General features: G+C 36.7%; 1 long non-coding RNA gene across 1 annotated transcript; it reads right to left on the reverse strand.

The window, feature by feature from the left end:
* Positions 1-32781: 32781 nt before the first annotated feature.
* On the reverse strand, positions 32782-45508 carry LOC144576809 (uncharacterized). Its single transcript, XR_013519356.1, has 2 exons — positions 45393-45508; positions 32782-36803 (listed from the first exon to the last, which is right to left on the reverse strand). It is a non-coding gene; the product is annotated as an uncharacterized LOC144576809 (long non-coding RNA).
* Positions 45509-72089: the final 26581 nt, after the last annotated feature.

Below are 72089 nucleotides of genomic sequence, written 5' to 3' on the forward strand. Positions count from 1 at the left end.
CCCATTTTCTTTATCCATTCTATCATTGATGGGCGTTTGGGTTGCCCATCAAGACAATGCCCCTGAAGACAAAGATTTCATGTCTATGCTATTATGAATAGTGCTGAAATGCATGAATGTATGCTTATTTCTTTATAATAGAATGATTTATATTTCTTTGGGTATATACCCAGTAATGGGATTGCTGGGTTAAATGGTTTTTATGGTTCTAAATCTTTGAGGAATTGTCACACTGTCTTCCACAATGGTTGAACTAATTTACATTTCCACCAACAGTGTAAAAATGTTTCTATTTTTCTGCAATCTTGCCCATTTATTGTTTCTTGACTTTTTAATAGTCAACATTCTGACAAGCATGAGATGGTATCTCATTGTGGTTTTGATTTGCATTTCTCTAATGATCAGTGATGTAGAGTTTTTTTTTCCATATGTTTGTTGGGTGCACATAGATGATCTTTTGAGAAGTGTCTGTTCATGTCCTTTGCCTACTTTTCAATTTTTTTTTTTTTGCAAGTTTGTTTAAGTTCCTTGTAGATTCTGGATATTAGACCTTTGTCAGATGGATAGATAGCAAAAATTTTTCCCATTCTGTAGGTTGCCTGTTCATTCTGATGATGATAGTTCCTTCTGCTGTGCAGAAGCTCTTCAGTTTAATTAGATCCCATTTGCCAAGTTTTGCTTTTGTTGCAATTGCTTTTGGTGACTTCATCATAAAATCTTTTGCCCATGCCTGTGTTGAGAATGGTATTGCCTAGATTTTCTTCTAGGATTTTTATAGTTTTGGGGTTTACATTTAAGTCTTTAGTTCATCTTTGGTTAATTTTTTATAAGATGTAAGGAAGGTGTACAGTTTGAATTTTCTGCATATGGCTCACCAGTTTTCCCAGCACTATTTATTAAATAGGGAATCTTTTCCCCATTGCTTGTTTTTGTTGGGTTTGTTGTAGATCAGACAATTGTAGATGTGTGGTTTTATTTCTGAGTTCTTTATTTTGTTCCATTGGTCTATGTGCCTGTTTTTGTACCAGTACTGTGCTGTTTTGGTTACTGTAGCCTTGTAGTATCGTTTGAAGTCAAATAGTATGATGCTTCCAGATTTGTTCTTTTTGTTTGTGATTGTCCTGTCTATACAACCTTTTTTTTTTTTTTTTTTTTTTTTTGGTTCCATGGGAATTTTGAAATAGTTTTTTCCAATTCTGTGAAAAAAGTCAATGGTAGTTTAATGAGAACAGCATTGAATCTATAAATTGTTTGGGGCAGTAATGACATTTTCATGATATTGATTCTTCTTATTCATAAGCCACAAACATGAAATGTTTTTCTATCAGTTTGTGTCTTCTCTGATTTCCTCAAGCAGTTGTTTGTAGTTCTCCCTGAAGAGGTCCTTCACATCCCTTGTTTGCTGTATTCCTAGGTGTTTTATTCTCTTTGTGACATTTGAGAATGGGAGTTTATTCATGATTTGGTTCTCTGTCTGTCTATTGTTGGTGTATAGGAATGCTTGTGATTTCTACACATTTATTTTGTATCCAGAGAATTTGCTCAAGTTGCTTATCAGCTTAAGAAACTTTTGGACTGAGTTGATGGGGTTTTCTAGATATAGGGTCATGTAAATGCAAACAAAGACAATTTGACTTCTTCTCTTTCTATTTGAATACCATTTATGTGTTTTTCTTCCCTGATTGCTCTGGCTAGAACTTCCAACACTATGTTGAATAAGAGTGATGAGAGAGGGCATCCTTGTGCCAGTGTTTAAGGGGAATGCTTCTAGCTTTTACACATTTAATATGATATCAGTATTGCCATTGTTAAGGTATCAAACTGACCTTTAGAAAATTTGGAACATATAACAAAATTTTATCAATATGCTCTACTAATTTGGAGATTTACATTTCTATCTGTCTTATAAAGTAGAATTCAATAAAACCTTGTAGGGGGACATATTTTCAGCAAGATGCAACTTACGTGAATAAAGTGTAAGCTGTTGTTAGAGGATACAGAGACATGCAGTTATTGTAAATTACATAACCATTTCCAAAAGTTCTAATGAAGTGATTCTACTTCCTCTACATGTTTTTCTCTGTGGGTGATTTATTTAGTTCTATAAATAAACTTACCAATGAATTTAAAATATACTTTTTAACATTTGTATTTACTTGTTTGTCAAATATTTAATATATTTTTATTTGCCTTAAGAGGCACATAATATTTCTCTATATCTCCATTTCTTATTCTATACATTTATTCTAATATTCTAATATTGACTTTTGAAGGTGTTCTATATAAACAGTTCAACCCATAGTACTACTCTAATTAATATTCTCCAATGGTCACTCCATCACCTAAATAATAAAATCCAAGTCTTTCATTTAGCTTTGTAGGTCTTTCATAATATGACTTATGCTTAGTATTCTGACCTAATTTCTCATAATTCCCTCTTTTACCTTTTGTATAGCACTAAGCTCTCAACCATACTGTTTCTGGCCTTAGAACATTTGCTTAGCTTACTCATTTTTATTTATTCATTAAACACATTTCTAGGACATCTACTCTAAGCATAAGCTGTGGTTGCTGTTAGTAATTTAAAAATAAAAACATTGCTTCTGCTCTAAAAAAGCATATTATTTAGTGTTTTTTGGAAGAATAAAGAAGATACTACAGTACAACACAGAAGCTTCTTTGCACCCAGGAAAATATATTACACTTTGTAAATATCCCAGCTCTGTTTCTCCTCCCTAATTCCTTCTGTTTCATCTTGAGATACTATCATATTTAATCATCTGGCATGCCATGAAGTCCACTAAGGGCTAATGGAAGCACAGGATATGTGGAAGATGAGGTCGTTTTCATCACTTAGTACATAGTATATCTCCAGGGACATAAATGATCCATCTAGAGATTGATTTAACTTGGGAATGAGGAAACATTTGTCTATTCAGAACCAGATTTTAAATATTTTTGGCTTTGGGTGGCATAGTCTTTGCTGCAACCGTTAAGACTTATCCTTGTAAGGCAAAACTAGCCATGGACTGTAGGTACATAAATAATGGGCATGACTGTGTTTCAATAAACTTTATCAAAAATATAGGTGACAGATTGACTTTGGCCTTGGGGCTACAGTTTATCTACTACTGAATTAATGGATAGAAAATAAAAGGTATAGTTAAAAAACTAGTTATGTAAATATTTAGAGAAATCAAATGTATTCTGTCTTAGGCCCAATCAGGACAGTGTAACTGGTTATAGTAACTATTAAACAGGCACTTCCAGAAAATAATAAAACCAGGCTTTCTATACAAAGTAAAATAACAAGACTAAAGTCTTCAAAATAGTTTAAGATCAACAGCATAGTTGACCTCAAAAAACATGTCAAACATGGATAATTACCACAGAGTTCTCCAGAGAAGCGGTACCGTAGGACACACACACACACACACACACACACACACACATATATATGCATATATGTTTCAATACACACACACTCCATATATACATATGGAGCCTGACAAGTCTCAAGATCTGCAGATGGCAAACTGGAGACGCAGGAAAGCTGATGGTGTAGTTCTAGTCTGAAAAAAAAAAAAAAAAAAATCAAGGTACCAGCTTAAAGTCTGGCATGCAGAAGGAATTCCCTCTTACTCAGTAGAGGGTCAGCTTTTTGTTTTATTCAGGCTCACTTACATTAGGGAGGGAAATCTACTTCATTCAGTTTGCCAACTTAAATGTTATACTCATTCAAAAATACCCTCACAGAAATGCCCAGAATAATGTTATATCACTATTTAGGCATCCTCTAGCTCAGTCAAGGTGACATAAAATTTATCATCTCATAAAGCTTGTCTGTATTTCTTAGGGCAGTTTGTATAACAGGAGCCAGGAAAGTCTAATTACCTTTTATGAAGCACCACTTCACCATAACACATGACTCTTTCCCAATCAGCCTAGTGAACAAAATCCAAAAAAACTGACACTAAAAGTTATTTAATACCACTTGAAAATTCATGAAATCAATCGTAGTAATTAGTTCTAGTTTCATATTTCCTTTTCCCCAATAGGGTATGCAAACACACACACAATATAATTGCAAAATCCCAAATCTATATCATCACAATGCTTTAGTCTGTTTTGTACTACTATAAAATTATATCTGAAACTGGGTACTTTAAAATGAACAGAAATTTATTGGCTCCCAGTTTTGGAGGCTGGGAAGTCCAAGGTTGAGGGTCAAACATCTGGTACGGGTCTTCTTGCAGCATTGTTCCATGATGGAAGGGCAAAGTGAGGATGAGAGAAAGCAAAAGATTGAAATCTCTGCCTCAAACTGTTTTATAATCATCATTAATCTATTCATGAGAATGGAGCTCTCATGACCTAAAAACTACCCAGTAGGTCCCACCTCCCACCAGTATTGCACTGGGAGTTACGTTTTCAACATATGCTTTTACAGGAGACATTCAAACCATTGCAGCCATATATAAACTGTTTTCTATATTGTGAAGAGCACATTGCCTTGTTGTATCTGGCTTTGCATAAAGCAAGGTGTAGAGATATTATATATGTCATTTTAATCTGCTCACTTTATTATTAGCAGAATTTGTTAATAAAATTAAGTAGGTATGAGCATAACTACTTTTTTATTTAGAGATAGGGTGTGGTTCTGTTGCTGAGACTAGGCTGGAGTGAAGCAGTGTAATCACAGCTCACTGCAGCATCATACTCCTGGCCTCAAGCAATTTTTCAGCCTGAGCCTTCCAGGTAGCTAGGATTATATGCATGCATTACCACACCAACTAATTTTTAAAATTTTTGTAGAGACAGGGTCTTGCTATGTTGTCCAGGCTGATCTCAAACTCCTTGCCTGCAGGAATATTCCAGACTAAACCTCCCAAAGTGCTGGGATTACAGGCATTAGCCACCACACATAGCCAGCATAACTATGACCTTATTTAAACTTATTGTAACATAGTATTATCATGGTGCCTTTTTTTCATTGTCTTTACCATAGAAAAAGAAGAAAAGTCATTTTATTCATACTATCTACTCAAATGATGAGTGTCATCATTCCACTCATCTGACAGTAAAACATCATTAGAAGGAGTATTTGGCAGTATCGAATACTGCTTTCTTTCACACTGCTGCATCTCTGCCTCCCACATCAACCACCATCACCCCGTTTCACTAAAGAAGCAAACACATTATGTATTAGCATAAATAAAATGTACAGAGCCATTACTTAAATGTGGCATCCTTTTAGATAGACACATGTCTTTGAAATTGAATTTCTGATGCCATAACTCTTGAAATCCATTTAATTCTTGTTGGCTTGAAAATTCCTTTTCATCTTAGATTTGTTGGCTCATGTTTATAAAAGCGACTGGCATCTACCTCCAACCATTATTTTTCTGACAAACAAGATATAGTTTAGGATTTGACAAAACAGTTCTCTTTTATAGGGCTTTTGACAAAAAGAAAAAAACTTTATAGATTGAAGCATATCTAAAGTCATCAATTTCTGATCCAGTTATAAATATGTCAAATAGCATTCTTCTAAGTAAACAGTGAATATTATTTCTTCCTTTTTTCTTTTCTTTCAAAACCTCTGAAGCTGTCCTTAAAGGAATGTAAAATTAAAAGGAAAAAAATATGGTTTGCAATTGAGGTATTCTATTAACATCCAGCCTGCATTGGTTGTATTCAATGCTTTTTTTTCTTCTGGAAATAGCAGTAAATTTATGTGTTTGTGACATTTCAGAAATCCCATCTTGGATTGTGACTTACATTCTGTATCGCATTGTAAATACTGACTTGCTTTCAAACCCCATGTATGTCTCTCATGTAGAAAGCAACTAGACAGTGAAATTATTATTCAACTTACTTTGCAACATTTATTACCATTGATGGATACACATACACACACATACACACACACACACACACACACATTAGTTATAGTCACAACAATGGCGTCTGGGTTTTACAGTATGTATATTTTTTTAATTACCTAAATTCTATTCATTTTATATTTTTAAAATTTTTTTCTGTGCTTAATGTCTGTTATAGAAAAATGCATATGCAATTGGAAATTAAGATACCATATTTTAGATTAGAATCTGATTCTGTCGAAGGGTAATCTTTTACATTGCTACTCTGGATTTATGTATGTTATGAATTTTGGTAGGAAAAGGATTTTTTCTCTAAATTTATTACTAATAATGTCTTAATGTTTCTATTTTATCCTGTTGGGTTGCAAACCTTTCTTATGTAGTTTTTGGTCATTTTGTTCTATCTTTTCTGTTCTTTTCATCAATATTCCATTTATAAACATGCAAGTGAAAATTCATATCACATCAGTAATCACACCTATTTTGTCCTTTCCAATAAATAATGTTGTATCCTGTGAAGGTATCCAAGTTGATCACTTAGTGTGAAATGAAGGCACAAACACAGTTTTTGCTCATTTTGTTCTACCTTTTCTGTTCTTTTTGTCAGTGTTCCATTTATAGACATGCAAGTGAAAATTCATATCATGTCAGTAGTAATAACATTGATTTTGTCCTTTCCAATAAATAATGTTGTGCCCTGTTAAGGTATCCAAGTTGATTTAGTGTGAAATGAAGACACAAACATATAATTTCAATTGTGCAAAGGCAGTAGTTAAACAGAGCTATTTCTGTCAATGATGGCCAGACACTGGAGATATAACAGGTGGGTCAGAGCTCTGCTTGGATATTTGTTTTGAATCACTTTGCTGAGAACATAAATGTGCAACAATCATTTTGCCTTTATAGTATATAATGCACTAGTAATGAAAATATTGAGTTTTTCTTTTTGTCCCAAAACAGAAAGGGCTACTATAATCAATTATTGCAAACTCGGTGGCATAAAATAACAGGCATATATACTCCCACAATTTAGGAAAACAGAGGCTGAAATCAAAGTGTTAACAGGATTGATTCTTCCTGGGGGCTCTGAAGAATGATCTGTTTCATGCCTCTCTCCCAGCTTCTAGTAACTGCTGGCAATTTTTAGTGTTGCTGTGATTGCAGCTACATGACTTCTGCCTCTGCCTTCACATGGTCTTCTCTGTGTCTCTGTACTTTACCTGCTCTATAGGGAACCCCTGTGTTTGGATTTAGGGCTCAAACTAAATCAAGGATGACCCCATCTTTAGATTCTTGTCTTAATCACACTTGCAAAGACTTTTCTTTGTTTTTGTTTTTGTTTTTTTACCCAGAGAAAGTCATACTCCCAACTTCCAGGTAGAAATGTCTTTTGGGCATAATTCGAACTATTAAAATCCACCTTTTGCTCTCCAAAAATTCAATTTGTTTTAAGTGTAAACTACATTTGCCACCTCTAAACATCATTGATAACCCAACCAATTATAACATGAACTCTAAGTCCAAAATCTCATCTAAATATCAAGTAAAAAAAATCCCAAATCTCATCTAAGTTATATATGAGTGAGACTCTGAGTATGATTCTTTTGGGAGCAGAATTCTTCATCTGTGAACTTGTAGAACTGTACAACAAATCATCTGCTTCCAAAATACAATAGTAGCCCAGGTGTAGAACAGACATTTTTATTCCATAATAGAAGGAACATGGTGGTCACCAGTCACAAGCAAGTTTAAAATCCAGCAAGAAAAAAATTATTGGATTTCAAATCCTGAGATCATCCTCTGTAGCTTGATGTTCTGTCCTCTGGGCTGCAGGTTGTCCTGCAGACATCTGTGTCACCCTCAGAGTTATTCTTCCTTTTTCTTCTAGGGTAATACATATGCAGCTGAGTAGCTCTATGATCCTATTTTCTGCCTGTAGAATTTTAGAAGTTCAAAATCTTTCGTCATTGTTTCTTGTTTCTGTCTCTTTCAGGCCAAGATGGCAGAGTTTCTGCTGATATAATATTCTTAAAAACCTTGTTGGTCTCTTGTGTATGTCTTGTGGTATAAGATATCAGACAATAGTTCTCTACCATCTTTCATGGATAAACTCATTTCTATTTCTGGCTTCTGCTGAGATATTTGACTGGATGCATGAGTCCCACCCTTGGAGTCTTCAGCTAAAGATTGTTGAGCCACACACTTGAACTCTCCAGAGTACGCTTTCTGAACGGTGAATCTCCCTTATATTTTGACACCAATTCTCTGATATCAGTTGGGTGTTCTACAATTCAATTCAATTCAATTCTGACACTAACTACCTGGAATTAGTGCAGACCCCACAAGTTAAGGATTAACTGTTTCATTCCAATGTTAACTACTCAGAAATAGCATCATATCCTATAAGTTAAAGGACAGGGTCCTTAACAGGACTGCTCTTACTTCAGATGCCACCACAAGAAAGCATCCCAAGGATACCTGATTTCTCTCTGACGTGGCTACAAATCTGGGAGTTTCTATAAGCTCCATTTAGTTTATTTGGCTTATAGCCACATATCCTCAATCTCTGTCTCTGTCTTTACATGGCTTTCTCCTCAGTGTCTCTCCAATTCTATAAAGATGTCTATTAATGTATTTAGGACCTACTGTAAATCCAGGAAGATGTCATCTTGAGATACTTTACGTTAAATAATTTACATCCACAAATACCCTTTACCAAATAATACTATTTTCTTAGACTCCAGTGGATATATCTTTTGGAGGAACACAATTCAATTTACTGTAAAACCCCACCTTCCTCTCTTCTCTGTCCTATTCTCTCTCATTCCCACTCTTGCTTTCTTTTTCACAAAATTTTTTGATATACTAAAATGATACCTTTCCTGAAGCCAGTGGTGATTTATATCAAATTTCACTTATAACTAGAAAACCTGGCTTTTCAAGGTTTCCTTACCACCTCTCTTATAGGTCAAACACTGATATTTGAATTTTGTCCTTCAGTCACCTCCTCAAGACATTAAAATTTTCACTGTTCTGGTTGCTGCATTTATTAATATCTACTTTGCACTGATCACCATTTTATAATTACTTCATTCCACTATACCTTAAATTGACCTTATAAATGTTTGAACCTATCTGTGTGTTTATATAGATAAAAATAGTTTCTATTATATAATGCTATTATTACATATCAATGGCAATCAAATCCACTAATTGTTTATAGAATTCCTAATACATGCAAGGCCAAATGCATACTGCTTGTCAAACTGTTATCCAGGAGTCTGCTGATTTAAAAAAAGAATCACTGAGGGAGCTTGTTGAACCAGAAATTTACAGGCACACCATCAGATCTCTCCAGTAACCAATGATGAAATGTGGGGGTTTTCCCCTTTGGGTATACATGCATCACCACACACAAAAACAAATAATACAATGTGGTGTGTCATGTTTTATTTAGAATAGTATTGGTAACAGGGACTGTATTATATTCATCTTTATAGCAAAAAGTTGCACCTATGCCATTTATCTTTGAGAATCACATGACATATGAATACATAAAATCGGGACTGATGCTTGTATAGGAATACACATGGGACTGTATTATATTCATATTTATAGCAAAAAGTTGCACCTATGCCATTTATCTTTGAGAATCACATGACATATGAATACATAGAATCAGGACTGCTGCTTGTATAGGAATACACATCAAGGATCATGAAATCATAAGAATAATAGTCAAGGTATTCTATAATCACATCGCTTGAGTTTAAAGTTCAGTCCCATTCTTACTTTGTATTAAATTGGACAAATGTGTCCTCCTAGGTGAAGTGAAATTACAAAGTATCTTTCTCTGAAGTTTTTTATGAGAAACAAAAACACATATATAATCCATATAAAGCAGAAGTCCTTATTAAATTTTAAATGAGTTGCTAAATACCATATACAATTATTAATAAAGAAGTATACTACATGGTTATACCCCAAACTTATTATTTCTAAATTTTTCTATATCACAAATGTGAGGAAGGTGATATATTCCAGCAACATCTATGATAACAGAATAGCTTTGGTTAGCTTTTTTTTTTTTTTTTCACATACTGCATACTGAAACTCTATCAGGTTTTAGAACCATTATTTTTTATCTTTACAGAATTTCCATGTAGTTGAGAATTATGATTTTTGAAGGTCACAGATAGTCCAGTAGAAGCAGTAGTATGTGAAGTTCAACTGCATTCCTCCAAAGTGCATGTCTCTTTCTTAAACACTCGAGATTCTTTAGTATTCATATAAGGTGTTGTAAATCCCTTTGTGCTCAAGGGATTTATAACATATTGGTTGACTTGCATATGAGTCACTTTCTATAGTATCAGGAGAAGGAATTTACAAGAATATTCCAGGAAGAACATCTGTGGCTCTAACAGGCATAATGGAAAAAAATACCATAGCAGAAATAAGAACAACAGGTTTCTGGGGTTTCAAACAAAGTGTTTTCACCCATGATTGGGATGTCCATCTTTGCTTAAGGAAAATGAGACACCTGAAGCCTATCAGTAAAAATGCCTAGATTTTTTTTTTTTATGGTGAACACATTCTATGTCCTTTTAACCCCATTGGTTGAGTTTGATGGGTTCTTATGTTCACTTTGTTAAAGAAGAAACAGAGGCATTGAAGAACTATGCTTTTTCCTAAGCTACTGATATATTCTGAATGTTTATGTCCTCCCCAAAGTTTATATGTTCAAATTTCAACCCAAGGTAATGGTATTACGCAGTAAGGCCTTTGGGAGGTAATTAGGTCATAAGGGGGAAGTCCTTATAAACAGAATTAGTGTCCTTAAAAAAGAGACCCAGATAGCTGGGCAGAGACCAGATTAAAGGCGTGGTGGCGCATGCCTTTAATCCCAGCTGACTTGGGAGGCTGAAGCAGGAGAATTGCTTGAACTGGGAGGTGGATGTTGCGGTGTGTAAAGATTGTGCCATTGCACTCTAGCCTGGGCAACAAGAGTGAAACTCCATCAGAACAACAACAAAAAAAGAGACCCAAAGAGCTGCCTTATTCCTTCCACCACGGGAGAATACAAGAAGCTACAGTCTCTGAACCAAAAACTGGGCCTGCACCAGACACACCATCTGCTGGTGCCTTGATTTTGAACTTTTACCCTCCCAAACTGTGAGAAATAATAGCTTATTGTTTACAAACCACACAGTTTATCCTGTTTTTGTCGTAGCAGATTGAGCTGACCAGGACAGCTACATAGCTAATGTGTGGTACAACAGGACACCTGGAACTTTGCTATTCTGAATTTTAAATTAGCAGTCTTTCTTGTGTCACATGTAACATATTCTTTCTTTAGGCTATATTCAATTTTGTTGGGCTTTTGCCAGGATTCATTGCATACAGTCAGCCCATAGGTGCTTGTCTTTAAAGTTTGTGGTAGAATTTATAATGTTATTGTAAGAAAGTTCAAACACGGTTAATTTTTGTTGCTTAATCAAAAGAATAATGCACTTATCACCCTGGAATATATTTATTAATTTGTTCAGAAAATATTTATTGAGTATCCCCTTTACCTCAGACAATACTGTATGAAAATGGATACACAGATATCTATCTTCAGAAAGCTTAAAGCATAGTGGAGAAGACATATTAATCAAATAATCACATAAGTAAAAATTCCATAATTGTAAATCATGATAAAGGTTAAATCAATAGACTTTTAGGGCAAATAGGAGGAACTGGACTTTTCAGTAGACTGTGGAAAGGTTTCTTCCGGGAGGAAAAGGAAAGTGAGGCACCTCCCAGCAGAGGCCACAGCATGAGAACCAGAGACCTTCTTGAAGCGTGGGTCAGCACTGGAGACTACAAACAGGTTGGAGTGCTGCCTACAAGAGGCACCTGATACAAAAAGAGACAAGAAAAACAAGTGGCTTGTTCTGGCTTTCTATTCTGTATCATGCTCGCTTATGTCGGAAAGCTTTGTGCTTATCTGTAGAGAAAAGAGAAGGCATTGGAGGGACTAAAGCAGGACTGAGAGGAAGATATTGGAGAAATGGAAAGATTGTTGTGCCTGTGCTGGAGAAGCCAGATTAGAAGAAGCAACTGTTGACCTGGAAAGTCGGGTCAGGAAGAAAGTAATTATAGCTTGAACAAGTGGGGAAAAAAGTGAGAGTGATTCAGGTGGTAAATCTACAATCAACATTGATAGATTATATATGGGGCCTGAAGAAAAGCAAGGGGTTAAAGGTGGTGCCACTGCTTCTGGCCTTAAGATTAGTGGTGACATTTGTTAGTATCATGAGAATAAGAGCAGATTTCAGATGAAGATTTACAATTTAGTTATGTTGAATAAAAATTTTAATTTTAAAAAGTTAATATGTCTAGTTGCACATTAGATATTTAGGTCTAACTGAGTTTTAGTTTATTTTCCTTCGTTTCATCTGAGAAGTAATAGACAATAATCATGGCCCTTTTAACATTTGATGGAATTTTTTCTTACAGTATTACCAAAAAAAGAACTATTCAAACTCCTTGTCAGAAATGATGTTATTACTCAGCCTTTATGTTTTCTTGATCCACAATGCCTTGAATGCTTATAATTGCAAATAACCAAAAACCCAACTCTAACATAAAAAGAAAATATTTTACCTGTGGAAATGCATAAGTGCAGAGGTAGGGTGGGCTTCAGTTGCCTTTTGGCCATGCTCCAGCTCCATTTTCCTGAGGCTTCCTCAACTCCTTTCTGTTTTGTCTTGAGACTCAGGTTGGTATTCTTTATGGAAGAAAAGGCCTATAGCAGTACCAAAATTATCTGAACACCATGTCATCCAAAGCATCTATTATAAAACTTCTAAAAAGAGTCCTGAGAATGACGATCTTAGCCTTAGAACACATGTGCCACTCCAGAAGCTAAGAATAGAATCAACTTGCTCAAAGCCACACAGACTATACTATACACAGGGGGTTATTTGAAAAAGGAAAAAGAATATTAGAGAAGCAACCAACAGCTACTCCTAACAACATTTGTGGGCAGATGAACATCCGTGCACGAATTTCTGTAATGTGTGCCTTTTCCAATATGCTTTTATCAATCTGGGATTTGCTCATTTTCTTTACCCCCCCCCAAAAAAAAAACAGTTTTTTAAAGGAATATCTCATCCAGTTATAACATCTATCTCTGATCTTTAGGCTCACTTGATGACCTGTCTTCTTCATTAGGCTCACAGACAGTTTCTCACAGTTCAGTATTTATGGGTAAATAAAAGTTGATCTAGTCCAATATATAAATTCTCATAAAAATTTGCCTCTTTGAGAAGGAGTGGTTAGAAACAAGAAACAGTGGTTAAGTTGACTGTAACATATACACACACACAGGATATCCTATGGACAATAGTAACAAAGCCTCTCTGTATTGTCGGAATGAGTTCCTCAGCCCACTGACTGAGCCCTTGTTCTGCTCTGCAGGAAGACATTTCCTGTACATTTTAATATTCTCCATGGTCACAGGTACTGCACTTTGTGGAGGCTTTTCCTTTAAGAAATCTGAAAAAGCAGTCCATCTCCGTGTGATGATTATTTGGAGGCCTTGAAAAACTGTAAGCCATTGGAAGTCAATCTTGAGGTTATTGGCGATACACTGCCCTTAAATGTTCAGTAGGGTTCAGGTCTACTTTGGTTGCCCTACAAAGGCAGGAAGCACTCCCACTCACAGGTTAGTTTGAATGTTGAGACTGATGTTGCCACACATACACACACCAAGAAGGTACAAAAAGAATATTTATACACTGGGGCTTTTGTGGGAAGGGAAAGGCAGGCCTCGCAAGTTGCTCCTAACATGACTTTAAAAGGTCCGAGAGGCCAGGTGTGGTGGCTCACTCTGTAATCCCAGCACTTTGGGAGGCCAAGGTGGGTGGATCACAATGTCAGGAGTTAGAGACCAACCTGAACAACATGGTGAAACTCCATCTCTACTAAAAACACAAAAATGTGCTGGGTGTGGTGGTGCATGCCTGTAAGCCCAGCTACTCAGGAGGAAGAGGTTGCAGTGAGCCGAAATTGTGCCATTGCACTCCAGCCTGGGCAACAAGAGTGAAACTCTGTCTCGAAATAAAAAGAAAGAAAGAAAGAAAAAGGGCTGAAAAAGAGTCTGGCTGAGGTCATTTATTCTGGTTAGGGGTTGCAGCTCTGGCGAGGGTTCTCACAGGTGAGCCTCGGCTTGCATGGTTTAAATCTCTGGGGCTTCAAAAGAGGCGGCAGCCAGGCTTCCTTATCAGCTTGCGGAGAAGTCAGCCGCAAGGAGGAGAGGTAAGGCTAAGGCTTAAAAGATGTCAGCTATCAAATATTTTGTTTTAAAAAAGTAGTCAGACTTTTTATCTACATGGTTTATATTCGCTGCTAATGTTTTTCATGTACTAAAGGTCATAGACTCTTATCTGGCCAATATTTGCAGCTACTAATGAGCTTGAAGTTTTCTGTTCACTCTGAACAGTGTTTCTATCTTTCCAATCTTCCACTTAAAGGTGTTTTGGGGCAGACTGGACAAAGTGGGCCTAGGGAAACAAGATAAAGGTATATTGCCCTTTCAACCCAGGCTGCTTCCCAGCTTTTTCTAATACCGAAGTGTATTATTTCCTGCAACAAACAGATTATTCTGCTGGAGTTGTGCAAGGAGGCTTTGGGTATCCGGCTTTTGCTGTGTCACCATCTTAAACCCATCATCATTTTAATTTAACTATTTCCCCTAGAAAAGATTTGAGGTAGAAAATCTGGTTCTTAAATCTTAAATGTTTCAAAATGTTGAGTGTCATCACTATGGATTACAGGCCACAGGCAGAAAGGTCTCTCTTGGTAAAGCTGCGGATCTTCCTCTGCTTCCCCGAAGAACAATTTCAAAGCAGCTTATCTCTGGATGAACGAACTTACTGAATGTACGAAAAATAGCAATCAAGTGACACTATCCTGATTTTTGAGCCATGTCCCCTAATGCTGTGTCCTTGCTAAGCACAACATCTACCTCCAAACTTTTTTATTTTTTCTTAATTGATACATAATATTGTACATATTTGTGGCGTTCATGTGATAGTTGGTTACATGCACAGAATGTAATGATCAAGTTACAGTATTTGGGGTGTTCATCACCTCTGTGTTGGAAGCATTTCAAGTCCTTTCCTTCAAATGTTTTGAAATATACTTTGTTCACTATAATCATCCTACTCTGCTACGAAACATTAGAATGTATTCCTTCTAATTGTGTGTTTCTACCCATTAACCAACCTCTCTTTTATCTTCTCCACACCTCACGCACATCTTTTTCAGTCTCTGGTATCTATTTTTTATTCCCCGTCTTCAGGAGATCCACTTTTTTAGCTCCCCTATGTGAGTGAGAATATGTGATAGGTGTCTTTTTGTGCCTGGCTGATTTCACTTAACATGATGACCTTCAATTCCATTCATCTTGCTGCAAATGACAGGACTGCGTTCTTTTTAATTGCTGAATAGTATTTTGTTGGGTCAGTATACCGCATTTTCTTTATCAATTCATCTGTTGATGGATACTTAGGTCAATTCAATATCTTGCTATTATTAATAGTGTTACAATAAACATAAGGCTGCAGGTATCCCTTTGATATACTGATTTCCTTTCCTGTGAATAAATACCCAAGTAGTGGGATTGGTTCTATTTTTAGTTATTTGAGAAATCTGCATACTGTTTTCCACAGTGGCTGAACTAATTGACGTGCCTACCAACAATGTATAAAAGTTCCTTTCCCTTTTTGTCATCAGCATCTGTTATTTATTTATTTTTTTAAATAACCATTCTAGTTGGGGTAAGATGGTATCTCATTATGGTGTTCATGTGCATTTCCTTGATGATATGCATTTCCTTGATGCTGAACATTGCTTTATATACCCGTTGGCTATTTGTAAGTCTTATTTTGAGAAATGTTTGTTTATGTCCTTTGCCTGCGTTTTTTATTTTTTACTGTTGAAATGAGTTCCTTGCATATTCTGCATATTAGTCGTTTGTCTGATGATGGTTTGCAAATATTTTTCCTCCATTCATTCTAGAGGTTTTCTCTTAGCTCTATTGATTATTTTCTTTGCTATGCAAGAGCCTTTAAGTTTAATATAGTCCCATTTGTCTATTTTTGTTTTTATATTTTATATGTTTTTATATTTTGTTTTTTAAGTCTTAACCATAAAATTTTTGCCTAGACCAATGTCCTGAAATGATTCTTCTATTAATCTTCTAGTAACGTTGTAGTTTGGAGTCTTAAGTTAAGTCTTTAATCAAACTTGAGTTGATTTTTGTACATGAAAAGAGGGGTTGAGTTTCACACTTTCACATATGGAAATCCAGTTTACTCAGCATTATTTATTGAAGACAGTATCCTTTCTCCAGTGTATATTCTAGGTGCCCATATTCTGTTCCTTTAGCTTATATGTCTGTTTTTATAACAATCCCATGCTATTTTTGTTACTATAGCCTTGTAATATACTTTGAAGTCAGGTAGTATAATTGTTCTAGCTTTGTTTTTCTCAGTATTGCTTTGGGTATTTGGGCTCCATTTTGGTTTCATATGAGCTTTCAGCCTTTTTTTTTTTTCTATTTCAGTGAAAGAAGATGTAAGTAGTTTGATAGGAATTCCATTGAATCTATAGATTACTTAGTATAGTCATTTTCAATAATATTAGCTATGCTGATTCATGAGTAAGATGCTTTTCTATTTGTATTCTCTTGAATTTCTTTCATTAGTTTAATTTTTTTTTTTCTTGTGAAAGTATTTCAGCCTCCTGGTTAAATTTATTTCTGAGTATTTTATTTGTAACTATTATAAGTGGAATTGCCTTCTTGATTCCTTTCTCAGCTAGTTTATGATTCATGTGTAGAAACACTAATGACACTTTTAGTGTTGATGTTAATTTTGTATCCAGCAGCTGTACTGCATTTATCAGATTTAAGTGTTGTGGTGTAGGCTTTAGGTTTTCCTTGATATAAGATCATATCCTCTGCAAAGAGAGACAATTTGACTACCTTTTTCCTATTTGCCTGATTTTTTTTTCTCTTGCCTGATCACTCAGGCTATAATCTCCTCCCAAGACGAGCTCGGTCATAGAGACTCCAACTCAGTGGCACTGAAGGAATGAAGAAACAGACACAAGGATAGAACAGCAAACTGGGATCAGGGAGCTTAACAGTCTTCCCAGCTGAGTGCCCTGAGCAGACTCGGACCCACATAGTCTGTCTGAACAGGTGATTATTATTAACAAGCAGGTGCTCTTTGTTTTCTCACAGAGCAAAGATAAACTAGGCAGGCAGCTGGTGCATGCTTACCACTGATCAAAAAGCATTCTCCATGAGGAAGCAATGGGAGCAGGGTCACATATCCCGTGTTTAAAAAACTAGTTTACCTGGTGTATGATATACATATACTGTTTACTATTTTAGAACTCTCTGAGCAGTTTTCCGCCTGGGGGGCTGGATTATCTTAGCAAACAATATAATCCATCATACATGTTAGGACTTGTCCCAGCAATCTCCAGTACTACCTTAAGAGTGGAAAAGTGTACATTATTGTCTAGTTTTGTTTCTTAGAGAAAAGTCTTTTAGCTTTTCCACGTTCTTTATTTGGTTTTGTCATATATGGCTTTTATTATGTTGCGGTATGTTTCTTCTATACCTAGTTTATTCAAAGGTTGCTTTTGTATCAAGAGGGGATGTTGTATTTTATCAAATGCTTATTCTGCATGTATAAAAATGATCATATGCTTTTTGTCCTTCATTCTGTGGAGGTAATGTTCACATTTATTGATTTGTGTATAATGAATAATCCTTGTGTCCCTGGAATAAATCCCACCTGATCATGATGTATTATCTTTTTTATGTGCTGTTGGGCTCAGTTTTCCAGTATTTTGTTGAAGATATCTGTGTCTGTGTTCATCAGAGACATTGATCTTATATGTTTCTATGTGTATTTGTCTGGTGTCGATATCAGGATAATGGGAACTTACAAAATGGGTTAGAGAGAATTCCCTCCTCTTCAATTTTTTGGAAGAGTTTGAGGAGAATTGGTGTTAGTTCTTAGTATTTTTCATAGAATTCAGCAGTGAAGCCACCCTATTTCTTCTTGAGTCAATCTTGGTCAGTTGCATATGTCCAAAACTGTATGCAGTTTTTCTAGATTTTCCAGTTTGTTGCTGTATAGTAATTCATGATAGTGTCTGATAATCTTCTGCATTTATGTGATATCACTTTCATGTTGTTTGCTTTATATAGCTTCAAAAGCTCCTCTTGGTATTAATTTCTTGTTTTATTTCATATCTCAGAAGAAATTTTAAATAATTTTAACATTTAAAATTCATTGAGACTTGGTTTTTGGCCTAATGTATGGCATATCCCACAGCATGTTCCATGTGCTGATCAGAATAATGCATGGGTTGTGAACAATGTTTTGTAGGTAAATTTCTGTTAGGTCCATTTGGTTTAAAGTCCAGTTTAAATCTAATGTTTTCTGGTTGAATTTCTTTCTAGATGATCTGTTTAATGTCAAGAATAAGATGTTGAACTCCCCCACCATTATTTTATTGGAGTCTCTCTCTCCCTTTAGATCTAGTAATATTTGGTTTATATATCTGGGTGTTCCAGCTTTGACTGTGTGTGTGTGTTTGTGTGTGTGTGTATTTAGAATTGTTACATTCTCTTGGTGGATTCTCCCTTTATCATTATGTAATGACTTTATTTCTCTCTTTTTATTGTTTTTTTACTTAAAGTGCATTTATCTGATGTAAGTATAGCTACTCCTGCTTGATTTGGATTTCTATGGAATAGCTTTCTCTATTCCTTTACTTTCACTTCCTATATATCTTTACAGATAAAGCAAGTTTCTTATAGGCAGCATACAGTTGTATCATTTTTAAAAAGCTACGTTCAGCCAGTATACATATTTAAAGTGGAAAATTTAATCCCTTTACATGCCAGGTCATTATTGATATGTAAGCTTTTATCCCTGTCATATTGCTAATTGTTTTCTGGTAGTATGTATATCCTTTCTCTCTTCTTTATTTCTTTGTTTATCATTGTGGTTTGGTGGTTTTCTGAAATGGAAACATTTGAGTTTTCTCTTCCTCATTTATGTGTTTGCTCTACCGAAGAGTTTTATACTTTCATATGTTTCCACCATAGTATATATCATCTTTTCATGTCCAGGTTTGGGACTCTCTAAAGCATTTCTTGTAGGGCCAATCTGGTGATAAAATTTTTTCTCAGTTTTGGCTTATCTGGGAAATGTTGATTCCTCATTTATTTATAAAGGATAGCTTTGATAGGTATATTATTCTTGATTGATTTTTCTTCCAGCACTTTGAATACATCATCCTTTTCTCCTGTGGCCTGTACGGTTTTTTGTTTGTTTTTCCTGCGACATCCACTGTTATTTCTTCTCCTGCTTAATCTAGTCTGTTGTTGAAACTCTGGAATGAATTTTTAAATTTCATGTATTATTGAGTTCTGGGATTTTCTTTTTTTTAATGGTATGTATATCTTTAGTAAATTTCTCATTCATATCCTGAATTGTTTTTTTTTCCTGATTTTTTATATATTTTATGTGCTCAATTAATTTCACTGAGATTTTTTATTTGTATTCAATTTCTGACATTTCCTCACTTTTTTTCCTTTTTTTTTTTTTTTTGTTAGTGAATTATTATGATCCTTTTGGTGTGTCCAATTTTCCTGCTTTTTTACATTTGTGGCATCTTTACATTGATATCTGCACATTGGGTAAAAAGTCACTTATTTCATTCTTTGGATTATCTTTCATAGGGGAAGACTTTTACTGAATATGTGTCTATATTGATTGAGTATGGTACTTTTAATTATTGGTACATGCAGTGATGCAGTCTTTGAATTATTTATTCATTTGTGAATAGCAGCAGTAGTATTTATGAACTCCTTAGTGGCTTGGGTATAATTGCTAGTAGAGCCTTTGCTAGGAATAAAGACTCCAGGTAGGCCAGTCCTTGAACCCCAGTAGTGGCAGCTTCTGGCCAAATATTTCTTTGGGCATCTAGGTGGTTTATTTAGGTGGTGGGTCAGATGGGTGGGTGGGTCCATAGGCCATTGAATAGCATGTGTGGCATGAACAATGATAGTAGCACTGGTGTGGCAGTTCTTAACATTGGTGGCACTTGTTAATGGGGCTGTGATGGACTAGGCATTCCAGTTTCCTGGAACCCAGTTGGTGCATGCAGGTAAAGTGCTAGCAGTGGTGGTGGTGGCAGGCTGTGTGGGCCTATCTTTAGGTCCCCAGGAGGAGTGCACGGGTCCTAGCAGAGGTGGACCAGCCAGGGTGCTCCCCAGGACCGTAAGTGGCATGCTCAGGCACTGGTTGTGGGTGATGCCAGGCCAAGCAGGCCTGAACTCATGTCCCCTGGTGGTGCACATGGATGTAGGCTACAGTAGGTAGGGTAGGACAGTTTGCAGTGGTGATAGAGAAAGCCTGTCCTTACAGTGTGAAACTGTGCGGCACTCCTGCTGCGGGGAGGCAATGGGTTGCTGTCAGTGGGAGCAGACTCAGAAGACAGACAAGCAGGCTTCAGATTCTGGGGAGTTAGTGTATACTTTGGCTCCCCAGCAGCAGCAGCAGCAGCTGTGGTTGTAATCAAGGATATCCTGTACTCAGGATATACTTAGGGCATATATTAGAGCACAGAAACCATGCTGCTTGTTGGCAGTAGGCCCATATAGGCAGCTTTCAGGCTCTGAGAGTTACTCACTTTGGCTTCTGGCAGCAGCCACAGCCATGGTGATGTGCAGGAGGAGCTCGTCCTTGGAGCTCAAGCTAGAGCACAGACTGCTGCTGTTAGGGATGCAGTTGCTGTCAGCAGCCCCAGGAAAGCAACTCTTCCCCCTTGGGGAGTTTGCACAGCTTAGGTTTCCTTTGTCCTGTGGGCAGCCTCCCAGGTGTGCTGTGCTACCCTTTCCCTGGGGCAAAGAACTCTGTGTGGCCTACAGTGCTAGGGACCCTGCCACATTGTGGGGTCTACCTGGTGGACATGACATGGGGGAATTTTTTTTTTCACTCCGTTGCCCAGGCTGGAGTGCAATGGCATGATCTCAGCTCACTGCAACCTCTCCTCTAGGGTTCAAATGATTCTCTTCCCTCAGCCTCCCAAGTATCTGGGATTACAGGCACATGCCACCACGCCCAGCTAATTTTTTGTATTTTTAGTAGAGATGGGGTTACACCATGTTGGCCAGGCTGGTCTTGAACTCCTGACCTTGTGATCTGCCTACATCAGCCTCCCAAAGTGCTGGGATTACAGGCCTGAGCGACCGTCCCTGGCCTAGAGTCTTTTAATAAGCTTTCCCACATCCTCCTTTGGCTTTATAAATAGCTCCCAACTCAACTTTCCACCTGGTCAATCTGGTCAGGAAGACATTTACTTCACTGTTTCCTGGGGGCATCCCTCCAGGGGCTTCGTCCCTTCAGATTCACACTGGGAAGGCTGTTGTTGGGGCTGCTGCCCACTGTCAACTTGAGACCTGCGCCCCGCCTCCCCACCATTGCCATCCTTCTGGGACTTGACTTTGTTTTCCTTGCACTCTCTCATACTAATCCCTGTTTTCTCATACCACGTCTGTCTCTTTCTTATTTTATTTTGTTTTATTTTATTTTTGAGTCAGGGTCTTGCTCTGTTGCCCAGCCTGGAGTGCAGTAGTGCCATCATGGCTCACTGCAGCCTGGAATTCCTGGGCTCAAGTGATCTTCCTGTCTCGGCTTTCCAACATGCTGGAATTACAGGTGTGAGCCATGGTGCTTGGCCAAAGTCTTTATTCTCACATTAGATAGACTATGGATTATAGATTGGCAATTGTTTCCCCTTGGAATGTTAAAGGCACTTTTTTTGTGTGTGTGGTTTTTTGTTTTTTATCTGCGATAGAGTCTCACTCTGTGTTCTAGGCTGGAGTGCAGAGGTGCGATTATAGCTCACTGCAGCCTCAACATCCCGGGCTCAAGCAGTCCTCCTGCCTCGGCCTCCTGAGTAGCTGGGACTACAGGTGTACACCCACCTTGCCTGGCTGATTTTTTATATTTTTTATAGAGATGGGATCTCGCTATGTTGCAAACTCCTGGCTCAAGCTGTCTGCCAACGTTGGCTCCCAAAGTGCTGGCATTACGGCGTGAACCAAGCCATCACGTCCAGCCTAAAACAGCTTCATTGCCTTTTAACTTCCAGAGTTGCTAGTGGAGAACTCAGTGCCATTTTGATTCTTTTTTTTTTTTTTTGGAAAAAAGAGAGAAAAAAAGAAAAAGAAAAAAGTGAGAGAAAGAAGGAAAAAATGAAAGAAAGAAAGAGGAAGAGAAAGAGGGAGATAGAACAGAAGTCTTGCTTTATTGCCCAGGCTAGAATGCAGTCTAAAAAAGCATATTGAAAACCTCTTTTATGCCAATAATTGTGCTTAACAATGGAGATAGGAGGGAATAAGGGAGGAAAATAACAAACAAGCAGCCAACCAATATTTCATTTAAACCTGTGAAATGCTATGCAATTACTGAGGAGTGATTTACTTCCAATTATGTAGTCACTTTTAGAGTAGGTGTGATGTGGTACTGATAAGAATGTATGTTTTGTGGATTTGGGGTGGAGAGTTCTATAAATGTTTATTGTTTACTTGTTCTGGGTCTGAGTTCAAGTCCTGATATCCTTGTTAATTTTCTGTCTCATTGATCTGTCTAATATTGACAATGTGATGTTAAAGTCTCCCATTATTATTGTGTGGGAGTCTAAGTCTCTTTATAAGTCATTAAGAACTTGTGTATCTGGGTGTTCCTGTATTGGGTGCATATATATTTAGGATCGTTAGCTCTTCTTGTTGCATTGATCCTTTTACCATTATGTAATGTCCTTCTTTGCCTCTTTTGATCTTTGTTGCTTTAAAGTCTATTTTATCAGAGGTGAGAGTTGCAACTCCTGCTTTTTATTTATTTGTTTATTTTTGCTCTCCATTTGGTTGGTAAATCTTTCTCCATCCGTTTGTTTTAAGTCTTTGTGTATCCTTGCATGTGAGATGGGTCTGGATGCAGCATACCAATGGGTTTTGGCTTTTTATCCAATTCCCCCAACATAGGGGAATTTTCAAGTGGACACGGGGGAATTTCAGTGGGGGTTCCCAAAATGTGGAGATGCAGGAACTGTTGATCACCAGGGCAGGAAGCAGTCCGGTGGAGACTGGACTCTCAAAACGGCATTGTGCTGCCATTTCTTAAGTCTCCAGCAGTGTGAAGACCTAGTATGAACTCCCTCTCCGGAGCAGTGCCCTTATGGGATCTCCAGGCAACTTCTTATGCTAATCTAAGGGGCTTATGTGGGTTGAGGGGCTCTCCTGTGTCTAGGATTGCAGGAGTCCTCAGTGGGAATGTGGATTGCTGAGGACCTCTCACTTATCCATTTCTTGCACCAGGGTGTTGGGCAGTCTTCAGGATTCCAGCTGATCCTGGCTAAGGTAACTAATTCCCTTTCTTCTCCTTCGGTGCCTCAGATATTTTCTGTTTCTTTTCTACAGAATTCCAGTGTTCTGTCTTATAAATTCTTTGTGAGAGTGGTTATCCATTCATAATTTCAGTTCTTTCTGGAGGAGGCAAGTGTCAAATGTCTGTAGTCAGCCATCTTTAACCTATTCGTTCCATCTTGTGATCTTTTCCTAATTTGGTCTTGTGGTCTGTTTATTGACAGTGGCCATAAGCTAAGATATCTACTCTTTATAAGAACTCTGATAGGAGAAGTTAATTTCAGGTGTATGTGTCAAGTGAGACACCTGAGGAAGTGAAAAAAAATGCATAAAACAGAAGAAATGGATTACTTAGAGATCTCAGAGATGCATTAATATGGCTAATGGGAAGTCCAGAGACAGTAGGGGGCTCCAACAGCATGAGAGGACCTGGCAGACTATGCCTTTCTTCGGGTTAATTACCTTTTTGGCTTTCCTGAGTGGTTTGTGGATGGGCTAATTTAAAGGAGACACATCAGAAAGGGGGAAACTTACTTACGTGACTCTGGTATTAATAATTAAGTTTCTTTTGTGATCAGTAGTTGTAGGATGTGTTGAGTTTGGGGTTAGTGAGATACAAGTGGGCTACACCGCAGGCAACCACAGGGAAGGGAAATTTTTAGCAAGGCCAAAGATGACAGGGACAATAGGGATTCAGACAACTGAAATGGATGCTGAGGCAGCAACTGCATTAAACACATTTATGACCTAACTTTCCAGAGATACTCGCTAACACTCGTATCACTAATGCAGAAAAATCATCAATTTCTCACTTGAGGTACAAAATTCTATACTATTCTCCTGCATAACATAATTAAGGACAGTCTATTAACAACACACCATTCCCAATCTTACTGATATTTTTTTTGATGAAAGAAAGAAAGATCTTACTAATATTAAGTGGGGTGGTTTTGCTTTAACGTAAAAAAAATTCAAACTGAATTAAGCTATAAAGATAATTTTATTGTCTTACGTAACTGAAAGAGATTAATATGTAGGCAAGCTTCAGACATATCAAGACTTCAGCTCCATTTCTCTGCCGTTCTGTAGACACTCATCTCCCCAGCGTCGCTCTTTTCCAGGCCCAGTACTGAACAGTGCCAGGCGAAGTACTAGGCCCTATACTGCCCAAATCAAAAGAGTGTCACATTATTATTTTCTCAATTCTCCCATCAAATATTCTGATTTTCAAAAGTAGAAAAATTTAGGTCAATTGCCCATCCCAAAAGAAAATTTATGGCTAGTATAGCAGAAGGCACTGTTGGGTTAGCCTTGTTACCTGCTTCATTTCCAGAACCTGGTGAATTCTACTACCTTAAAACAATGTAAATTTCCAATAAAATTATACGGACAACAAATTGGCATCCAGTGCACTGGGTACTAAATAACAGTATTTTCCAATAAGAAGACAGTACATTTTCAGAGTTTAAGCTGTCAGTTGATTTCCACGTTAAGCTACATGAGACATAATTGCCCCTCACTTTGTTTCTAGTGTTTACATAGGTTCAGCCTGTGCTACATAATCTCTCTAGTGTGTTCGTGTCCTGAAGTGGCTTTTAGGGAGGCTATGGAATTTTCCTTTATGCTTGTTGGAAAGAAATATCTGATCTACATGGAGATAGACAAGAGTTGGACTAGAAAACTTAAATGGATGACCTTTAAAGTCCCTTTTGCCCATTCAGGGGCATGAATATTACCATCTAGATTATCCATTAATGCATGAAAAATTGTTTTCTGTGGTTTCTCCTGTAAGTTTTTATATTCAGTTGCAAAACTTTTAATTCAACCAAGTTTTCTTTTATCAAATAGATTCTTCTAAGAATTGTATAAAGCTTCCAATTTTATAAGGCTATGCATTTAAGAAGGCTTTCTAAATAAAAATAGGAATGAACTCCTTTGAAAGTTTATGTTAAAGTTGTGTCCTTCTGAAATAGAGTCTTTCTTCTCTTTTAATGGTTCTTTCTGTGATGAAATTGGAATAATTACTTTGGTTAACTTTTCTACTTCTAAATTAGAGCTACCAGGATAAACTGTATACTTTTTTCAAAAGCAAAGCTTTTCTGAATGTGATTTTTTCCCTACTCCTTTGTAATCTCTGTACCAAGAAATCTGAGGAAATCGGTGATTTTTGTTTCATTTTTGTTACACCATACCCTCAGCTCAAAGTCAATATTAGTTCTGTGTCCCAGTTAGGTGTGTATTCTAACAAACATTGTATTTATCTATTTCAAAAATATTTCTTCCCTCTGTTATTTTCCTTCTCTTTCTGCTGTCTGATAAGAGAGAGACAGTGAATTGCCTCCAGCAAAGGTTTTCAAGGTTGAATCCTGCACAAGGGTGTCATCAAGAAGGCCACTTCAAGGGACATCTTTTCCTCATTAGCACAAAGGGACCATATGCTCACCAAGCTGCGCATACATATATTTGCATCTGTCTAGAATGAGATACCTTTTTCAGTTTGAATAAATACCCTCTCTTAGAGTCTTAGGTCTAGTTTTACAATTTTTCAGAGGTTCATATCAGTTAGGGATTTTATGGCAAACAATAAAAATTTACTCTGGTTAACTTATAGGACAGAAAAGACATTTGTTTTAAGATACTAGAGTAGCTTAGAGAATTGTTCAGAATGACACCAGTGTAGCACTGCAATATCAGCAGCAGGAAAAGCAGAATTTGCCAAGAGCTGACATTTCTCTTCTTTTGTCGTAACTGTAGTTGTACAGTTACAACTTATCTAGGGAGATTACAATTAGCCCAGTTTGATCCTGTGTTCATCCTCTGGCCAGAGAGGATGAGCAAGAGTCAGAGGAACATGATCAGAGGAGAAGCTCTGCTTTATTAAAAGTCTTACCAGGACTTCATAAAAGAGAGGAGTTTTTCATTAAAGAACAGGGAGACACTGTTACCAAAAGAATGGGGCAAGAATGTTGAGTATATAAGAATAATAAATGGCTGCTTGTGGCAGACATGAAGACATGCAGCTCAGCATCTCCTTCAAGAAATTGTTCATTGCCAGCTCTGGGAAATGTGGGAGCTGCTAAAACCTCAAGGCCCACCTCAGCTTTTGAGTGCTAGTCACTCAGAAGTGGCCATGACTGACAGTGGCAAGGAAAAATCTTCCCAAAGGGAAAAGCTTTAGGCACTGCACCTGGGCATCCTCTGTGTGGAAAGAAAAGTGGTTCAGGATTAGAATACATATAGACTCACATAAAGTTGCCAGTAACTGGCTGGTTTGTCAGGCTTATAGAAGAGAATAATTGGAAGATTTAAGACAAAAAGTTCTAAGGTAGAGACAAAAGTATAAACAAATAAGAGTAGAGACAATGTGTGAACATCACTGCATCACATATTAGTACCCAGCAGAAAACAGACTGTAGACACACTGCCAACCAAGTACAATAATGATTCAGCCAGTTGAAGTCAGCAGCTGTCTCAGTGCTTGCTCAATGACTCACTGATGAACTGGCCATGAAGTTGGAGATGGAGACTATGCAACAGCCCAAAAGCGGACACTCCCACAAACCAGAGCCTAAATAGTTACTGCTATGTCTGAATGTCCAACCTACCAGCAACAGAGACAATTTATCCCCCATGTTACCACTATTCAAGAAGACTAGTAAGCCATTTGGTGGCACTTATTTATTCTTATAGAAACACTTTTTGTTCTTATAGATACTTATTGCAGATATTGGTTTGCCATTCCTTCCTGCAGAGACTCAGTTAGCACCACTATCCAGAGGATCCCACGGAGCCTAATATGGAGGCATACAGTCCCATCTAATGCAGCTTCTGCCCAGGAGACTTGCTTATAGCAAAGGAGTAGTCCCATGACCATGAGATCCACTGGTCGTTTCATACACACTAATCAGTGGAACCTGCCTGACACTGAAGTACTAGTTGGGAGGCAACACTCTGTGAGCCTGGGGTTCCATTTACCAGGAATTAGAAACCTCTCTATGGCACTGTATCTCCAGTAGGAAAAATACATATATCTTCATAGGGAATCAAGGTGTTGAAGCAGGGATGGCCCATGTACTAGCATTCTTAATGACTTCCTGGGAAATGGTGTGCTTCTCATTCCTGAAATTCCTGGCTTTTCAAGTTTAGAGATGATGATACCCCAAAGGGGTACACTGTTACCAGTAGACACAATAATAATTTTACTGAATTAAAACCTACAGCCATCACCTGCCACTTTAGGTACCCATGTCTAAGGAACAGAAGGCTGTAAAAGAAGTGATCATCTTATCAGACCACTGAACGTGATTAGTAAAAGAAGACAGAGCAGCTCTTATGCAGTAGAGGAGATAGAAATATGTGTGGAATATAGGCTATCCATTGAGTACTGCTGGGTACTCTTTTGACCAGTTGTGTTAGGTTGGTGCAAACTAACAGCAGTTTTTGCCATTACTTTAATGGTGAAAATGAAATAAATGGCATAAATAAAAAATAAATTCATGGCATTAATTAAAGTAATGGCAAACACCACAATTACTTTTGCTCCAACCTAATAACAATAAAAGTCAGTGCTGAAAACTAGGCTGAGAAGAATAGGTTTACCAAGAACTCAGATCACTCAAGAATGAGGGTTCTGAACACAGCATCAGGTATTCTATCCAACAAGGCAAGTAGATATACTAAGTAAGGGAAATGGGAGTTTGAATGGATAGAGGAGGAAAGAGGTGGGCAAGAACAGTTGCAAGCCTGAAACGAGAAGTAAAAAGGAGGATGCAATTTTAGCCATTAATATTTTTGTTCCTAAATTTCCTCCCAGGAGTAGCTATTCCCCAAATAATATGGATTAAGTGAATCTGTAGGGCACAAGGGATGGAAGGCAGACACACAGAGAAAAAACACAAATTACCTTTCAAGTAAGGACCTGCTTTTCAACTATGAAGAGTGTGGTCAGCTGGCAGCTTGCCGTTGTTAACTTGAGGTGTGCTTTACCTTCTGAGTTGAAGTCATGTGCTCCTGCTGATGGCCTTAGTCAATGACTGGGCAAGACCATGACACAGGGTCTAGCAATGTCTACTCACTGCAGAACTATGTTAATTTTTGCCCTAATCCCCATTTGGCTTGAAAAGATTTTGTCATGTTTGTATCACAGGCTCTCTACATGGCATGCCTAATCCTGTTCATCTTTTTTGCTTTCACAGATGTGATCCCCCGTAATCTTCACCCTCCTAACTCCATCTTAGTGTCATTTTCTGTAGAAGCCATCTGACATACAACTAAAAACATTTTTTTTTAAATTTTCCAGAGGCAGTTAATGATTCAGAATAAGGTAATTTTGACTCTTAGGAAACTGGCTTCCTGTTACAATGTCATACATCTTGTGTCTTTGTTTAGTTTGGAAATAATGTAACATTTCTCTAAAATATATTCTCTAAAATACTCCCTACATCTTTTACAATTTAGGATGACTCAGTCTGTATCAGAATGGGAGCATTATGCTCTTTTCAAGTGTACATGTTATAATGTTTACATAAACTAGCTACCCAATAACAACAACAACAAAAAATTCAGATGTGCTAAGCAAGATGGGCAGCATTGTCAATGCCCAAACATGTTCTTATTTTCTTTTCTTTTCTCTGACCTTTAACATAACTGCTTGAGAACATTTAAAATAAATTTCGACATTCAAGCATGAGTTTTACTTATGGTTGATTCTGGCTTACCTCAGATGCTAATATATAAAATCTCTCTCTCTCTCTCTCTCTCTCTCTCTCTCTCTCTCTATATATATATATATATATATATATATATACACACACACACACACACACACACACATGTATTAGTGGAAATAACTCAAGTTATTAGTCAAAATCAGCAAAGTTTAATCCTGAGTTTTAGCTTCTTATCCAGCATGATACATTGGGTAAGATACATAATCTTTTTGTTCCTTTACTTTATAATGTGTAAAATACAATAATTATGATACCTACCTCAAGTTTTTTTTCCAAAGCATGATAACATAACCAGGGTTTCTGGAACATATAACTCAATGAAGAAATAATAGTTTTTTGAAATTACAGTAGGCAAGTGGGGCAAACATCTGGAAAAGGAAAGATGCAGTGAACTCTCACACCTAGCATGAGCCAGGCACGTGGTTATTTGCATTGTGCGTGTGACTTTTTTCAATGTGCATCATAACCTCAAATCGACTATAAATATCCTTATTTTATGGCTGGAAGATATAGGTCTCTTAAAGGTGAAATAATTTGCCCAATATCATATGGTACTTAGGTAATGAGCATAGGAAACTTTTGGAATTAGCAACAAAGTCGTTAATAATAATTACATACCCAAAGTGAATAAGAATGCTAATGTTAGGTTGAGATGTGCTTTCTCATCTCTGCTCTACCCTGCTGTATATGGTGAATAAATGAATTTAGTGTGTGTGTTTTATGAGAAGTAGAGATGGAACTTGCTTTTAAAGGACAACCTGCTTTTGGGTATAAAGGCAATCAATGGAGGCATATATTACAACACTGCATTGCTTTGAAAGATATATAAAAAAATCAAAATAATGTGGAAATATTAATGCATTGGAGAGTTTACAAGGTCCATTTTCATTATTATATGTAACAAACTTTTTATCATTATCAAATAGCCTATTAAAAGTGGTTTATGAGTGGATACTTACTCCACACTGAAATACTAACATTTCCCAAAATGTGCCAAACTCAGTCATGTCTCCCCCACTGCATATGGCTCACATCTGTAACTTCTTAGAACTTTTCTCCCTGATTTGCTTGACCAAGACTTATTTATGCTTCAACACAAGCATCAACTCCTCATAGGTTTCTTGGAACACTATCCTACCCACTTCCCAAACCATGACAAAATCAAATTACCTGGGCCCAATGCCTTTCTCAAAGCATGCTTTTATGGTAACATTTAGTAATTGGTGTATGATTTAATGAACAACATTGTAAGGGCAGGAAATAGATGTGTATTAAATGTGTGTGGGGATGTTGGGAGAAGGAGCTGTTACCATAACGGGCTCAGGCTGGCTGGCTGGACTATCAGATTCAATGATCTTGACCAACACTTTATAGTGGACACTGTGAGTGCTCCAGTTGGATCTGTTTATATTCATTTTTCTTTTCATTGTCACCCTCCCCTTGTTTGCTGAGCTTGTGTTTCTTTTCTTTTCTGATTGTACTCTAAGTTCTGAGGTACATGTGCAGATCTTGTAGGATTGTTGCATAGGTGCACGCATGCCATGGTGGTTTGCTATCTCTATTCCCCCCTCACCTACATCAGCCATTTCTCCCAGTGTGATCCCTCCCCAACTTCCCCACCCTCTACTGTCCTTCCCCTAGCCCCCACACTCCCCAACAGACCCCAGTGTGTGATGCTCCCCTCCCTGTGCTCATGTGTTCTCATTGTTCAAAACCCACCTATGAGTGAGAACATGCAGTGTTTGGTTTTCTGTTCTTGTGTCAGTTTTCTGAGAATGATTGTTTCCAGATCCATTCATGTCCCTGCAAAGGACATGAACTCATGATTTTTATGGCTGCATAGTATTCCATGGTGTATATGTGCCACATTTTCTTTGTCCAGTCTGTCATGGATGGGAATTTGGGTTGGTTCCAGGTTTTTGCTGTTGTAAACAGTGCTGCAATGAACATACGTGTGCATGTGTCTTTGTAATAGAAGGATTTATAATCCTTTGGGTATACATCCAGTAATGGGATTGCTGGGTCAAATGGAATTTCTGTTTCTTGAGGAACTGCCGTACTGTCTGTGCTTGTGTTTTTAAAAGCCTGTACCTGCCTCTCAGAGAGAGTGGGGAACAAGGCCTGGAAGGTTATGTTCTCCTCCGCTTTCTTCAGGATGGCCTTTTTCAGAGACAGGCTGAAACTTGGAGTGAACTGTAAGAGCCCAGCTCCCACTTTCAATAAAGACAAGGTCTTAGAAGATCAGGCTGAAGCCAAGACTGTCCTCCAAAATCACCCTGTTTCATGGCTCCTCTCCTTCCTTGTCCTCCTCATGCAGTCTTGCTACTGGTTTCTCCAAGGAACATTTTGGTAATAAAATTTTGCACATGAAAACACATATTACAATCTGCTTATTCAAAACCCATCTTGAAAACATAAATTGACCCTTTATAATTATTGTTTATTTCATCAAAAACAATTCTCATGTAAAGACCACAATAATACAAGAGGCTCATATGGTAAAGCAACAGCAACCACCAATCTTCCCTTTTCATTCTTTCATCCTGGACAGAATGGGTGTCATTTTTACATGGTTTAACTGTATGGCATTTTGTTCCACATCACTAAACAATGTACTGCTCTTACTTCATATATCAGATGTTTATACCACTCACTGCCCAGGAGATTCTAGGTAACAGCTCACATGTAATCTCCCCATGGAAAGCCTCCATCCCCATCCTCCCAAAAGCTTTGTGTTTTTGCTTTGTTTTTTCATTATTGTTTTTATTTGGTCACCTCTACAACTTCTTAGACCATTATCTTTTCACCTGTTAAAAACGTTCAAGATCTGCATTCCTAGAGTCTTTTTTTCTTCAAGGGAAATCCCTTCTAGACTCTTTCGTCTGCTCGTATTTGAACTCCCAGGCCACCTCACTATCAGCACATGACTTGCTTTTCCTGCTCTATTGAATTCACATCTTACTTTTAATTAAATGAATCTCCTATTTTATGAAACTATAGACTCAAGTAATTTCCTACGTGTACAAAGAAGGTAATTGTGTTTTCATGATGAAAATATCTTCATCCTGTCTTCTCATTTTATTGTCGCTTGACAGTAGATCCTATTCTAAGTTGAAAATATTTTCCTCTCTCAATTCTGGAGGTACTTTTCATTGTCTTCCTATATTCATTGTTGTTAAGGAAGAGGCTGAGATTGTTCTGTTTTTCATATCTTCATAAATGATTATTTTTTTCTCTTTTGAGAATTTTAAGGCCTGTACTTTATCCTTAGCATTCTGCAATTTAAAATTAATACATATAACTATTAAATTTAATGCATTTTTGCCTTTAATTGTACCATGTGTTCCTCCAGACATCAGACATTTTCATAAATTAATTGCTTAATTACTGAATAAATTTTCCCCATCATTTTTTTCTAGTCTCTCTTTCTGAAACTTCTCTATGGTAGAGCCTCTTTGTTGCTCATCTCTTTCCTCGTTTTCTGTGTCATATTTTGTTACATCCTCTGAGACACTTCTTTACCTTCCTCTTCTGAATCATTTATTATTTATTTTGAAGAAGGTGTTTTAATATCAGGTTTTATAAGTTTTCTGATTTGTAATATCCTGTTATCTATACATAAAAGGTATACATTTTTCTGCACCTATTTTTAAAGTTCTTTTTCTTTTCTTTAATTATCAGTCCTTTTCATGTTTCAGGGTTTCTTCCAAATTCTATGGATCCTTCATGTTGGATTTGCGTTTATGTGTGGAGCAGCAGAGAAGCCAACTTGCTCAGTTTGTAGACAGGCTGTTGACAGAGAGGCTCCATGTCATTGTTCTCCAGGGTGGAGCTGGCAGCTGTGCTGGGGGAGCCTTTCATGTCAGATTAGGGAGGGCTCTCCTCAGCAGGGTCTTTATTCTACACAGATGTTAAATACATGTTTGTCCAGAGGAACATTTTGTCTAGCCCTAGATTCCTGACCACAAGTTGCTTTATGTGTTACATGAAGTGAACTACTCTGCTCCCATGGATGTGTATTTATTTAGGCCCACAATTTAAGCTGGGATGCTCACTCTGGCCCACACTGTAGCTAAGATTTCTGGATGTAAAGTGTCTCTGAAGCTCTGCTGGCAGCTGGACATCCTCTGTGACTATTGCCCCAGTATACATGCCCAAGGCTGGGACTGAACCTTTCCATAGAACTTCAGACCCTTTCCATCTTCCAATAACTCCTGACATTTTTTTTGTCCACAGTTCATTCTCTGCTGTGCTCTGTTAAGGGTTAATGCCATTTTATACATTCCATTTTGGTCTTTTTATGGAATACTGGAAAGGAAAATAAATGATGTAGTGTTTTTATCTGCCTTTTTCACTTTTAGTAATTTATAACTTCTACCATTACTGTTATTACCACTATTGATTCTGGTTATGGTACTACTATTAGCATGTAAGTGGATCTAATATTGGTTTACAGTATTGTTTTAGTCAGATCAGACTGCAATAATAAAATACTATAAACTGGGTGGCTTATAAACAGACACTTATTTCTCATAACTCCACAGGCTACGAACTCCAAGATTGAAGTGCCAGCATGTCTGGTGTCTGGCTGGCTTCTTGGTTTGTAGATGACTGTCTTCTTTTTCTGCCCTCACATGGACAAGAGAAGCACACTCTTTGGTGACTCTTGTAAGGACACTAATCCCATTCACGAGAACTACATTCTTATAATCTGATCACCTTTCGAAAGCCCCACCTCTCCATACCATTACATGAAAAGTGGGCTTTCAGTAGATCAGTATTGGGGGAATACAAATTTTCAGTGTGTAAAAAGTATCTTGTGGTAAGAACTTTTTATAAAAGTCCTTGTGTATTTTCTCATTTTTTAAATCACCTGACGCTAATAGGTATTACTATCTCCAGTAAACATAAAAGGGAATAGAGATTCAGAGGGGTACAGACAGAGCTCAAATTTATAATTAATCTTCTCTGACTATAAAGGCCATGTGCATTCTATTAGTTAAGCTAAAGTTATTCTGTGCTTTCTAGCAAGTAATGTTGATAGGTTCTTTTAATGGTTTACAAATTTCTGGCATATGAAGCGACATCATTTTCAAAATAATGAAGAGATTATTTGATCTAGAATTTTCCAGAAGTTTATCTTAATTTTTTGAGTGGTGACATTGTCTTATTTTTTACTTGCATTGCATTTATATCAAATGCTAACAAACTGGAAACATATTCTCTGTAGCAATCTTGCATCATATTTGAAACGTATGATAAAATGTAAGCTGGAACTACACTTAACTACCCCATATGTTCTAATTACTAATAAACAGAATTCTATAAGGCATCAGACACGTCTTAAGATAACTTTATATAGTAATACATTGTTCCTTGCATTGTAAATATTATCAAAATATCCACTGATAAGCATTTTAGGAATATTTATTTTGAAAGTATTTTATAAATTTGTTTTCTAAAACATTTGCATTTATAATATCTAAATAGCTGATTATAGCAATGTACTTATTTTAGGTTAGGCTTTCTTAAACTGACTCATCCTGTAGTCTTGTCTATACATATATACAGTAATCCACCCTTATCCATGGAGGATACTTTCCAAGACCCCCCAGTGAATGCCTGAAACTGCGAATGGTACCGAACCCAATATATGCTATATTTTTCCTCTGCATATGTACCTATGATAAAGTTCAATTTATAAATTATGCACAATAAGGGACTAACAACATTAACAAATAATAAAATAGAACAATAATAACAATATGCCAGCATTACTACTCTTGGACTTTGGGGCCATTATTAAGTCAAATAAGGGTTAATCGAATACAAGTACTGCGATAAATTGACTGTTGATTTGATAACCCAGATAGTTACAAAATGACTGTCAGATATATAAAATACTACCTGGATATGTCAGACAAAGGGATGACTTGTGTCCCAGGTAAAATGAGGAAATAACATGACATTCGATCCCACTAGTCAGAATAATATACAATGTAAAACTTATAAGTTGTTTATTTTTGGAATTTTTCATTTAATATTTTTGGACTATAGTTGACCTCAGGGTAACTGAAACCACAGAAAGCACGATTCAGATAATATTGCCTGTGATTCCTTTTTGCAATTATTGAGTCACCATGCTGAGGATGACTTAACATTGATTTATAAAGCAAAGTGCTTCTTAAAATTTCTTGATGTTAGGGATTGTGCCTCTTCCTGATTTGGATTCTGCCTAGAATTTAGCTTAATGTTTCATATATAAAATGAGCTCAATCAATATCTGCCTTTGTTGGAAGAAAAGGTGTGAGAGCATCATGATTGGAAAAAATTGCTTCTGTATGAGATATTTTACCTTTCTTGCTTATACCTAGACCTGTTTTGAACTCAGCAATATTATTTGAATCATGACAAATAATCAGGTGAATGAATCCTAGATGTTTGATAAAGACACACTTATTGTTAAAGTGAAGTGATAAGAATGTATTGTAACAGTTACAAAGCTGAACTTGTCTATTTTTCTGGTACCTGCATCCTGGGCTATAGTTGTAGGTTAAGATAGGAATGGTGTTTATCTTTAAATTGTAAACACTAAATATATTGAGCAATAAAGTTTAAAATGTAGAAATAACTTTTAAAGTGTTCTTATATGAAAATCTTCTAAGTTCACATGAGACATTTTGTGAAACACTGTTCAGTTTGGAAAAGTTGCATTTCACTGAGCATGAAAATACATGTTTCAGTGTGATATGGTAGTATGCTGAGTTGAGTCTTTTGCGATCAAAGATCAAAGGAAGCAAAATCTGTTAGACGAAAAATTCAATGAAGACTCAGTATGAATCTGAATATATCTCGATGCACTTCATAAGTTCTGAGTATTTGTGGGATGTAAGAGTTTTTCCAGTCGCTCAAAAATTCATGTTGCAGAAGGCAATTTTATCCAAATCATAAATCCCCACATCAATGTTTCAGAGTTCCCAATTATCTAAATATTCATTTCTCAGAGATAATATGCAGTTGGTAAATGTTTGAGAAAATTCAATTTTAAAAGCTGCGTCTTGGAGGTGGCAAAATACTACATGGAACATCCTAATATCAATCATACCGTGATGCCAAAACAATGACGATTCAGAGTGTTATGCACACTCAAGGATGAGCATCTCAAATCGCACACCATAAAATGTATCATTAAGGTTTGTGTTTGTCACGAGAATGTCAGTCATTCTCTATGTCTGTATTGTCATAATAAGCTTGCCAAAAGCCACAAAATGAAACAAAATCCAGGGAAAGAAATAAGATTTTCTACGATTGTACTTTGCTATAAATTGCATGCTAGAAATAAGAGGTTATCTTTTTCTAGTCTCTAGGGTGTTTTCCGAAAACACAAATAAAATGTCAAGCTTTCTGCTCTCCTCTGGTACTTTATATGGCTCTTCACAGCTACTAGAAGAGGCACACCCCTACAGCCCATGACAGCACTTGTGCCTGTTGTTTTTACTTCCAGATGTAGGTTGTTAGAATGGTGATAAGGAATCCAAGCTGGGTTTCATCCAAGAGAGAATAGCATAGGAGGAAATTCAGGCTCATCCTTCCTGTCAACAACTCCAATCTCTTGAAGCAAGAAGGGAGCATACTTTCAGCACGAGATCCTCTTTATTTCACTATGGGTCTCAAGAGTTCCTGGAGAAACAAAAAAAAAAAAAAAAAAAAAAAAGTTTTCCCAGGAAAAAAACTGAGGAGCCTACCCCAGTTCCTATGAACCATGAAACACAGTATATTAACAATTTGCTGCTTTAGGGCATTTGTATCAATTTCATTTATAGTTATTGGTTGTTATGTACTGCAGATCCTTTCATTGGAGTCACTATCTTGTTCAGACACCTTAACCTGAATCCTCTTTTTCTTTCCATATTAAGTTCTGTAAGCATTCAGGAGAGGAAAGGATTGCTTCCAGAAGGAAGAAGCCTTATCTTTTCAAAAATAATGCACAAAATATCCTATTATGTACCTCTTTGGCTCGTCAGTGAGGGTGCAAATAAAAACAAGACAGAACTTTTCCTCTGTAAGTCTTCAATTTGGAATTGGAATCAAGGAAGATTTCAGGATGAAAGAGCATTTGAGCTGAATCTAAGAAGATGATGTAATAATTTCCTAGGGCTACTGTAACAGAGTACCACAGAATTGGAGGCTTAAAACAATTGAAATGTATTTTCTCACAGTTTAGGCTAAAAGTCTGAAACCAAGGCATTGGCAAGGTGGAATTCTTCTTGGGGATCAGAGGCAGAATCTGACCTGTGCCTCTTTTCTAGCTTCCAGTGCTTGCTGGCATTCCTTAGTGTACCTTGGCTTTGGGTAGGATTAATTCCAATTTCTGTTTCCACCTGTTTCTGTCTTATGTCCCTTCTCCTATTCTTATAATGACACCAGTCATATTTGGTTAAGGACCAACCCTGTTTCCATAGAAGAATATATTCTGAGGTTTAGGGAATGACTTTACTTCTGGGGAACACTGCTCTACCCAGTTTTGATAGACACAATTGATATAACTGGAAATATAAGAGTTTTTATATCATTAATTTTTCAACAAGTATTTGAATGCTTTCCTTATTCCAGTTAAAATGAAAAAGTATGAAAGTAAATAACATAGATATGGTCACTATAGTCAATGAAGAGGGAAATATGGAAAGAAATGTATTTCTCCGCAAGGTATCTGTGGTGAACACTTTTCCAAGATGTGTTCTGCCACAGGTAGGTTAAAGCCTTTGTACTGCAAGTTGGGACACCTGGAATTTTGCCTCCTTAACACAGAGTTGTAAGAAAAATGTTAGCACCCTTCCCTGCTGGAGGAGCTTATGTAGTCTTTGAGAGATGTGGGAAAAGGATCACAGTTTTCTTGGTAAAACCAACCCAGAGCAGAACTTTTGTTATTCTGAGCTGGGGGTGAGGAGAAGAAAGAGAGCATGGCATGATTGAAGAGCTACAAATTCAAGCAGTTCTTACTGAGATGTAGCATATTTTCTTGAATAAATGTTTCTTCATCAGCTGTGTACTCTAGGGACATTTTCCAGAGACTTTAAAAAGTTGCTTTGTTTTGTTATGAAGTTCTCTAGTTGTGATTATTTTCCTGGCAAATTAGCAGAGCTCCTGATGGTGCCAATCCAGACATGGAATCTCCATATGATGTCAGATATCTGCATATATTCACCTCTTTCCTACTTGGGAGTGTTTGCAGTAACAAGATACTATGATAGCAAAGAGTAAGGAATTTGGTCAAAGAGATGCATGGAACTCATGGGACATCTAACCATGACACCCCCTAAGAATTACTAACAATGTGATTATCTAAGTTGTGATTTTTGTTTTCTTCATATTGTTTATCTCTCTGTCACCTGATTCATTTTGTCTATTTTTTTTTTCATATTTGTTACTCTCATTGTGAGGTAACCATGTTGAATATAGGGACTCTTCTTCTCTCCTTTAATTAAGGATACAGCAAGTGGAACTGCACCTGGAAGGTAGTAGAAACATAAATAATGGTGGACTAACTGACTAGTGTTGTAATTAAGATGGGGAGAAGTCGGTGGCTTAAGCCTGTAATCCCAGCATTTTGGGAGGCCGAGGCGGGTGGATCATGAGGTCAAGATATCGAGACCATCCCGGTCAACATGGTGAAACCCCGTCTCTACTAAAAATACAAAAAATTAGCTGGGCTTGGTGGTGCATGCCTGTAGTCCTAGCTACTCAGGAGGCTGAGGCAGGAGAATTGCCTGAACCCAGGAGGCGGAGGTTGCGGTGAGCCGAGATCGCGCCATTGCACTCCAGCCTGGGTAACAAGAGCAAAACTCCGTCTCAAAAAAAAAAAAAAAAGATGGGAGAAGTGAGTGGATTTGAGATACATTTCAAAAATAAAATTGAAAGAGCTCCGTGATGTATGTTATATATAAAGAGTCAAGAAGTGGAAGCTGCCAAGGACTTAGATTAGACGACTCTAGTCACAGAAGTGGAGACCACTAGCAGTCCCCTAGGACTGGCATGGAAAGCAAGGGATCTGAGTTTTCTCTCCGAGTCTTTGTGCTTCCTTTTGCACACCTGTAGGTTTAGTGTCTAGAGATACAATCTTCAGAATTCCTTTAAAGCTAAGCTGCTTTTACTGAGTTAGCATCGCTTTAAGGAAAATAGGTAGTTTGCCATTCATTTTCTTAGACTAAAATATTTTGACAACGAAGATACATGTACTTAGTTTAAAGCCACATATATCTTTAGTTTAATAGTGAGCTAATAAAAAGATAATAGCATCAGATTACTAAAATACACCTAGCTAAGGTAGTATATTTTGGGAAAATAGGAGGAATAAAAATCAGGTCTTTATAAACAAAATTTTTACTTGGCATCTTCTTTAGAAAATCTCAAGCCTTTTTTTCATAGTAATTGTTGCCATGAAATTAAAACAGCAAGTTTTATTATCTTATTCAAACCCTCTGTGTCTACCAGGTATAAGTCAGTTAAATATTTTTTTTTAAATTGGTATACCATTTAAATAAGAAATCCTTTTCCATTACATTTTGCCAGATTCTCTTACATTTCTATGATGTAAAATTATTTTAAAAATACAATATGGACTGTTAAAGTTTATGACATTTACTTATCATACAATTGTTTAGTCTTCTGTGTTTCTGTATTTTTTTATAAAAAACGACAAACAATAAGTAGTATTTATAATGGTTATTTAGATACTATTGTGTTCTTAGATAAGATTGTGTTTGTCTGAACATTGCTTTTCTTTAGATAAGATGTAAACTGTTGAAGGACACAGTTTAACAAAAACAATGCAACAGAAACTTGAAATGTCATGAATTTAAAGGACAGGTTTTATTTATAGTGGTTATTTTTTATACATAGAGCATAGTTCAACTTTTTCTGGACTTTCTTGAACTTTATAAATAGCCTTTCTTCTGGTTCTTTTGAGGACAAATAAGTGCTTTATTAATTTGTGTAGAATTTCTAGTTTCTCATTCATGGAATGTGTATCCTAGATTTCACGCTCTTCTAGAAAAATATTTTTTATGGGCCTAATGCATTCTAACATTATAACTCATTTCTCACCCTTGGATTACTTTATGCTAAACTTAGGATATAGTTCTTATTTATTTGATTCTATTCTTTCTTATGTCTTAGATGTCTTTCTTTTTATCGGTATCCTTCCACACCTAATAGATTGTTTAAATTCAAGAATCCTAAAGTATCTGTATTATACAATATTTACTTTTGCAATAATCAGATTTGCAATCATCATATTATTACATTTGATTAATAGTTTGTAAGGGTATGGAATAATAAATTCAACAGCATTTTTCTTTAAACTTTGAACATGATACTCTACTGTCTTCTAATATCCAGCAGTGCAAATGTGAAGCTCAGACAAAAAATGTATGTCTTTCAGTAGAAAATGTACAAACATGTTTTAGTCGAGAAAATACAGACGTAATTCAAATCTTTTAGTAGGGAGAATAAAAAGTAAAAGTAACTCTTGACAAAAAGAGTCAAACTTTATAAAATAATTGAAGATGTTTATTCTGAGCCAAATATGAGTGACCATGGCTCATGACACAACCCTCAGGAGATCCTGAGAATATTTGCTCAAGGTGGTTGGAGTACAGCTTGGTTTGATATATTTAGGAAGGCACGAGATATTGATCAGATACACTTAAGAAATACATTGGTATAGAAAGGTGGGACAACTCAAAGTGGGGGCTTCCAGGCTATAGGTAAATTTAAACATTTTCTGGTTGGCAATTGGTTGAGTTTGTCTAAAGATATGGGATCCATAGAAAGGAATGTTCAGGTTAAAGATAAAGGATTGTGGAGACCAAGTTTTATTATGCAGAGGAAGCTCCTAGTAGACTTTAGAGAGAGCAACTTGTAAATTGTTTTGTAATCATACTTAAAGTGGTGCCTGGCTCTCAGTTGATTATCTCCTGGATCTGGGAAGGAAGGAGGGAAAACAAAGGGGGAGATGATTCTTTATAGAATGTGGATTTTTTCCACAAGAGACTTTGCAGGGCACTTTCAAGTATGGCAGAAATATATATATATATATATATTGGAGTTACATATATATTTTTTATTGTCTCATAATGTTACCCCAAGTCAAACTGAAAAGTAAGTCACAGAATGTAGCGTCAAATAAAACCCATCTGATGAGAACTTGTGGTTTGTAGGGCACAAACTCAGACCCCAAAGATAGGAAATTGGGCAAGATAAAAAATCAGAGCTTAGTCCTCACAGCCAACCAACAAACAAAAAGTCCTAAAGGGATTTTCTTTTAATTCGTAATGTTCTTAAATTCTAGAAAGGTGTCCCTAGATGTATGTCTTTTACTATTCTTCCTACTCAGTACTTAATAGGTCCTTTTATTATGAATATTTTCAGCTTCAATTATAAAAACAATAATTATTTAATTAGCTAGTTTGTTCCGTTGTTTATGCATTCATTCTTTCCCTTCTTAACTTTTTTTTATTCCTGTGAATCTCCCATTGGATGGATTTTGGAATATCTGGGTTGTTCTTTTTGCTTTTGAATAATTCATCCTCTTTTACACACATGTGCACACATACACACACAAGCTATTTGCAGGATTTGCTCAAATTTATTTTACATTTCTTATGGCTTTTATATCTGTATACTTTTGATAACTTTTTAAAAAAATAAAATTTGTTTTATTCCTTTACAGCTCTATCATCATAGCACCTGAAAATAGTTGCAGGGATACATCATAACTAACCTTGCTAAAAAGAATAATTAAATTTAAAGAATGTTCTTGTCCTCTAAAGCTTTTATTTTATCTGGGGCCAATATTGATGCTCACCAAATAATTCAAGTTCTCTACCAGTTGGGCACTTGCTAGAAATTTTTTATTTAATTAAGCAATTTAATGAATACTACCAATAGCTTTGAGACTTGATGTATTTCCCCTCCTGTTTGTGAGTAGGACCATGCAATTAGTGCTAGTGTGTGTAATCTGAGGGGAAGCAATGTGTGTCACTTCTTGGTAAAGCATTTAATTGTCGGTGCATGTGCTATTTCATCTTCTGCCATAATAACAAGCTAGATTTAATATGCATTATTGTCATTTAAAATATCAGAGTTGTTTATTCAGCATAATCTTCCCTATCATTAACATAGTCAGTCTTTTGTTAGTGTTTTTTTCTTGTGCAGTCAGTTTTTATTATCTCTTTTAAATTATGTACTAGGTTGGTAATTAATAGAGCTGCTGTGAGTTTACCCTCTTGTTATATAAACCTCTTTACACAATAGTTCTCTATTTTTCCAGAATTGGAGAGTAGATTCTGAATTCCATGTAAGTGGGTAGGACATGTCACTACAAGATTTATCCTTGCTTGAGTGGGTGCTAAGCAACTTGACGTGAAAAGCTAAGCCTGAATACTTAAATAAAGAACATGCTCTGAGTTTCTCACACTTATTTCAGTGGCCCCTGATAAGTATGAGTGAATTAGAGAGTAGTTTTCTAGGATTGTTCTTACAGCTGAATATCACTGTTATTGCCACTCTATGTTTTTAGAGTATAATGAGGTGGGGGAAGTTTGGAGGAATTAGCTGTCACACTTTTCTCTAATTCAAATATTTTTCTAATTAATATAATCGGAAAGACAGATCATGTTTGCCTCACTTCAGACACTCTGAGGCTTGATTCAGGAGGAGATGTTGACTTTCCCACTACATATGCCATATTTTTCAGCAGATGTTTTTAGGTGTAGTTTTCTCTTCTGTGGGTTGTCCATCAGTAAGACCTCAAATGAGTTCCGTTTTAAGAAGCCTGTCAATATTATCAGTCTACTGATGTGGTCTGATGTCTGTCCCTAAAACTTCTGATAAGCACTATGATTATTATTATTATTGAATTTCTTTACTATTGCTTTAATAGAGTTTTGAGAGTAAAAGAGGATGATTCTACCTCCCTGAATCAGAAGTCTGTATACATCTTCTGAATGCTTCAATTTGTTGCAAATTTGAAAAGATTTTCAATGTAGATTTTTTTGTAACTTTGTGATGAGGAACTTAGGAAAGCTACCATATATTTTTGTCAGATAGTCTTGTTTTGAGCTGTTTTTAAAACAGTTTCATATTATTTTATATGTTGAAAATTACAGAAGATAATTTTCAAAAGACCATCAATAGAATTTTTCCATTCACTCACAGTAATGGATATTGCAAAAGTAAAACATTAGGCAGCCTGGTGAACATTACAGAATCAGGAATATAACATAGCAGTTGTTTGTTTTAGACCTTGCTTTCTCGGCTACTCACAGTGGGAGAATTCACTTCTCTCTCTGATCTTGTTTTATTTTCTATAACAGGATTAGATGATTTCCGACTTTTTAAAAAATATCTAGATCTGGTGTTTTATTATTTCATGATTTTAAGATGCTGGTAAATTTTAGTTACTGCTATTCTGATAAGAAAATTTTAATACAATAGACACTCAGAATGGTTGACCCTTTCAGCTGTTTCTAAATGTTGAAACAAGACCATAGAGCTCACAGAGAAGGTTGTTTACACCTTCTGCCTTTAAACTAGTTTTTGTCTGTTTTGTAACTCTTTTAAAATAGATTTTCTTTGTACAGTTTATTACATAAATTTGAAAGACTATGAAGATATAGAAAAATATGTAGAAGTTACTGGTGGATTATACAAACTGAGTCTAGTCTTAAATTTTGTACACTGTCTCATTATCTAAATGACTTAAAATTAGATATAGAATTCTTTGTGATCACTTATGACCATGTTTGTCCCTACTGATTGCTCCCTGATTATCTCATCCGGTCATGTAGAAGTCACACTAAAATGCTTGAAATTTTCCAGACTTGCCCTGTCAAATGCATGTCTTAGCACACACTGTTCTCTTTATAGAAATACATTATAGGAACACACCTTCTCATCATCATAATCAAACCATTCTTTACCAAGTTTTCAAGAAGACATCTCCTTTAGGAAACTCTCGTACCCCTCGACTCAACTCTATCATTACCTGGATAGGTTACTTTCCTTTGTGATTTTTAGTACACTGTATTCCTCTACAAAGGAGCTCCGTAAGAGCCAAAATTGTGTTTGTACATCTTGTTTCCCTAGCATCTAGTGCAGACTGAATATTAATGTATGTTTGTTGCATGGATAAAAGCTAATATTTCCATCTACCCTCACCATTTATCCATCTTCCTCAAAGGGTATAAAACGATGTCTAAAGTAAGCAAGTACCTAAAATAAGTAGCTATTTTCTTTCTTTTTTCCCTTCCACTTCCAGGTTCCCATATGACTCATCTACTTCTGCTACTACTAATAATGATAATAACATCTTAATTGAATCTTTCTACTTATCAGAATTAGCCCTTATGCTGCATCAGCACCTTCTGGCTCCAAGAAAAGTTTCCATTAATGTATTCATTTCAATATAGTTGATACTCTTTGTATTTCCCTTACAAGATATTGTCTCTCTTTTGTAAAATTTTATTTTATTCTCACTCTTAATATAAAAAAATATAGTTTACTTTTTAACAAGATGATTGAGGTATAATTGAAATACAGTACATTTCACATATACGTCCAAAACCACCACCACAACCAAGATAATGAATATAGTGACCACTGTTGTATTAGTCTGTTCTCATATTGCTGTAAAGACATACCTGAGACTGGGTAATATATAGAGAAAAGAGATTTAGTGGACTCACAGTTCTGTGAGCTGAACAGGAGGCATGGCTGGGGAAGCCTCAGAAAACTTAAAATTATGGTGGAAGGTGCAGGGGAAGCAGGCACGATATTCATATGGCAAAGCAAGAATGAGTGAGTGAAGGGGGATGTGCTATACACTCTTAACTCACTATCACATGAACAATGGAGAAATCTGGCCCCATTATCTAATCATCTCCTACCAGATCTCTTCCCCAATTTGGGAATTACAATTCAACATGAGATTTAGTTGGGGACACAGAGCCAAACCACATCAACCCTCAAAAGCTAAAACATTGTTTTACACACACACACACACCCATGAAATATGCTAGTGGTAGATATTATTTCCAGAATAAAATAACATAGGAAGAAAAACAGGTTAGGTCTCTGTACAAGCATTAACTGTGATACTATGATGGCTCTGATGATAGACTGGGGACATTCACAAGCAGTGCAATGTATGCAAGTTACTCTCTCAGAATCTTTCCTCAGCTGCAAAATCTATATACAAATAGTACTTACCTTGAGTTTATAATGTAGATTAAATGGGACGTTGCCTGGTAAATCTTCACCATCAGGGAAAGCACTTAGAACCACATAATACGTGTAATGATTACCTTCCACCCCAAATATGCTGAGTAATAGAAAAAAAAAGAATGAGAGTAGAGCAATTAGCAGAAAACCAACATCACCCCGGAACTCATGGCTACTCCCTAGAATCCTACCTAAACCCATTCGGGAGGTATGGTGAGGTGCCTCCTTTTAAACAGTTTCTTTTTAGTAACCAAAAGATAAACTCTTTTTAGTAACCAGAAGATAAACTCTTAATAGAGATGTCATTATACTTTTTATATTTTAATTATTGTGATAATTACAGATACATATTGGACCTACCCTGCCTAGTATTAGAAACTGTGTGGCTTTCAGCACTGTCTCTGATTTATTTATTGAAAGAAATACAAGTAATATGGATTTTGAAATGTTTGTACCAATATTAACTCCTTTAATGAAATTTGTGCTGTCACTAAAATAATAGAGCAGAGTGCATTATTTTGCACTGAATTAGGTATCGAAGACCTCCCTCTTTACTTTATGCCCATTATATTTAGAGGCCATCTACTGCTTTTGTCTTCATATTAGACAGCTGAGTGATTTCCCTGAATTATTTGTAACATTTTATTTCTCAAAAATCTCTGTGGACAGTTTTCAACAGACTATATTTAATAGTAAATGAAGCTCTAGGGGAGGAGAGAAGTAAAGGAGAAAGTCGTTTGGTAAATAAAAAATAAATTGATGCTGTCCATCTTCAACTCTATTCTTCACTGTTTTTCCATGTAGATATGGTGGACAGAATTATAAAATGACCTGAGAGACATGATTTACTTATGATGACAGGTGACAGCAGATGTGATGAGAAGGAAAAGCAAGAGTGATATATGAAAGACTGGGAATTCAGGTAGGTGTTTAGATGGTGAGTTGAACCCAGGAAGGGCTAAGAATGAAATGTTGCTTCTAGTGATTTCATATACTAAACATAGTTTATAAATAGAGGCCAAATTATTAAACATAAACATATATGGGTGAATATATTATGAGTGATTTTTATCATCCTTCAACATTTTTGCATTTTTCAAGTTTTCTAAAATACTATATATTACTTGTGAAATAAAAAAATAATATGTAACTTTTTGCTTAAAATACCTTAGAAACAATTTCACACCCAATTTAACTTTAAACTATCCTTAATTTTACAGAGAAAAAAATAATTTTAAAAATGTAGAGTTTAAAAAGAAGCCCTCTAATTTTGTTAACTACGAGGACTTATTAGACTACATTGTCATGTAATTTCTAGTCTAGAAAGGACATTGGGAGGTCATCTACTTCATTTCCTTATCATCACACACATGCCTCTTAAATTATCCAAGAAATATTAGAATCCATCCCATTTTAGACCTTTTGAGAACTTGCCATGTCTTCTTTAGCTGGCACTTTTTAACACTTAATAATGTGTTGCTGACAGAATATTTTAATTCTATATTTAATTGTAGCCTGGAGAAAGACATTTTGAAAGACTGACTGATTTGGAAAGCAGAGAATACTCTTAGCACTGAAACATAATCTCTGAATTGTTTTTATCCTTCTTCAAAATTAAGTGAAATTACTACAAAGACAAAGATTTCTGCCTCCTTAAGAACAGTATTCCTTCTACGAAGAAAGCGTCCTCTCATTCATCAACTCTTGCTTCCCAAGGAATTAGCATCCTCACTGGGAGGAGCATGGGAAACCCATGAGGCAGGACCATTGCCCATGCAGCAAACATTTGCCAGGCTCAATACTAGGCTCTTTTGGCATGCATTTATTTTGTTCTCAAAACATACTCTAACGTGTTTTAAATCCCATTCTACACACTCCTCAGCCAAGCAACTACTTGATCTTCCACTTCCTTTGTAAGAAATACTTCTATAGTGTCCTCTGGTCAAAACAGCATCAAAATGAGTTAACTCTCCATGGAGCTTATAGTGCTCCTCATGTAATGTGACTTTCCCAGTGGACACGTGTGTTCACAATGCTCTCATTCTAAAACTGGCAGAAATTATGCATCTGTCAACACCCGGTTAAATACCACCAATTCTCTGTGGTGCCTTTATTAAATGTTCTCACAACCCTGAAAATGTCTTTATTCGGACCATCCCCAAATACGTAATTTTTATTTCTAGACTGTAACAATGAACTTCAATTCTTTCTTGAGAGCTGGGGCTACCAAATATATACTTGTGATTTTAGGGCCATAAATTTATTTGATGTTTAATGAATGTTTGTTGAATAAATGACATAAGAAAGAGAAAAGTAGCCCATGACAGCCCAGGGCAGGCCTGGCATTCACAAACTATGTAGTGTTCCCATTGGATATAATTCCACAGAATACCAACATCAGAGAAGAGCACTCAGTGACTCTGATGAATCAAGATAAAAACATAACATTGCTTAAACCACAAAAATGGTCCAATATCCCCCATCCTGGCTGATATGAGTGATTAGTGTTTCCTTTACAATTAGTGTTTTCTTCCACAGCTTTAGCTTCTTTTTTCTTCTCGCTTTCTAGGTAAAAAAAATTTAAGATACTCAGCATAAAATAACCTATATTCTGACAGCATCCCATCCACGTCAAGCACTATTTCACTGAGTCTTCATCAAAATCACTGAACACAAGCCTGATTCCTCTTCTAAGTCCTGTTAACACTTTATTTTGTGATACCTCATCATTCCCCATTGTTCAATTCTTTGTGTTCCTAGAGGCATTTGTTGAAGGACATTAAGAGAATGAGTGAATGAATGACATTTATCCAAATAGACATGATTATTCATATTAAACTCCTAAGTTCTGTGTGTTCAGGGATTGCATCTTTGTCCTCTATCTCTAATATCTAGCTTAAAAGTGTCAGAAAACAAATGTGGAATAAACAAAATAGTCTTCAGTCTTTTGCTGCCTTTGTTATCCCAGAATCTGCTAAGATCACACTGTGGAAGATGCATTCTATGCCATTACCATTGTATTTTAATATTTCATAATCTTGATATTGATAAAACTATAAGCAAGTCATGCACACTACTTTGAAAAAAATGTAGTACCCTTAGTTTGATAAAATAAGGAGTAATGTATAATAAAATAAAATATAATCCAGTAAGAAAATGCTTAGACTAGCTACACTAAGGATGCAGGTGTTGGCAATAACTTAGGAAAAATGAGTTTGGATTTAAGAAATGTAACATAATATTTAAAACTGAATATTCTTATCACTTTTTCTTTGACATTTAAAAAATAAAGACCAAATAAATGCATTTGTTTTTATACAAAGAATCCCATAAAAGATATAGTGCCTATTATAGGTTTGTTGTATTGAAAATTCAAATATGAGTGTTGCTACATTCAGTGACATAATTTTCCAAATTAATAAAATATTATGTCCTTAAATATAATGAATAATTTTACCTTAACGTTCATGGTTGTTACAATCTTAGACATTTTCATATAAATTAAATTCATAAAAATATGTGTGTTTACTTATAAAACAGGGTTATGTTATTGCCTCTGAAATTTAAAAATATGTAGGTATGCATATATATTTTTATAGGAACATCTGTTGAGATATTCACATTTATGTAAAATGTAGCATTTCATTTTTGTACAGAAGAGTCCTGTGCATTGCACAGCATCTAGAATGCCTGACACTTACCCATTTGATTCCATATATTGACCTCAAACTTGGTGTCAATCAATATTGACCCCATAAATATCCAGAATACCACCTGTAATAAAGTCCTACAATTTCTAAAATACTTTAGGCTATGAACTCTCCTTATTCCTTCTGACCACTAAAGAGACCATAGATTTGGGGTGATGAGGACACTGAATCACTGTAGTCTTCCTAAAACCCCATAACCTCAGACTAATTATAATGAAAACCTCAATCAAATCCAATTTGAGGGGCAAACTACAAAATACTGAGCAGTACTCCTTTAAGCTGTCATGAAAAGCATGGAAACATGGAGAAACAAAGACAGTATGATGAAGACTAAAGGGTATATGAGACTTAAATGTAATGTGGTTCTCTGGATGAAACTCCAGAATAGAAAAATAACATTATTGGTAAAACTGGTGAAATCTCAATTAAGTCTGGGGTTTGGCTAGTAATAATAGGTCACTGTTTTTTTTGTTCATTTTGACAAACATACATGGGTCACAGAAGATGATAACATTATTGGAAACTGAAACTGGGCACTAGGTGCATAGGAATCCACTGTTCTATCTTTGCAATTATTTGGTAAACCTGAAAATTTCCGAAATAAAAGTTTATTAACAATATAAGCATGTTCCTATAATACCAGCTACTCAGAAGACTGAGGTAGTAGAGTAACTTGAAACCAGGAGGCAGAGGCTACCTGAGCCAAGATAGCACCATTGCACTCCAGCCAGAGGGACTCTATCACAAAAAAAAGAAAAAAAAATAAGTGGATATTACACCAGACATCATTACCACCCATGTGACAAGCTAAATAAGTAAATGTAAATATAAACAAAGTTCATAACAGTCCTCAAAGGTGTACAGAATAATTATGCAAAATATTTTAGAAATTATTTTATAAAAGGATAAAACATGACTGTACATTTTAAAAATTGAGTTTACACTGTATAAACGTTGACATTTATATGATATCAAAATGGCTTAGAGATGTAATCAGTTCAATGGAAAAAGTCAGAAAGACTAGCTTGTTTAGAATCTCCTGGGAGGGAAAATAAATCTGTTTAAATGACTAAGCATTTTTTTTTTAAATTCTGAAGAGATTTTACTTAAAAAATATGTATATATATATATGTATATATATACATACACTTTTTAATGCATTTTAGGTTTTGGGATACATGTGAAGAACATGCAAGATTGTTGCATAGGTACATACATGGCAGTGTGATTTGCTGCCTTCCTTCCCATCAACTATATCTGGCATTTCTCCCCATACTATCTCTCCCCAACTCCCCAACCCCTGCTGTCCCTCCCCTATTTCCCCCCGACAGACACAAGTGTGATGCTCCCCTCCCTGTGTCCATGTGTTCTCATTGTTCAACACCTGCATATGAGTGTGAACATGTGGTGTTTGATTTTCTGTTCTTGTGTCAGTTTGCTGAGAATGATGGTTTCCAGGTTCATTCATGTCCCTACAAAGGACATGAACACATCATTTTTGATGGCTGCATAATATTCCATGGTGTATATGTGCCACATTTTCCCTGTCCAGTCTGTCATCGATGGGCATTTGGGTTGGTTCCAGTTCTTTGCTTTTGTAAACTGTGCTGCAGTGGACATTTGTGTGCATGTGTCCTTGAAGTAGAACGATTTATAATCCTTTGGATATATACCCACTAATGGCATTGCTGGGTCAAATGGAATTTCTATATCTGGGTCCTTAAGGAATTGCCACACTTTCTTCCACAATGGTTGAACTAATTTACACTCCCACCAACAGGGTAAAAGTGTTCCTATAACTCCACATCCCCTCCAACATCTAAAAAATCTCCACATCCAGATTTTTTAATGATCGCCATTCTAACTGGCGTGAGAGGGTATCTCAATGTAGTTTTGATTTGCATTTCTCCAATTACCAGTGATGATGAGCATTTTTTCATTTGCTTGTTGGCCTCATATATGTCTTCTTTTGTAAAGTTTCTGTTCATATCCTTCGCCCACTTTCGAATAGGCTTGTTTTTCTCTTTTAAATCTGTTTTAATTCTTTGTAGATTCTGGATATCTGCCCTTTGTCAGATGCATAGACTGCAAAAATTTATTTCCCATTCTGTTGGTTGCTGATTCACTCTAACGATTGTTTCTTTTGCTATGCAGAAGCTGTGGAGTTTCATTAGGTCCGATTTGTCTGTTTTGGCTTTTGTTGCCTATGCTTTTGGTGTCTTGGTCATGAAGTCTTTGCCTACGCCTATGTCCTGAATGGTTTTGCCTAGATTTTCTTCTAGGGTTTTTATGGTGTTAGGTCTTATGTTTAAGTCTTTAATCCATCCGGAGTTAATTTTAGTGTAGGGTGTCAGGAAGGGATCCAGTTTCTGCTTTCTGCACAGGGCTAGTCAGTTTTCCCAATACCATTTATTAAGCAGGGAATCCTTTCCCCATTGCTTGTTTTTGTCAGGTTTGTCAAAGATCAGATGGTTGTAGATATGTTGTGTTGCCTCCAAGGCCTCTGGTCTATATCTCTGTTCCATTGGTCTATATCTCTGTTTTGGTACCAGTACCATGCTGTTTTGATAACTGTAGCCTTGTAGTATTGATTGAAGTCTGGTAGTGTGATGCCTCCTGCTTTGTTCTTTTTGCTTAGAATCGACTTTGCTATGCGGGCTCTCTTTTGGTTCCATATCAAGTTTCAGGTGTTTTTTTCCAGTTCTGTGAAGAAGGTCATTGGAAGCTTGATGGGGATAGTGTTGAATCTGTAAATTACTATGGGCAATATGGCCATTTTCACGGTATTGATTCTTCCTAACCATGAACATGGAATGTTTCTCCATCTGTTTGTGTCCTCTCTTATTTCTTTCAGCAGTGTTTTGTAGTTCTCCTTGAAGAGGTCCTTTACGTTTTTGTTAGTTGTATTCCTAGGTATTTTATTCTCTTTGTAGCAATTGTGAATGGCAGTTCATTCCTGATTTGGCTCTCTTTAAGTCTGTTATTGGTGTATAGGAATGCTTGTGATTTTTCCATATTGATGTTGTATGCTGAGACTTTGCTGAAGTTGCCTATCAGTTTCAGGAGATTTTGGGCTGAGATGATGGGGTCTTCTAAATATACAATCATGTTGTCTGCAAATAGAGACAATTTGACTTCCTCCTTTCCTATTTGAATACCCTTTATTTCTTTTTCTTGCCTGATTGCTCTGGCTAGAACTTCCAGTACTATATTGAATAGGAGTGGTGAGAGACAGCATCCTTGTCTAATGCCATATTTCAAAGGGAATGTTTCCAGTTTTTCCCATTCAGTATGATATTGGCTGTTGGTTTGTAGCTTTTATTATTTTGAGATATGTTCTATCAATACCAAGTTTATTGAGGGTTTTTAGCATAAAGGGCTGTTGAATTTTGTCAAAGGCCTTCTCTGCATCAGTTGAGATAATCATGTGGTTTTTGTTTTTGGTTCTGTTTATGTGGTGAATTACGTTTATAGACTTGCATATGTTGAACTAGCCTTGCATCCCTGGGATGAATCCAACTTGATCATGGTGGATAAGCTTTTCAATGTGCTGTTGCAATTGGTTTGCCAGTATTTTATTGAAGATTATTGCATCTATGTTCATCATGGATATTGGCCTGAAGTTTTCTTTTCTTGCTGAGTCTCTGCTGGGTTTTGGTGTCAGGATGATGTTGGTCTCATAAAATAATTTGGGAAGGATTCCCTCTTTTTGGATTGTTTGGAATGGTTTCAGAAGGAATGGTACCAGCTCCTCTTTGTATGTCTGGTAGGATTTGGTTGTGAACCTCTCTGGACCTGGGCTCTTTTTGGGTGGTAGGTTCATAATTGCTGCCTCCACTTCAGATCTTGTTATTGGTCTATTCATGATTTCTACTTCTTCCTGGTTTAGGCTTGGGAGGCCACAAGTGTCCAGGAATTTATCCATTTCTTCCAGGTTTACTACTTTATGCCCATAGAGTTGTTTGTAATAATCTCTGATGATGGTTTGAATTTCCGTGGAATCTGTGGTGATATCCCCTTTATCATTTTTTATTGCACCTATTTGATTATTCTCTCTTTTCTTTTTTATTAATCTGGCTAGTGGTCAATTTTGTTGATTTTTTTCAAAAAAACAGTTCCTGGATTTATTGATTTTTTTGTGTGTGTGTCTCTATCTCTTCAGTTCTGCTCTGATCTTATTTATTTCTTGTCTTCTGCTAGGTTGTGAGTTTTTTTGGTCTTGCTTCACTAGCTCTTTCAATTTTGACGATAGGGTGTCAATTTTAGATCTCTCCTTGCTTCTCATGTGGGCATTTATTGCTATATATTTTCTTCTAGAGACTGCTTTAAATGTGTCCCAGAGATTCTGGTATGTTGTGTCATCGTTCTTGTTGGTTTCAAAGAACATCTTTATTTCTGTCTTTATTTCATTGTTTATCCAGTCAACATTCAAGAACCAGTTGTTCAGTTTCCATGAAATGTGTGGTTCTGAGTTAGTTTCTGAATTCTGAGTTCTAACTTGATTGCACTGTGGTCGGAGAGACTGTTTGTTATGGTTTCCATTCTTTTGCATTTGCTAAGGAGTGGTTTATTTCCAATTATGTGGTCAATTTTAGAGTAGGTGCAATGTGGTGCTGAGAAGAATGTATATTCTGTGAATTTGGGGTGGAGAGTTCTGTAAATGTCTATTAGGTTTCCTTGTTCCAGGTCTGAGTTTAAGTCCTGGATATCCTTGTTAATTTTCTGTCTCTTTGTAAGTCATTAAGAACTTGGTTTATGTGTCTGGGTGCTCCTGTAGTGTGTGTGTATATATTTAGGATCGTTAGCTCTTCTTGTTGCACTGATTCTTTTACCTTTGTGTAACGTCCTTTTTTGTCTCTTTTGATCTTTGTTGGTTTAAAGTCTATTTTATCAGAGATGTGAATTGCAACTCCTGCTTTTTTTTTGGTCTCCATTTGCTTGGTAAATCATCCTCCAACCCTTTATTTTGAGTGTTTGTGTATCCTTGCATGTGAGATGGGTTTCCAGGATACAGCACATTGATGGGTTTTGGCTTTTTATCCAATTTGCCAGTCTGTGTCTTTTGATTGGGGCATTTAGCCCATTTACCTTTAGGGTTAATATTGTCATGTGTGAATTTGATCATGCCGTTTTGATGCTAGCTGGCTGTTTTGCCCATTAGTTAAAGCAGTTTCTTCATTGTGTTGATGCTCTTTACCATTTGGTATGTTTTTGGAGTGGCTGGTACTGGTTGTTCTTTTTCATGTTTAGTGCCTCTTTCAGGAGCTCTTGTAAAGCAGGCCTGGTGGTGATGAAATCTCTGAGTACTTGCTTACATACATAAAGAATTTTATTTTTCCTTCACGTATGAAGCTTATTTTAGTTGGATGTGAAATTCTGGGTTGAAAGTTCTTTTCTTCAAGAATGTTGAATATTGGCCCCCACTCTCTTCTGGCTTGTAGGTTTCTGCTGAGAGATCTGCCGTGAGTCTGATGGGCTTCCCTTTGTGGGTAACCCAACCTTTTTCTCTGGCTGCTCTTAGTATTTTCTTCTTCATTTCAGCCCTGGTGAATCTGATAATTATGTGCCTTGGGCTTGCTCTTCTTGAGGAATATCTTTGTGGTGGTCTCTGTATTTCCTGGAGTTGAATATTGGCCCACCATGCTAGGTTGGGGAAGTTTTCCTGGATAATATCCCGAAGAGTATTTTCCAGCTTGGATTCATTCTCTTTGTCACATTCAGGTACACCTATCAAACATAGATTAGGTCTTTTCACATAGTCCCATATTTCTTGGAGACTTTGTTCATTCCTTTTTATCCTTTTTCTCTAATCTTGTCTTCTCATTTTATTTCATTGAGTTGAGCTTTGACCTCTGATATCCTTTCTTCTATTTGGTAAATTTGGCTTTTGAAACTTGTGTATGCTTTGCGAAGTTCTCATGTTGTGTTTTTCAGCTCCATCAGTTCACTTATATTCCTCTCTAGGTTGTTTATTCTCATTAGCATTTTGTCAAATCTTTTTTCAAGGTTTTTAGTTTCTTTGCATTGGGTTAGAACATGTTCTTTTGGCTCACAGAAATTTCTTATTACCCACCTTCTGAAGCCTGATTCTGTCAATTCATCACACTCATTCTCCATCCAGCCTCGTTCCCTTGCTGGTGAAGAGTTGTGATCCCTTGTAGGAGGAGAAGTGTTCTGGTTTCGGGTGTTTTCATCCTTTTTGCACTGGTTTCTTCTCATCTTTGTGGATTTATCCACCTGTCATCTTTGTAGTTGATAACTTTCAGATTGGGTCTCTGAGTGGATGGCCAGATTGTTGATGATGAAGTTATTTCTTTCTGTTTCTTAGTTTTCCTTCTAACAGTGTGGTCCCTCTGCTGTAGGACTGCTGAGGTCCCCTCCAGGCCCTGCTTGCCTGGGGATCACCTGCAGTGGCTGCAGAACAGTAAGGGTTGCTGCCAGTTTCTTCTTCTGCTATCTTTGCCCCAGTAGGAGACCCATCTGATGTCAGTCTGAGCTCTCCTTTATGAGGTAAATATTTGGATATACAGGGGTCAGGTAGCTGCTTGAGGAGGCAGTCTGTCCTTTATAGGAGCTCAAGTGCTGAGCTGTGAGCTCCGTTGTTCATTCAGAGCTGCTGGGCAGATATGTTTAAGTCTGCTGCAACAGACCTCATAACCAGCCCCCTCCCTTTTTTCCCCCAGGTGCTCTGTCCTGGGGAGTTAGGGCTTTATTAATGAGTTTCTCTTGTGCTACTACCTTTTTTGGGGGCTGCCCTGCCAAGCAATGAGGCAGCCTAGTCATTGTCTGCCTGCAGAGGCTTTGCTGAGATGCTATACGCTCCACCCAGCTGCTGTGTGAACTTCCCTGCAATCCTGTTTATACAGGTGTAGTTAGGACTGCCTCGGCAGTGGTGGCCCCCCTCTATAATGGTGGACTCTGTAATGGCAGACTGCCTCAGCAATGGCAAACTACCTCCGTAATGGTGGACTGCCTCAGTAGTGGTGGATGCCCCTCCCCCACAGAGCTGGACCATCCCAGGTTCAGCTGTGCTTGCTGAGAAACTCTCAATCCAGAGCGATTCTGATTGCTGCTTTTTGTGGGGTGGGACCAGCCGAGCCTGATCATCTGGCTCCCTGCCTCAGAGCCTTTTGTTGTTGTTGTTGAATGGTCGACTGTCTCCCAGGTGTTCCAGTTGCCTGTTGAAAAGTCACCAGGATCTGTGTAATTTCCTGTGCGGCAACCCACTGCACCAGCTGAAACAGTAGCGCTGAGCTTCATGGCACTTTTTTTCCCCAGAATCTCCTGGCCTGGCTGCCTGTTTCAGTCCCCTTTTTAATCAGATGAATGGGCAACTCTGCCTTCCCAGAGCTCCAATAGCCAGCTAAAATGGTGCCTGGACCTGTGTATTTTGTATGGAGAACCGCTGCGCTGGGGCACCAGCAAAACAGCTGTGCTGGCCAAAACAGCCGTGTCAGTGAAAACAGCCATGCCAGCCACAACAGCCGCGCTGTCCAAACCAGACACACTGGCAACCCATGGGGCTCCTCCACCTGGGAATCTCCTGGTCTGTGGGCAATAAAAATCCGTCTGGAAATTCAGCATCCGCTCACCCTCAGCACTTTCACTGGGAGCTGCAATCCTGAGTTGCTTCTAATCAGCCATCTTGGATCACCTCCGTGACTAAGCAACTTGATCACTGTTGTATATACAGCCACTGTTTCTTTAGTTTAGTGCTATTGAATTTTTTTTTGCCATGCTACAATCACAATATGATAATTATTTTGGAAGTATTACATTGTAGCAACAGGTTCAAGCTAACTTTCAGCAGTGGAATTGTAGGATAAAGAAATGTATGTATACTTTTTAGAACTTAGTGTGAGCGGTATTAACAAAATACCCACCAAAATGTTGCATCAATTTAAACTCCCAATTTTAAAAGACCACAGATGTTAGCTTAGGATATGAATGTGTATAAAATATATTAAGCCAGTCAAGCTTGTTTATTCTTTTAAAAACATATTTAATACATTTAAATGTGCTCAATGCAAAATTACTAATTTCAGTCTGTTTTAATTCAGTGTAATAAAATCTCTTAATCTATTTAAAATGGCAAATTGGGCATCACAAATTCAACAAATCAAAGAAGAAAATGCTTCTTTTCCTATAAGTAAAAATTTCTTCTGCTGGCACATGTTTTGGTTTTGCAGAAGTTTTTTTTCCCTTTTCTTGATGACTGTCACTTTATAATGACTTTAATGATAAACCTCATTTGTAATCATCTCTAATTTGGGGTTAGATAGCCTGGTTCTTATGATATGTATTAACAATGACACATAATTGCTGTCTCCTGGGATTCATTAATACAACAATATCATTTCTTCTGTTCAGAGTTTCAGAGGGACCTTTAGTTCCCTAGGTGAGGTTAATTATTTTTTCTTTTCTTTTTTTTTTAAGACAAAGTCTCACTTTGCTGCCCAGATTGGAGTGTAATGGTGCCATCTCAGCTCGCTGCAACCTCTACCTCCTGGGTTTGAGTGATTTCTCCTGTCTCAGCCTTACATAGCTGGGATTACAGGCGTGAGCCACCATACTCGGCTAATTTTGTATTTTTAGTAGAGATGGGGTTTCACCAAGTTGGCCAGATTGGTATTGAACTCCTGACTTCAGGTGATCCAGACAGCTTTGCCTCCCAAAGTGCTGGGATTATAGGCATGTGCCACTGCACCAGGCCAAGTGATATAGAATTAATATCTCAGTTTGTCTTCATGTGAAATTAAGAGTAACAATAATTTTAAAACCCAGTTTTATCAGGTAGCATTTGAAAAAGGCAAGGAGAATATCACGTTGGGAAAGCAGAGATGATTGAATGACAAGAACAAGTTTAACTGGCTAGTTCCATGGAGATATTATAAAGAAGTAGTCCTACAGAAACTTATTTGGAAAACAGGTTTCCATTTTTGCACACATATTTATAAAGCACTGATGGTTACAGAGTTCTTTCATATACCTTACTTAATCTCATCTTCCTAACCCTAGGAGATGCCAATTTCTCTGCAGTTATTTTATGGAATAATTTATTGTATGTGATCTCTTAGACAGAGGCAAAAGATTTGTGGAAATGGTGCAATGGGACCCTAAAAGACTCTGTAGACTGCTACTTTCCTAAAATAACAAAACACCATCTGTCAGACAGAATTTGTGTGAAGAGAGAATAATAACATTTCATTTACTGCATACACCAGGAGAGCTGATAAATCTTCTTGAGGTCATGGATGTTTTTTGGAATAGTTTCAATTTACATTTTATTTGTGAAGATAGCTGTCAGGAGGCATGCTGGAAGCAGTCAGTGGTGTGTCATCACAATGCTGGCTGTTCACTGCACACCACAGTAAGGGAGAACACTGTGTGTGTGAGATGGGACCACTGGGCCAGAAGGCGAGGGCCCGAGGGACGAGGGTGTTGAGCCAGTTTTCCCAAGGGCCACATGCCTGGGATATTTTAAGAAAAATCATAAAGGAAAGAAAGTAGGTGTGATAGATTAATTTAGTTAAATTTATTTCACTCTTTGACTTCTATTCTGAAGGCATGGTAGTAGCAACACTGACGAGTAAAATTTTTGATTATTTGTCTTCAGGGACTCAGTTCTATGGTGAAAATATTGAACACATGTAATGAGGAAGGTAATGGGCTAGATAATGGTAATATTCTAATGAGTATAGTAGGCTCTCTGCCCTTGAGGGACTCACAGCCTAGTGAAGAAGTCAAGAAAGCAAAATAGGGAAGTCCAAGAAAATCAATGATCTATGTGCATAAAATTATATGTACTATGGGAGCACTTTATTTCACTCAACCCAGAACATTGGAAAATGGTTTCTAAAAAACGTGATCTCTGAGCTGAATCTGAAGGACAAATATGAATGACGGTGGATGGGCACTGGAGGCAGAAGTAATGCCAGAGGCAGAGGCAGTGCTACAAACAGACATCTACCACCGCCTCCTTATTATCATCAAAGTCTCCATCCTAGAAATAATAATGCTAATACTAATTATGGTATTTAGAACTTGGCAAATATTTTATAAGCATCATTTTAATTTTTAAAATAGATTTGGGAGGTACAATTATAGTTTCATTACATGGATGTAGCAGTGGTGAAGTCTGGGCTTTTAGTGTAACCATCATCGGGATTGGTGTACATTATAATTTTGTAATTTTTGATCCCACATTTCATCTCACCCTCCCACCCTCTCATCCTTCCTGAGTCTCCAATGTCTGTTATTCCACACTTTTTTTCCATGTATATACATAATTTACACCCCACTTATAAGTATGAATGCAGTATTTCATGTTCTGTTTTGAGTAATTTTACTTAAAACTTCCAGTTCAGTCAGGCATGGTGGCTCACACCTGTAATCTCAGCAGTTTGGGAGGCCAAGGCTGGTGGATCACTTGAGGCCAGGAGTTCAATACCTAGAGACATCCCTAGGTAAATGGTGAAACTCTGTTTCTACTAAAAATACAAAAATTAGCCAGGTGTGGTGGCTCACTCCTGTAGTACCAGCTATTCAGGAAGCTAAGGCTTGAGCATCCTTTGAACTTGGGAGGCAGAGGTTGCAGTGACCCCTCGCTACTGTACTCCAGCCTGGGTGACAGAGTGAAACTTCATCCCAAACAAACAAAAACAAAAATCCCTCCAGTTCCATTTATGTTGCTGCAAAATGCATGATCTCATTCTTTTTATGGATAAGTAGTATTCCATAGTATATGTATAACAAATTTTTTAATCCCATCATCTGCTGAAAGTAGGTGCATTAGTACTCCTATGCATTTTAAAAAACTGAACCTCAAGATAAAGTAATATCCCCAAGAAATAAGCTCTCAGTGGTTGGGTTTGAATTTATGTAAATCCACACAGTCTGACTCAGCATATGAATTCAAAATCATGTCACTGTTCTGTCCCTGCATGTATCATGTGCATGTGTGTGGGTAGTGGGAATGAGGAAGCAGAGAGTGGCTAGTAGTTTGCTATAAGGCAGAGTGTGGTGGCAGATGTGGTAGAGAAATATGTAGAGACCAGGTCATATTGATCTAAAGAGTTTAAAGTTTACAGGAAATGAGGAGGAAAGCATGATGTATTTTAAGTAGACAGATAATATTGGCTTTCAATAGCCATTTTCTTAAAATAGTTTTTATTCTAATATTATATTTTCAGTGCTAAGGACAGTGAATTACTTTATGAAACTAAATTTACATGGGTGTTTCTTCTAAAATTTAATATAATTTTAAGCCAGACAATACATTAACAATAACTGCTGTTATAAGTCATGGAAGGTACCAGTAATTTCTGGTCATTACAGGATTGGTTGAAGATTCATCTAGAATAATTAGGTCTTAAATTATAACCATATTTCAAAGTACGTTTAATTCATAACTTTCAAACAGATTCATGAATAAAACTAGTTCTATTAAGATTTTTACTAGAATTTTTTTAGGAGTGAGTGAGATAAGACAAGAAATTAAAATCTCATTATTTTTTCCATTGTGAAAAAATAACTTTAATTTATTCATCAGTTGGCTTATTTTGAAGGGCTACTTGACAAAATGGACTGTGTTTATATTGAGTGTAGGGGATAGCCTCACAAACTCCTAGGTAGCTACTGGCAAGATTGTATTGATTCATCCAAAATTGATTATAAACCATTCTCTTTGAGAACTAGTGCAACATACAGCTGATGCTTCCTATTATAATTTTTGTATTTATGAGTTCACATTCTTTCCAAAATGTATCTAGAACCCCAAAATTAATACTCCTGGTTCAATCATGATCATTTATGGACATCTGCAAAATGGCAAAAGATCCGAGTTGAGTGAAACTCACCTTCCACCTGAGGTAGATCAAAGTGACCCCCAGCCTTCTTATTTCAGCTCTCAACTGTAGGCATGTGTCCTTTTTGCAGGCTATTTATGGCTATGGTTTTCACATTTTTTGTGTTTCCTCTTGATGATTTGCTCTCTAAAATGGCCCCCACTTATAGTGCTGAGGTTTCATCTGGTGTTTCTATGCACTAGAAGTCTGCAATATGCCTTATGAGGAAAATATGTACATTAGATCAACTTATTCAGGTATGAGTTATAGTGCTGTTGGCTGTGAGTTCAATATTAATGACTCAACAGTACATATTAAATAAGGTGTCTTTTTACTGAAACATACCCAAAATAAGGACATGTATTGATTGGTTGAAAAAGGTATTATGGTCGGAGGCTCATGAAACCCTAATCCTGTATTTCCTCTAGGAGCAATAGTTCTGGATTTGCTAATTCAGTGTTCGGTGACTATAAACCATAACTATGGTGAATAATGAGAACTGACAGAGAACTCTCTCTCTCTCTCTCTCTCTCTCTCTCTCTCTCTCTCTCTCTCTCTCTCTCTCTCTGTGTGTGTGTGTGTGTGTGTGTGTGTAAAATAAAATTATATTTATATATATAAATTTTTATTTTGAGATGGAGTCTCACTCTGTCTCACCTAGGCTAGAGTGCAGTGGCATGATCTCGGCTCACTGCAGCCTCTGCCTCCCAGGTTCAAGCGATTCTCCTGTCTCAGCCTCTGGAGTAGCTGAGACTACAGACATGTGTCACCACACTGGCTAATTTTGTATGTTTAGTAAAGATGTGGTTTCACCATGTTGGCCAGGGTGGTCTCAAACTCCTGACCTCAGGTGATCCACCCACCTCGGCCTCCCAAAATGCTGGGATTATAGGTGCGAGCCTCTGCACTGGGTCAAGAACAGACTATATTTTAACATATTCTTTGCTTAATGATGAATAGGAGATGAGTGAGAGAAGACACTCATCTTTTCATGACTCCCATGAGGGAAAGAAGACAAATGATCTCGATGGCAGCAGAAGGGTGAGAGCAGGCAGCCGTGGGTTTAATGTTTTGCTGGCTTCTGAGGCAGTTCCCAGTGACCTTCAGGTGTGTTGGCAATTAGAAACTTCATGTCTTACTGTAGTATAAAGAAATAGCATAACTTGATAGAGGGTTAGAGGTTAGTTTCTAGACTCTCATTTTCAAATAGAGCAAGTGAGGCCCAGTAAGAGATGATGAGCTTACTGGAAAACACCTTCTATAGATGGGAAAACACAGTAGACTTTGAAAATGACTTTTTTTTCCATTTTACTAAGGATATAAGCTATCATTAATTTATTGAGGTTTTAGAATAGACAAATGATGAGATTTTATTGTATTATCTGAAAATCTTTTCACATCTCTTGACTGACTTATTTATTATATTTTCTCTATGACTAAGAACAGATTCTCAGCTGGGTACAGTGGCTTATGCCTGTACTTTCAGTGCTTTGGGAGGCTGAGGCAAAGATGATTACTTGAGGCCAGGAGTTTATGACCAGCCTGGACAACACAGTGAGACCTTGAAGACCTTCTCTGTCTCTCTCTCTCTCTCTCTCTCTCTCTCTCTCTCTCTCTCTCTCTCTCTCTCTCTCTCTCACACACACACACACACACACACACGCTTGCTCTCTCATACTCTCTCTTACACACAGATACACACACACACTCTCTCTCCATATCTATAAATATATGGGAACCGATTCTCTTTCAGTATAACTACAGAAGGATTTAATGAAACCAGAAAAATTATTACTACTGTAATTTGTGTATGTGTAGGCATGTCTGTATCATCTTTTCATTCTGAGTATTTTCCAGCATGTCTATTGCAAGATTTTGACTGTGGATCCAGACCACTCCAATAGAATTACCTTGTATACTTTGGGTTTTTATATTTAGCTGGATTTTGCATGTACTTTTTATTATTTTTTTAATGTTTCTTGCTAATTTTTATTCCCAATATTTGAATATATTTAGACAATTTTTAGAAGATTGTATATATACAAATCAAATAACTGATTAAAACCATTTGTGGGCAAAGGAATGATAGTGCTAGACTACATATTTATGTTTCACCTACGTCAGTATTTTCAGGTTAATAAATAATAGAATGTTATAAAATAAATATACTAGATTGCTACCAGAAGTTTCAAAAGAATAAAAATAGAAAATAGAGTGGATTACACATAATTACGGTTAATATTATTTCAGAAAACACATGTTTTAACTTTTTATATGAGTGCATGCATATTATACTGTATAGCAATATATAAAAGATATTTTTCTATGAATCATTACATCTGTGTCCAATCAGGACACATTTTATTATTATTATTATTATTATTATTTAGAAATGGGAGTTTCACTCTTGTCACCCAGGCTGGAGTGCAATGGCATGACCTCAGCTCATTGCAACCTCCTCAAGGGTTCAAGTGATTCTCCTACCTTGATCTCCCAAGTAGCTGGGATTACAGGTACACACCACCATACCTAGCTAATTTCTGTATTTTTGTAGAGAGAGGGTTTCACCATGTTGGACAGGCTGGTCTTGAACACCTGACCTCAGGTGATCTGCCTGCCTCAGTCTCCTGTAAAAAGAGCCATCAGCCAGGACGGACTTTAATAAAATAATGTTTACTAGGTATTCAGAAAGTGAAAAGACAAAAACTAGAAGGAGACAGCATTCAGTTGGGGCTGGAGTTGCTGAGCTTGAAGGGGAGTCCTCATGGGACCGAGGCCCAGGCTCTGAGGTGGGAACATCCGCTGATGGGGCTGGTGTCTCTCAGAGGGCACAGTGGTCCTGGGTCTGCACGTGCTGCAAAGACAGCTTATTAGAGTCAGCTGCTGCTACTTGATGACCCAACCTGCTTGGGTCTTTGAGTGACACTTGACACTTCCAAAACAAGTAAGAGGAAAACATGAAAAAGAGCTTTCCAGTCATTCTCTCATACCTCCTCTTCATTGACTCCAACAGGCAATCAGTGGACAAAGAATACTGTTTGTGGCATCTCAGCCCTAGCACCCCAAAGCAGACTAGAATGGTGGGATTGAAGCTAAGGAACATTAACTTAGTAGCAGACATAATTATACTTGAAGAGCCCTGTCGGGGCCAGGTGTGGTGGCTCACGCTTGTAATTCCAGCATTTTGGGAGGCTGAGGTTAGTGGATCACCTGAAGTTAGGAATTCGAGATCAGCCTGGCCAATATGGCAAAATTCCGTCTCTACTAAAAAACATAAAAAATTAGCTGGGAGTGGTGGCATGTGCCTATAATCTCAGCTACTTGGGAGGCTGCAGCTGGAGAACCCAAGAGGTGAAGGTTGCAGTGAGCAGAAATAGGGCCTCTGCACTCCAGTCTGGGCGAGACAGAGTGAGACCCCATTAAAAAAAAAAAAGCCCTGTCTAGATATTTTAAAAATTTACTCTTCCCTTTCACGGGGTATGAGACCAAGTCTACTTGCTATGCCAATTAATATAAGTCAAATGTTCTTCTAGTTTGAAGTAACTGTTTCATTTACATATATCTACTAACGTATATAATTGACCAGAAATGATTTACCTGATTGTCATGTTTTCTCGTGATTGTAGACGTCCTCAAGTCCTTACTCTCTGAGTCATGTTGTTTTCTGACTGATATGATTTGGTCAGAATGAGAAGAGGGAAACAAAATTAGAGTCCTAATTTTCAAAACAAATAGCGAAAAACAATAGTAAAAATATATCTGTAGAATGTGGAATCTGAAAAAAAAAAGAGGAAAGTTTATAGGGATTATGTGGAAAGTGGGTAAAATGAAGAGACTGAGTGTAGGGCCAAATATGAAATCTGGTGATCAGAATATACCTGAGTTGCAGTACTGAGAATGAGAATATTAAAGACAAATAGAGGAGTGTGGCAATCAAGGAGCAAATGGAGCAAGCACTGCGGGAATTCTCTGAGATTGGCTCTAAGATTTAATCTACCCAGATGGTAATTTACCCACTAAACACTTTTTGTGACTAACTCCTTTTGACATTAGGTGAGTGAACTGTATAATTGGTTTGTGAAGCAGTGTTCTTTTCCATTTCAACAATAATTCATCTCTTTTCCCCTACTCCCCTATTAAATGATATAATAATTTGAAGGTACATGCTAGATGAATACTAGATGAATACAGGTATTTCCCATTAAATGAGATAATAATTTCAAGGTATATACAAACTTCTGAGGCAGCCAATACTTTTTTCTAGATTAATTTATTTCATAAATGAACATTTCTCTGAGTTGTAAGATCACTTTTATAGATAGTAGTGAATAGACCCTATGTAAATGCTACGTGGTTTCTTAAAGAATGGTTGATTAAAATGACAGATAAAGTTATAGAAAGTTTTTTTGAAAGCAGGAGCCCTTCTTTGGAATATCAATAACTTGAGATCCTGGAGCTTGACCAGTGTGTGAGTATCTGAGTTCAGCCTTGTGGTGTAGAGTTTGAAAGTTAGGAATCACGAGAATGATGGTAGGTATTGACACGGGTGGTAAATGAATGAATGTGCAGTGGAGTTAAGTTGCTTGCAGATGGAAAGCTAGTTTCACTTTTTCATGGAGTCCAACACTGTTCTCAGAAACTAGTGGTTCATTCTTTAATTCACTAAGCTAGGTACCCAGAGGAAATGTGGATTGTTGAAAATATACAAGTGTCATCTTGAGACCTTTTAAACAGTCCAGGTCCAGGGGCTGGTAAGTCCAGAAAGTCAAGCAACAATGTTTTCAGTATGATCACCAGACCCTTCTTGCTACATTAAAAACTTGGCTTCAAAGAGGGTCTTTGCTGCACCAAAACAAGTCTTTTAGGAAACTAATGAAACAGCATAAGCCTTAATTCTAGGATTGTCGATGCTATCTCTAAGCATTCTGATTTCCATGGACAGTTCATGGTACAAGAGTACACTATATGTTTTCATGAAATTTTCCACACTGTGGTGGGCCTGTTGAAGATAGATAAAACCAGACGTTAGTTACAATGATGAAAACAGATGTTAATTGTAACTACTGACAGAGAAAGAGCAGAGTTGCCTTCCGATTTGCATAGAAGTAATGGTGCATTTTCAAGAGAGAGGGAGTGGAAGGGGAGCAAGCAGGCACTCAAATAGTGTCAGGGAAGTGAAAAATTACAAAGATTGGTCAATGTAAATGTAATTAGTCTTGCTGTGTCTGTTAGCTGGCAGTGATCACAGTTTGGATTCTATCCTCCCACAGAGACTGAAAGGCAGAGGCCCCATCCTTCCTTTAAAATGTAAAAATGATTATACATTGTTAAACTAAGTTTAGCAAAGGATCTAAATAAGAAGGTTAGGTGCCTATGAATCAGGTGCTGGCTAAAATAAACAGTAAATTCTTTTGACAGCCCTGGGCTTTTTTAGGTAGGAATTCAGAAGAAAGATGGGTGGTAAAAATGACACAATGAATGTTGTAAGGGTCATAGAAGCCCTGCTAAAGCTTGGTGAAGTCTCTTACAGCTGGGTTTTGGATGAAGTTATTTTGAGCTGGCAGTTCTTGCAGTTCGCAACCCGGGGTCAATTTACATCATGCAAATCAAGGAACTTTCTTGGAGGCCCCAAAATCTGAGGCCTCTTTACAGTGTTACTTCAAAACTGGGCATTATAGACAAATATATTTATGTTATTGTTCTATATATTATATAATCTGAATTGAAGATTCTACTTGGTGTGGGCACAGAGGACCACAGGCGATAAGATATTGGACATGGAATACTCATTTTTTTCCCAAGTGGAACAGTAAGGTCTTCATCTTTATCAGAAGCCAAGGTTCTCATCTAGTTGCACATTTTATGCAATTATATCCTGTGGAACAAGAGGAATTTAGTGTTCAAAATATTTCTACTAGAACATGGAATCTTGGAAATAGATGCCCAGAGTAACAGAGGTCACCCAGAAAATGACACTGACAATTATAGTGAGCCAGACCCTCCAAGCATTGTGCCTAGAATCCCTGGACTTGCACTGGAGTAATTTGGTATTTTATCTATTCATCAAAGATGATATTTAAAGTTTCTGGAGATGCCAGAATCTACCAAGATACATTAAACAACTTGAACAACAGTTTTCAACAGTTATGTACAAGATTTAGTTTGAAAATGAACATGACATTTAAAAAAATGGACATCTTGGTCAAGCTATTCTATATTTCCATCACAAAGAAACCAACTGATTTTTTTCTTCTTACAATATTTCTGGTTTTACATTTTAGTAATTTGCTTTAGAATATTCTAGAAAAGTGACAGAGCTAGCTAAATGGTAGACACTGAATTTATTTTTTTTCATTCTATTTAGGTAGCAAAGTTGAACTTGCTTGGTTATATTAAATCCTTGTTGGATAGAAAACTAGTTACCACTGCAATTATGTAAGGCATACTTCTTTAGTGTGTCTCTTGTCCATACTTCATGGCCCGTCTTCCATCATAGCACTTACCACAGTAAATAATAATATGCTACCATGTCTCCCTCCCTAAACTGTAAGCAACTTGAAGATCACCTTTACATAGCACCCAGAATAGTGCCTGTTACAAATACATGCTCAATTAATCAAACTCTATTTGGTTAAATAAGTAAGTAAATGAAGGCATGCTGGAAACACCCTGGGCCAGTACAAAAACAGCCTTTTAATTAAATGTCCTGGTTCAGTTGAAGGAATGAATAAGCTACTATTTCTCCATGTGCAAGCCATGTGTTATCCATTTCTTTCTGAAACAATAGATGAGGATTGTCTTGCATGAACCTAGGTTCTATGCAAAATCCAAAAAGTGATATTGTGAACTATTGACTGAATCTCAGCCCAGATGAGGCAGATAGCTCTGTTGCTTGACCATTTTTATATTTTGCAGAGTCTTTTAAAGAGCTTGCCAGAAATCCTGGAAGGAATTATTCCAGTGACCTTTAGATAATTTCTTTCCTTCACCAAGACCCTTGTGCCATCGTATGTGTCTCATAAGACAAATAATAAAAAGTATTACCTGTGACTGTTAAATAATTTATTATTATTTTTTAAAAGTATACCTGGGATTGGGCCATAACACATTCTATCAACTTACTCCCAATAACTTCTGACAACCTAAGAATTAATGTAGTGCAGGTATATAAGGGTAGGGGTAGAGAATTGTTGATAAATGTAAGATGGAAAGAGTCATAGTGGAAGTTTTTGATATTCAAAGTCCTAAATTTCTACTGTGAAGTGTTTATACGTTTTACCAGGTTAGCAGCCATCTTGTGTGAGTAGCATCCTCAATGAAAGGTAGTGGTCTCAGAGCAAAAGATGTAAGACTCTCCCCAAAATCACTTATACTTTTTGAACAATGTTTCATCTGGAAATGACACAGTATATGTAGCTATATGTCAAAACAAGTTTTATTTTGCCCAACAGAGCTGAGAACATGTCATATTTAAGATATTCCTAGAGTAAGGTGCAGCCCTCCATCGAAGCCAGAGCAAAGGGTTATCTAGCAGATTCTGCTTCCAATATACCTTTCTAAAGATTTAATCCACCTTACACCTGCAGCTTTGTCTTTATATTGTCTCAAGAGATAATTCTTGCTAACTTTTTTAAATGCTTTGTGGACTTCCAGACCTAGCTCTAATTCTGTCTTCTTCATAAACCCTTCTCTAGCAGCTCAGACTTTCCATTGCTGTTACAATTCAATCCCAAATCATCTTTTAATATGTCAGTGTCTATGAATGTAATATTGTGCACAAGCAGGCTCTACACCTTGTACAATTCAAGGTGATTTTTATTAGTAGAATATATACAATCTACTCTTCAACAAGTTGTAAGCTTGTACTCCTCAATATCTGCTACTTGAAAATTCCTCAAAATAATGTTAAGTGTTTTTATAGGGTCAAAAACCCACTCTATAATTACAATAGACTTTTTAATCTCAAGATTTATCAGATTCTTTAATATGCCACTGAGCATCATGAATATATAAGATGGGAAACTGATAAATCTACATCTAGATTTCTCTACTACCATCTAATTCATAAACTTCCTTGGCCACATCATGCTTCATAATTTTTTTCCCTTTGGCATAACACTTGAAGACACTATTTTTCCATGGAGCATATTTGATAAATATTGAGGACTTCTTGAATACATTGAACACATTAACTGTCATTATACTCAATGTAAGTCAGGTATACAATTAAGTTCAAGGTTAATCAGGATACTAAAGAGACTGAGATAACATTTACTGAGTCCTGAGTATGTACAATGTACATATTAAGGACTGTATACATGTTGGCCTAGTTAATCTGTGCAATAATTCTTATGTTATTTTGGGGATTTTTCTCATTACATGATTGAGGAAACTAAATTCAAGGTGTAATGTTTCTGAGGTCAAACAACTGAGAATTGTCAAAGTTTACATTTAATCTTGGGTTACTCCATAGTTTATAAAACATGCAGCGAACCCGCCGTCTAATTCATTTTTGTTATTTTGTTGCACACACAGCCATACATATTTTGTATATTTTGTATGATGAACGTGAGAAAGGCTTGTTAATTAACCCACTTAAGAAAGTTAACATGGGCAAACCTCCAATAGGAATTCAATAATTACTGTTATAACTACCAATTTTACTATAAAATAACTCATATCATTGCATTATTTCTCCATTTCATTATTTAGAGGCAATAACAAAAATAATTCTAAGGGATTAATGATCATATGAAGTTAACTGTCCTCAACTCTACCTTAGTCAATCAACTCCTTATATGTGTCATTAATTCCTTTGTAACACTACATGTTTAAATCACAATATCTTGAACAACACTTTGATTCTGTTGGGCAGTTGCAGTAGAAGGTGTCATTATTATATCATTTTTGGTGTTTATATTTGTTGTTGAATTAAAATATGCTAATTCATTAACTCACTTAGTCTTAATGACTGTAGATATTTAAAAGTATATGGTTCATATTTGGGATATCACATCATTCTAAGATTTTTTAATTTCAAACCTTTTCTAACACAGAAAAAAACATATTAGGAATCTATTAAAATGGTGAGGTATATTAATTTTTTCCTTATAAACTATAAAACTCTTTTCTTAAGTGAACAGCAAAGAGGCTTATACCTACCCCAGATGATAGTGTGACAGAATACTGTGGTAAACTTTAACATAAATTTATGTTTACCTATCCAAAATCTTTTTTAGCAAAGGAGAGATGCCCTTTGGGACTTGGTTCTCTGGCTAGCCATATCTGATTTATCATCCTTTATCTTTCTGCAAATTATCTGAAGGTGTCATTAGAGGTTTATGGCATTTTATATACTCAGCAGATAAGGTAACAGGGAAAATATCAAGTTAGTCCATTCCTGGAAGCTAATGAGCTGAGGGACAAACATACTAATCCTGTTAAAATTAAAATCTGATGAACACTTTCTTGCTTATCTTTGGGAAAATCGATAAATAAAGCAATGTATTAAGTGAATGTCTTATTTGACCTAGACAGTTGATTATCTTTTTTCATTCTAAATTGTTGGCTTACCTTTTTGATCACGACAAATATCACAAGCACAGAATCACTATAATGTCTTTTCTGATTTCCCATGGGTAAGATGTACTTTTATTAAAACTATTTTAATGTTAATATAACCCAGTTTATTAATCTTTGTTAAAAAGCAGAAAGTGGAACTATCTTCCATTTTCTTTCTGTTTCATTGTTTATATAACCTTTAACATTTAATATGAAAAGGCTGGTGCCTCATCAAAGAGAAAGAAAAAAACATCTATTTTCTTAGATCATTAATTTCATTTTGCAATCTGCCACTTACTGGTCCCTTTGATATTGTTCTTTCTTTGTAAAATATATTCTATTGCTTATCTAACAGTAGGACTGTCACTCTTAATGTGGCTTGCCTTCTTGCTTGCTTTGCAGTTTGTGGTGGACAAATAGGGTGATTTTGAGGTATTTAGATTGAAGGATGACTCCAATATAAAGATAAGCAAGTTAAAAAAAAATCCTAACAAAACCGGTGCAAATGGGAGACTTGTTTAAAATATGCTCTTTGATTATAATAATTAAAACCAGTATGACATAATTTGAGGGTTTTTGTCTACAGTAGATCTCTATGAAGGGTGTGGCCAGCAGCCTATAATGTGACCTGTCATTATCACAATAATTCACACTCCGATTCACTGGTTAGATTGAGGCAGTGGAGATTTCAGGGAGTGAATATTGTCATTGTTCCTAGAGAGAAATCTGCTTACGGCACAACCATACTCAGAATTTCAACTGAATTTGGAATAATAGGTAAACTCTGAGGATAGAATACTGGCATAAACTATGCAGGCAAAGTCCAGTGCCATTAACACACAGGTTACCCTTTCCCAAAAGGGAGAAGTTAAATACTAGGAAACTGTGGCAAACTTATGACTGATATCTCATGACAGAGGAAGGGATAATGTTTCGTGACTACCTCAGAGAGCAAGACTAAATCTGACTGATGAAGAAAAGGCTTCTGGGGAACACTCACCTCTTATTGGATACACATGATGAGAATCCATCCTGATGCTAAATGGAGTTTTCATGTTTGTTCAAACCAGAGATCTACTATTAAATGTGCAACTAAAGGCAAGTTAAATAAATTATCCATTATTCATTAGCAAGTGAGGATTAAGGATACAATCTACTTCATATGGTACAGTGAAATATCATTGAGTTAATATAGGTAAAACTCTTAGAATGTGCTGAAAACAGAGTACCTCTTATTTTTGCTTTTATTATTACGTTATTATTCTATGCATTGCTGACTCTTGCTGGAAGGAGAAGACAGCAGGGCAAAGACTTTTTTTCATTATAAATTAGACAATGCAAAATAAAAGAAGTAATGGACAAACAGCTTTTTCTGTGAGGAACACAAGAAAAAAGGTGTTTTTGTTTGTTTCTGAGCACAAATATTGGTAGATTAATTTGACCATCTTGAGCCATGACTTAATTTTGTTCATTGTAGCACTAAGGCTTCTGCTCTATCTGCTCTAATACTTCCTAAACCCATTTACAGAATCTTACTGGTAGTCTTTCTCTGGACTCCAAGGTGTTGT

Source organism: Callithrix jacchus, chromosome 6 (assembly GCF_049354715.1).
Source record: "Callithrix jacchus isolate 240 chromosome 6, calJac240_pri, whole genome shotgun sequence".
Classification (NCBI taxonomy): domain Eukaryota; kingdom Metazoa; phylum Chordata; class Mammalia; order Primates; family Cebidae; genus Callithrix; species Callithrix jacchus.